Source organism: Bufo gargarizans, chromosome 10 (genome assembly GCF_014858855.1).
Source record: "Bufo gargarizans isolate SCDJY-AF-19 chromosome 10, ASM1485885v1, whole genome shotgun sequence".
Classification (NCBI taxonomy): domain Eukaryota; kingdom Metazoa; phylum Chordata; class Amphibia; order Anura; family Bufonidae; genus Bufo; species Bufo gargarizans.
The window spans coordinates 128074805-128135752 of record NC_058089.1 but is presented as its reverse complement, the minus strand read 5'-3'; the positions used below and the strand labels follow the sequence as shown (position 1 = coordinate 128135752).

General features: G+C 52.2%; 1 protein-coding gene across 3 annotated transcripts; it reads left to right on the top strand.

The window, feature by feature from the left end:
• The first annotated feature begins 2749 nt into the window (after positions 1-2749).
• Positions 2750-44913, top strand: NDRG4 (NDRG family member 4). 3 transcript variants are annotated; one of them, XM_044270212.1, is made up of 17 exons: positions 2750-2864; positions 8298-8389; positions 9410-9454; positions 19678-19783; positions 20463-20583; positions 20662-20724; positions 21577-21637; positions 21716-21802; positions 21929-21985; positions 33018-33121; positions 36851-36907; positions 36993-37044; positions 38013-38060; positions 41334-41369; positions 41924-41975; positions 42561-42599; positions 43403-44913. In XM_044270212.1, exons 1-17 carry the CDS (start codon positions 2828-2830, stop codon positions 43555-43557), a joined length of 1212 nt encoding a protein of 403 aa, XP_044126147.1. In that variant the 5' UTR covers positions 2750-2827; the 3' UTR covers positions 43558-44913. The 3 variants fall into 3 exon arrangements, with proteins under 3 accessions (XP_044126147.1, XP_044126148.1, XP_044126146.1); XM_044270211.1 differs by lacking the exon at positions 2750-2864 and adding an exon at positions 3874-3916; XM_044270213.1 differs by lacking the exon at positions 42561-42599.
• The last annotated feature ends 16035 nt before the right edge of the window (positions 44914-60948 follow it).

Genomic DNA, 60948 nt, shown 5'->3' with positions numbered 1-60948 from the left:
CCTGCGGTCTAGCGACACGGGGCCGGGTACGCCTGGTTCTATCAGGGACCTCAGCCTCCTCGTCCGAACTTTGGGTCAGAGAGCCGCTGCTTTCTACAGGTTCGTATTCTGACCCACTGGATTCATCAGATGAGGGTTCCCACTCCTCATCCGACTGGGTCAGAAGCCTGTAGGCCTCTTCAGAGGAATACCCCCTGTTAGACATGTGGGCAACTAAATTTAGGGGTATTCCCTGAGACTACCCAAGAAAAAAGCAAGCCTGTCTTACAAAGGGGAGGCTAGCGAAGTACCGGAGGCCGCTGCGAATGATAAAAAATATCAAAACAGATTTTATCGCCGCAGCGCTTGGAAAGTGAATGTGCAGCGATAAAAAAAAAAAAAATTGTCACTGCGGTGGGGCGAACGCACGTGTGGGCGACCGATCAGGCCTGATCCGGCAAACACTGCGTTTTGGGTGGAGGGAGAACTAAAGTGACACTAGTACTATTATAGATCTGACTGTGATCAGTTCTCATCACTTCCAGATACTATAAAAGTACAAATGCTGATTAGCGATACGCGAATCAGTGACTGCGGTGCGGTGGGCTGGGCGCTAACTGATCCCTAACTACCTAACCAAGGGGCCTAAACTATCCCTAAAACCTAACGGTCAATACCAGTGAAAAAAAAAGTGACAGTTTACACTGATCACTTTTTTCCCTTTCACTAGGTGATTGACAGGGGTGATCAAGGGGTGATCAAAGGGTTAATTGGGGTGATCTGGGGGCTAAGTGTTGTGTTTGGTGTATTCACTGTGATTTCTGCTCCTCTGCTGAGACCAACCAACGAAAAGGACCAGCAGAGGAGCAGGGCAGCCATTTAACACCTTATATAAAAAAATTGTCCTTTAACTTTTGCCGGCCCGCGATGCGCATGCGCGGGCCGGCTCAGACTGAAATCTCGCGAGAGGACGCACCGGCGCATCCAGGAGGAATTACAGGGCCGCCGCAAAGACGCATCGCTGCGTGCGGTGGTCCTGAGGAGGTTAAGAGATGAAGGGGCCTGAAGAGGGGGATCTGGAGGACAGGGACAGATGGGTCTATCCACATGGAGAGAGGCGGCGCCTTCACACCGCTGATCACTGACCATCCGCCTCCACCATAGGTGTCATAATACATTTTCTCATCTGAGTCTGTGCATTGACAGCAGGTGTAAAAGAGACTGCCCCAAATATTAGGGGCTGAGCCCTGTCCCCAGCAGCACAGAGGATTTCAGGAGAGGAGTGCGCTGATCCTGTGGGGGTTACGTAGTGGAAGGAGCAGGGCCCCCAGCAGCACAGAGGATGTCAGGAGAGGAGTGCGCTGATCCTGTGGGGGTCACGTAGTGGAAGAAGCAGGCCCCCCAGCAGCACAGAGGATGTCAGGAGAGGTGTGCTGATCATGTGGGGGTTACGTAGTGGAAGGAGCAGGGCCCCCAGCAGCACAGAGGATGTCAGGAGAGGAGTGCGCTGATCCTGGGGGAGTTACGTAGTGGAAGGAGCAGGGCCCCCAGCAGCACAGAGGATGTCAGGAGAGGACTGGCTCATCCTGTGGGGGTCACATAGTGGAAGGAGCAGGGCCCCCAGCAGCACAGAGGATTTCAGGAGAGGAGTGCGCTGATCCTGTGGGGGTTACATAGTGGAAGGAGCAGGGCCCCCAGCAGCACAGAGGATGTCAGGAGAGGACTGGCTGATCCTGTGGGGGTCACATAGTGGAAGGAGCAGGGGCCCCAGCAGCACAGAGGATGTCAGGAGAGGAGTGTGCTGATCCTGTGGGGGTTAGGTGGTGGAAGGAGCAGGGCCCCCAGCAGCACAGTGGATGTCAGGAGAGGAGTGCGCTGATCCTGTGGGGGGTTAGGTGGTGGAAGGAGCAGGGCCCCCAGCAGCACAGAGGATGTCAGGAGAGAAGTGCGCTGATCCTGTGGGGGTTAGGTGGTGGAAGGAGCGGGGCCCCCAGCAGCACAGAGGATGTCAGGAGAGGAGTGCGCTGATCCTGGGGGAGTTACGTAGTGGAAGGAGCAGGGCCCCCAGCAGCACAGAGGATGTCAGGAGAGGACTGGCTCATCCTGTGGGGGTCACATAGTGGAAGGAGCAGGGCCCCCAGCAGCACAGAGGATTTCAGGAGAGGAGTGCGCTGATCCTGTGGGGGTTACATAGTGGAAGGAGGAGGGCCCCCAGCAGCACAGAGGATGTCAGGAGAGGACTGGCTGATCCTGTGGGGGTCACATAGTGGAAGGAGCAGGGGCCCCAGCAGCACAGAGGATGTCAGGAGAGGAGTGTGCTGATCCTGTGGGGGTTAGGTGGTGGAAGGAGCAGGGCCCCCAGCAGCACAGTGGATGTCAGGAGAGGAGTGTGCTGATCCTGTGGGGGTTAGGTGGTGGAAGGAGCAGGGCCCCCAGCAGCACAGAGGATGTCAGGAGAGGAGTGTGCTGATCCTGTGGGGGTTAGGTGGTGGAAGGAGCAGGGCCCCCAGCAGCACAGAGGATGTCAGGAGAGAAGTGCGCTGATCCTGTGGGGGTTAGGTGGTGGAAGGAGCAGGGCCCCCAGCAGCACAGAGGATGTCAGGAGAGAAGTGCGCTGATCATGTGGGGGTCACGTAGTGGAAGGAGCAGGGCCCCCAGCAGCACAGAGGATGTCAGGAGGCGGTGTCTGCCGCGGACCCTCCCCGCTGACGCAGCCGCCGCTCTCCTCCATCCTGCCCGGTTCGGCTCCGTGCTCTGCGGCTCCTCCTGGTGCAGACGCCGGCGGTGACGGTGAGTACCAGGCTGCAGTGGTCGCACCGCCCGATCACGCCCTCCTGTCGCGGCCACAATGAAGCTTCTGCGACACAAGATCCACGTCTGGGCAGGTAACGGGCGACATCACCCGGGGACAGACACAAAGACTGATGACGTCACAGCACCGACACACACAGGGAGAGACGTGTGACGTCACAAGTACAAGAGCCTCAGTACTGTACGTGGTGGAGAGGTAGGTGACGGTATGTTCGCGCGTGGGATGTGGCGGCTAGGAGGAGTAGTCCATGGTCTGGCTGTGGGATGTGTCAGATGGGAGTAATAGTCCATGGGATATGCCAATTGCTCGTGGTAGTCTATGGTGTTGGCGTGGGATGTGTAAGATGGGAGTAGTAGTCCATGGTGTGGGATGGATGTGCCAGATAGGAGTAGTAGTCCATAGCCTGGGTGTGCTGGTTAGGAGTAGTAGTAGTCTACGGTCTGGGTGTGCCGGTTAGGAGTGGTAGTCAATGGCCTGGGTGTTCTAGTTCGGTGGAGTAGTCCACTGCCTGGGTTTCGGTTAGGAAGAGTAGTCCATGGTCTAGGTGTTTGATTAGGAGTAGTAGTCCATGGCCTGAGTTTGCTGATTAGGAGAAGTAGTCCATGGCTTGAGTGTGCTTTTTAGGAGTAGTAGTCCATGGCCTGAGTGCTGGTTAAGAGGAGTATTCTTTGGTCTTGGTTTGCTGGAGTAGTCCATGGCCTGGGTGTTGCGGTTAGGAGTAGTAGTCCATGGCCTGGGTGTTGCGGTTAGGAGTAGTAGTCCATGGCCTGGGTGTTGCGGTTAGGAGTAGTAGTCCATGGCCTGGGTGTTGCGGTTAGGAGTAGTAGTCCATGGCCTGGGTGTTGCGGTTAGGAGTAGTAGTCCATGGCCTGGGTGTTGCGGTTAGGAGTAGTAGTCCATGGCCTGGGTGTTGCGGTTAGGAGTAGTAGTCCATGGCCTAGGTGTTGCGGTTAGGAGTAGTAGTCCATGGCCTGGGTGTTGCGGTTAGGAGTAGTAGTCCATGGTGGGGGTGTGCTGGTTAGGAGGAGCCCTGGCAGGACGTGTGGGGAGGGGCAGTGAGTCTTGTGGCAGCGGACGCAGAGATGTTTTCCTCCCTGATTTCTCTGTGGCTCGGGGAGGAGAGAGGTAAGTGGCCGCTCGTCTGCAGCTGGGGAGGGGGCCAGAGGCTCTGACCCGGGGACCGGCCGGGCGCTGTGTGGGGGCTCTTCATGGGGTAGGTGATCCTGGGGGGGGGGCTGCAGCATCCCCTCAGCGGCTTCTCGCATCCTGGTCCAGGATCTGTGCATCTCACATGGAGAATGAGTCAGCAGCAAAAGCAACTGCTGCCCCCGCGCCTGCTGCTGCACTGCAAAAGTATGTGCACCCCGGACCAGGGGCTGCAGGCAGTGGATGTGGCACTGTCCACCCTGCGTCTGCTGCTGCACTGCAAAAGTATGTGCACCCCGGACCAGGGGCTGCAGGCAGTGGATGTGGCACTGTCCACCCTGCGTCTGCTGCTGCACTGCAAAAGTATGTGCACCCGGACCAGGGGCTGCAGCAGTGGATGTGGCACTGTCCACCCTGCGTCTGCTGCTGCACTGCAAAAGTATGTGAACCCCGGACCAGGGGCTGCAGGCAGTGGATGTGGCACTGTCCACCCTGCGTCTGCTGCTGCACTGCAAAAGTATGTGCACCCTGGACCAGGGGCTGCAGGCAGTGGATGTGGCACTGTCCACCCTGCTGCTGCACTGCAAAAGTATGTGCACCCCGGACCAGGGGCTGCAGGCAGTGGATGTGGCACTGTCCACCCCGTATCTGCTGCTGCACTGCAAAAGTATGTGCACCCCGGACCAGGGGCTGCAGCAGTGGATGTGGCACTGTCCACCCTGCGTCTGCTGCTGCACTGCAAAAGTATGTGCACCCCGGACCAGGGGCTGCAGGCAGTGGATGTGGCACTGTCCACCCCGTATCTGCTGCTGCACTGCAAAAGTATGTGAACCCCAGACCAGGGGCTGCAGGCAGTGGATGTGGCACTGTCCACCCCGCGTCTGCTGCTGCACTGCAAAAGTATGTGAACCCCGGACCAGGGGCTGCAGCAGTGGATGTGGCCGCTGTACCACCCTTCCCCTCTGTCAGTGGAGTCGGGGCTCGCTCGCTTCTGTAGATCTTTCATGAGGCGATAATTTTTATTAATTTTTTTACTATGAGAAATGGTAAAAGGGTGTGAAGGAGGGATGCCCTTCCCCCAATAGCTCCGATGTTGCATCTGAAGGGTTAAATGTGTGGAATCGAAGTTATTGCTGCAGGTGGGTGTCCGAGGGGTCACCCATACGCACCCTCACTACCAATGACCTGTATGTAAATCATTGGTGGCTATGACAAGTCGTCCCCTATACAGGATAGCCATCAGATCGTGGGGGCCCTGTAGCCTGTGGAGCGCCCCTGATAATGGACGGAGCGGCTGGTCTCGGCTATCTCCACAGCTCCCATAGAAATTCATAGACTTTTCCCCTCCATCCATTCCAGGGGGGCTGCAGGGGGCACGGGGCCCCTGTTCTCCAGATCGGTGGGGTTCCAACTGCTAGGGCCCCCACTGCTCTGAACGTTATCTCCTATCCGGCGTCTTAAAGTGGTATGCCCATTTTACACATGTATGGCGTAGTGACAGGACGGTGGGGTGATCGGTGCGGGTCCCACCCTGGAGCCCCCCATCTGGTGGGACAGCGTCGGTTCAGTGGAGCTGCTCCATATCAATGCCGCGGCGGTGCTACTTTCTTGGCTCTTTCCATAACTCGCACAGACTCGAGTGGGGAGCAGACTCTCACCGTGTCACCACCGGTCAGTCCGCATACGTCAGGTCTTCCTCCGTTTATTTCATGTAAAGCCTCATTCACACGTCAGTGTTCGGTCAGTGATTTCCATCAGTGATTTTGAGCCAAACCAGGTGCAGATTTTTCCCTTATATCTTATGTCTGTGGAGGCTCCATTCCTGGTTTTGGCTCATATTCACTGATGGAAATCACTGACTGTGTGAATGAGGCATAAGGAAGGAGAAGCCATATAACTTCAGAAAGCGGACAGGTTTAGCAGGTCACATGACCTGCAATCCGGCTCTGTGATGTCATGTTGTCCTTACACTGGGGAGGTCAGCAGGGATGGCAGTGGACGGGCACCTTGGAGGGTTATTTATCTTCATAGGTGGTGTGTGTGGCTCCCTCCATGTTGCTGGGGTTTCCACAGTTGCACTGAGGTTATTGTTTCCTAATCTGTGGAGCTGCCCCGATACCTGAGATGATGGTAATCTGTAGAGCTGCCCCGACACCTGAGATGATGGTAATCTGTGGAGCTGCCCCGACACCTGAGATGATGGTAATCTGCGGAGCTGCCCCGACACCTGAGATGATGGTAATCTGCGGAGCTGCCCCGACACCTGAGATGATGGTAATCTGCGGAGCTGCCCCGACACCTGAGATGATGATAATCTGCGGAGCTGCCCCGACACCTGAGATGATGATAATCTGTGGAGCTGCCCCGACACCTGAGATGATGATAATCTGTGGAGCTGCCCCGACACCTGAGATGATGATAATCTGTGGAGCTGCCCCGACACCTGAGATGATGGTAATCTGCGGAGCTGCCCCGACACCTGAGATGATGGTAATCTGCGGAGCTGCCCCGACACCTGAGATGATGGTAATCTGCGGAGCTGCCCCGACACCTGAGGATGATGGTAATCTGCGGAGCTGCCCCGACACCTGAGATGATGGTAATCTGCTGAGCTGCCCCGACACCTGAGATGATGACGACTGGGTCCGTCTAGTTTTAGTTACCTTTTTTGAAGATGATGGAAGCTCTGATGGAAACCAGGTCCTGGCGCTCCTCCCCAGGGTAGGGGAGCTCTTGTAGGACAGGGGTGCTCCTCCCTAGGGTAGGGGGATTGGCACCAAGCTCTTGTAGGGTAGGGGCACACCTTATGTTGGAGAGGTCTTGTGTTCGGTGGATGTGACGGTCAGGTATGTAGGCTGGCTATAAATACATGTGACTGAACACGCCGCACTTCACGGTTGCAGAAATATTCAAAATAGAATCTGCCAAGACGATGACAGCGAGCGCTGGGGGAATGTGAGGATGCAAACAGATGGGAGAAGCAGATATCCAAGGATAATGTGCAAGCGCTCCACAGAGCTGTAATGTAATGTGGATGACGAGGACTGGCCACTGTTCTGCCCCCCACATGTGTCTAGAATACAGCATCTGCCCTACATATCATACACAACCACCTCCTATCTCTGTATATCAGACTATAGCCAGACGCTGACATGTCTATATGGGCAGCCCCACAATCCGTCCGTGTGCCCCACTCTGTATTCCCCTAGGAAATAAGAGGGGGCAGAGCAGTCTGGAGGAGGAGGACAGAGGGGATCTGGAGGTGGAGGAGGACAGAGGGGATCTGGAGGTGGAGGAGGACAGAGGGGATCTGGGAGAGGACGGAGGACAGAGGGGATCTGAGGAGACGAGGACAGGGGATCTGGAGGTGGAGGAGGACAGAGGGGATCTGGAGGAGGACGAGGACAGAGGGGATCTGGAGGAGGACGAGGACAGAGGGGATCTGGAGGAGGAGGAGGACAGAGGGGATCTGGAGGAGGAGGAGGACAGAGGGGATCTGGAGGAGGAGGAGGACAGAGGGGATCTGGAGGAGGAGGAGGACAGAGGGGATCTGGAGGAGGAGGAGGACAGAGGGGATCTGGAGGAGGAGGAGGACAGAGGGGATCTGGAGGAGGAGGAGGACAGAGGGGATCTGGAGGAGGAGGAGGACAGAGGGGATCTGGAGGAGGAGGAGGACAGAGGGGATCTGGAGGAGGAGGAGGACAGAGGGGATCTGGAGGAGGAGGAGGACAGAGGGGATCTGGAGGAGGAGGAGGACAGAGGGGATCTGGAGGAGGAGGAGGACAGAGGGGATCTGGAGGAGGAGGAGGACAGAGGGGATCTGGAGGAGGAGGAGGACAGAGGGGATCTGGAGGAGGAGGAGGACAGAGGGGATCTGGGAGGAGGACAGAGGGGATCTGGAGGAGGAGGAGGACAGAGGGGATCTGGAGGAGGAGGACAGAGGGGTCTGGAGGAGGAGGACAGAGGGGTCTGGAGGAAAACAGGGGTCTGGAGGGGGACATCTGGTGGAAGACAGAGGGATCAGGAGGAGGATAGAGGGTCTGGAGGATACAGGTGTGTCTGGAGGAGGAGGTTTGGGGTGGGACAGAGGGGGTCTGGCAATAGCTTTCCCTCTGGAATACACATGCACACTTGGCGGATCAGATGGTCTGCTTAAGGATGCAGTCTGCTCTCGGTCGATGCTGTTTTTTGCATTTGCAGCTGATGTTTTGCATGTATTATTACACACTTCGCCATTGCTGTGACATGCAGCGTGTTGTGCCCTCTTGCCACTTTGTGATAATTGAGACATGATTATTTCTGATTGAGAGATCATTAGGATCCGGTGAACTCTCTGTCTTATTATCCGGATGATTTCTAGGTTTACTGCTGCCTGAGTTGAGCCTTTCTGGGATGAGTGAACTCCGGTTTCCTGAGGAGAAACCCCTTCTGAGAGGGCAGGACACCGAGATGGTGAGTTTCCCTCAACCAGATCGCAGATCCCTCCGCTCTCCTCACCTCCACCGGATCACAGATTTGTCCGCTGTCCACACCTCCACCAGATCCCTTTGCTGTCCTCACCTCTACCAAATCACAGATCCCTCCGCTGTCCTCACCTCCACCAAATCACAGATCCCACAACTGTCCTCACCTCCACTGGATCACAGATCTGTCCGCTGTCCACACCTCCACCAGGTCCCTCTGCTGTCCACACCTCCACCAGATCCCTCTGCTGTCCACACCTCCACCAGATCCCTCTGCTGTCCACACCTCCACCAGATCCCTCTGCTGTCCACACCTCCACCAGGTCCCTCTGCTGTCCACACCTCCACCAGATCCCTCTGCTGTCCACACCTCCACCAGATCCCTCTGCTGTCCACACCTCCACCAGATCCCTCTGCTGTCCACACCTCCACCAGATCCCTCTGCTGTCCACACCTCCACCCGATCCCTCTGCTGTCCACACCTCCACCAGGTCCCTCTGCTGTCCACACCTCCACCAGGTCCCTCTGCTGTCCACACCTCCACCAGGTCCCTCTGCTGTCCACACCTCCACCCGATCCCTCTGCTGTCCACACCTCCACCCGATCCCTCTGCTGTCCACACCTCCACCCGATCCCTCTGCTGTCCACACCTCCACCCGATCCCTCTGCTGTCCACACCTCCACCCGATCCCTCTGCTGTCCACACCTCCACCCGATCCCTCTGCTGTCCACACCTCCACCAGGTCCCTCTGCTGTCCACTCAAGGCCTGGTCACACCTCCACCAGGTCCCTCTGCTGTCCACACCTCCACCAGGTCCCTCTGCTGTCCACACCTCCACCAGGTCCCTCTGCTGTCCACACCTCCACCAGGTCCCTCTGCTGTCCACACCTCCACCCGATCCCTCTGCTGTCCACACCTCCACCCGATCCCTCTGCTGTCCACACCTCACCTTACCATTTCCATGTATTCCTGGTTGTGCACAGTAATGTTCTTTTCTTCTGACTTCAGGAATCTGTGGACACCTTCCTCTCTGCAGCAGACACTGACTGGAAGGTGAGTCGTGTGTTACCTGTGTCCTCGCCCATTCCTTCTTGGTGTCTATCTAATCTGGGCACCAGGGTCCATCAGGTTGATGGTCCCTTCAGCTGGATATGTACCACAGCTGAATCGGTATAATGGTGGTACTGGTTTCTGGTGGAAGTTTTGGGATGTGTGTGTATATATATATATATATATATATATTAGTGCTGGCAGTTTTGGGGTGTGTATATAACGTGGGGGTCAGACATCTGAAGAACATTGCTGATCAGGACGCCAGTCGTGCACATCTGATGGGTGGGGGGTGCTCAGTATCTCGCCCAATCACCCAGCGGCTGTCTCTGCAGTATGAGGAGGGAGGGGGTGATGAGGAGGGGGAAGGGTGGGTGTATAAAGCTGGAGACACTGCACAGCTCAGCCGCCTGTGTCTGTCCTTCCATCATCGTACTTGCTGGGTCTGCTTCACCTGCGCCTCAGAGATGCCAGAGTGCTGGGATGGGGTGAGTGCAGGGCGGGGGCGGCTCCGGCCTTCTTGCTGGCTGCTTCATGTTAGGGATGCTCCATCAGCTCTTCAAGGTCACCCACAGATGTCAATGTCACAGCTGCAGAGGAGCGTTGGGCAGTGCCCTCACTATACCATGCAGCCATGGCACAGGGATGACCACCTGCAAAGCCATGTATTTGAGAATGGGGTCTGTATGTTGTGCTGCTCTGGATGGGTGTTGCTGTGCAGAATGACTCCAGTGGCTGCTCATCATGAGAGTTGTTCTGCACAGCACCACCCATCCTCCAGAGCAGCACAACGTACAGACCCCCTGCTCATATAGACAGCTTGCAGGTACCAATGTCAGGATGCTGCTGAAGTGTGCAGACAACGAAGGCGTGATGACTGCACCAGGCATTATACAGGGAGGACTGCGCTGTGCATTATATAGAGGGAGGACTGTGTGCTGTGCGTTATATAGAGGGAGGACTGTGCTGTGCATTATATAGAGGGAGGACTGCGCTGTGCATTATATAGAGAGGGGGCTGTGCTGTGCATTATATAGAGAGGGGGCTGTGCTGTGCATTATATAGAGGGAGGACTGTGCTGTGCATTATATAGAGGGAGGACTGCACTGTGCATTATATAGAGAGGGGGCTGTGCTGTGCATTATATAGAGGGAGGACTGTGCTGTGCATTATATAGAGAGGGGGCTGTGCTGTGCATTATATAGAGGGAGGACTGTGCTGTGCATTATATAGAGGGAGGACTGTGCTGTGCATTATATAGAGGGAGGGCTGTCCTGTACATTATATAGAGGGAGGACTGCGCTGTGCATTATATAGAGGGAGGGCTGTGCTGTGCATTATATAGAGGGAGGACTGTCCTGTACATTATATAGAGGGAGGACTGTGCTGTGCATTATATAGAGGGAGGACTGCGCTGTGCATTATATAGAGGGAGGACTGCGCTGTGCATTATATAGAGGGAGGACTGTGCTGTGCATTATATAGAGGGAGGACTGTGCTGTGCATTATATAGAGGGAGGACTGCGCTGTGCATTATATAGAGGGAGGACTGTGCTGTGCATTATATAGAGGGAGGACTGTGCTGTGCATTATATAGAGGGAGGACTGTGCTGTGCATTATATAGAGGGAGGACTGCGCTGTGCATTATATAGAGGGAGGGCTGTGCTGTGCATTATATAGAGGACTGCGCTGTGCATTATATAGAGGGAGGACTGTGCTGTGCATTATATAGAGGGAGGACTGTGCTGTGCATTATATAGAGGGAGGACTGTGCTGTGCATTATATAGAGGGAGCTGTGTGCTGTGCATTATATAGAGGGAGGACTGTGCTGTGCATTATATAGAGGGAGGACTGCGCTGTGCATTATATAGAGGGAGGACTGCGCTGTGCATTATATAGAGGGAGGACTGTGCTGTGCATTATATAGAGGGAGGACTGTGCTGTGCATTATATAGAGGGAGGACTGTGCTGTGCATTATATAGAGGGAGGACTGTGTGCTGTGCATTATATAGAGGGAGGACTGTGTGCTGTGCATTATATAGAGGGAGGACTGTGCTGTGCATTATATAGAGGGAGGGCTGTGCTGTGCATTATATAGAGGGAGGGCTGTGCTGTGCATTATATAGAGGGAGGGCTGTGCTGTGGCATTATATAGAGGGAGGGCTGTGCTGTGCATTATATAGAGGGAGGGCTGTGCTGTGCATTATATAGAGGGAGGGCTGTGCTGTGCATTATATAGAGGGAGGGCTGCGCTGTGCATTATATAGAGGGAGGGCTGCGCTGTGCATTATATAGAGGGAGGACTGCGCTGTGCATTATATAGAGGGAGGCTGCGCTGTACATTATATAGAGGGAGGGCTGCGCTGTGCATTATATAGAGGGAGGGCTGCGCTGTGCATTATATAGAGGGAGGGACTGCGCTGTGCATTATATAGAGGGAGGGCTGCTGCTGTGCATTATATAGAGGGAGGGCTGCTGCTGTGCATTATATAGAGGGAGGGCTGTGCTGTGCATTATATAGAGGGAGGGCTGCGCTGTGCATTATATAGAGGGAGGGCTGCGCTGTGCATTATATAGAGGGAGGACTGCGCTGTGCATTATATAGAGGGAGGACTGCGCTGTGCATTATATAGAGGGAGGACTGTGTGCTGTGCATTATATAGAGGGAGGACTGTGTGCTGTGCATTATATAGAGGGAGGACTGTGCTGTGCATTATATAGAGGGAGGGCTGTGCTGTGCATTATATAGAGGGAGGGCTGTGCTGTGCATTATATAGAGGGAGGGCTGTGCTGTGCATTATATAGAGGGAGGGCTGTGCTGTGCATTATATAGAGGGAGGGCTGTGCTGTGCATTATATAGAGGGAGGGCTGTGCTGTGCATTATATAGAGGAGGGCTGCGCTGTGCATTATATAGAGGGAGGGCTGTGCTGTGCATTATATAGAGGGAGGACTGCGCTGTGCATTATATAGAGGGAGGACTGTGCTGTGCATTATATAGAGGGAGGACTGTGTGCTGTGCATTATATAGAGGGAGGACTGTGCTGTGCATTATATAGAGGGAGGACTGTGCTGTGCATTATATAGAGGGAGGACTGTGTGCTGTGCATTATATAGAGTGAGGGCTGTCCTGTACATTATATAGAGGGAGGGCTGTGTGCTGTGCATTATATAGAGGGAGGACTGTGCTGTACATTATATAGAGGGAGGGCTGTGCTGTACATTATATAGAGAGAGGACTGTGCTGTGCATTATATAGAGGGAGGGCTGTCCTGTACATTATATAGAGGGAGGGCTGTGCTGTACATTATATAGAGGGAGGACTGTGCTGTGCATTATATAGAGGGAGGGCTGTCCTGTGCATTATATAGAGGGAGGGCTGTCCTGTGCATTATATAGAGGGAGGGCTGTCCTGTACATTATAGAGGGAGGACTGTGTGCTGTGCATTATATAGAGGGAGGGCTGTGCTGTGCATTATATAGAGGGAGGGCTGTGCTGTGCATTATATAGAGGGAGGGCTGTCCTGTGCATTATATAGAGGGAGGGCTGTCCTGTGCATTATATAGAGGGAGGGCTGTCCTGTGCATTATATAGAGGGAGGGCTGTCCTGTACATTATATAGAGGGAGGACTGTGTGCTGTGCATTATATAGAGGGAGGGCTGTGCTGTGCATTATATAGAGGGAGGACTGCGCTGTACATTATATAGAGGGAGGACTGCGCTGTGCATTATATAGAGGGAGGACTGCGCTGTACATTATATAGAGGGAGGGCTGCGCTGTGCATTATATAGAGGGAGGGCTGCGCTGTGCATTATATAGAGGGAGGGCTGTGTGCTGTGCATTATATAGAGGGAGGACTGCGCTGTGCATTATATAGAGGGAGGACTGCGCTGTGCATTATATAGAGGGAGGGCTGTGCTGTACATTATATAGAGGGAGGGCTGTGTGCTGTGCATTATATAGAGGGAGGGCTGTGCTGTGCATTATATAGAGGGAGGGCTGTGCTGTGCATTATATAGAGGGAGGACTGTGCTGTGCATTATATAGAGGGAGGACTGCGCTGTGCATTATATAGAGGGAGGGCTGCGCTGTACATTATATAGAGGGAGGGCTGTGTGCTGTGCATTATATAGAGGGAGGGCTGTGCTGTGCATTATATAGAGGGAGGGCTGTCCTGTACATTATATAGAGGGAGGGCTGTGTGCTGTGCATTATATAGAGGGAGGGCTGTGCGCTGAATATCATATACACTGTGTTCCAAATTATTATGCACATTTTCTTCCTCAGATTTCCTAGATGGCCGATGCAGATGACAGTCAGTATAATTTCTAGTCTTCCACCGTTAGAGTATAAATTACATTTTATTGAACAAACCTCCCAATGATAACAGTATTTTTTTTCCACAAATTCAAAACTCCAAATGCAGTGTCCCAAACTATTCTACTCAACAGAGTTTCCAAACATTTTCTAGGTTGTAAAGAACTGAAAATGGCGATTTGTTGGATTTGCAGCTGTAACATGGGACCCCTTCTCTGATGTCACCTTCACAATTCTTGCATCTGTTGAGTTTTTGGAGAGTATCCTCTTCAATTTCTTTGCAGGATGTCAGGATAGCCTCCCAGAGCTGCCGTTTTGATGTGAACTGCCTCCCACCCTTGTAGATCTTTTGGCTGAGGATACTCCAGAGGTTCTCACTAGGGTTGGGGTCAGCGGAGGATGGTGGCCACACCTTGTGTTTCTTTCCTTTTATACCCATAGCAGTCAATGACTCGGAGGTCTTCTGTTCAGCATGAGATGGCGCATTGTCATATATGAAGCCGAATTTACTACGGAACGCCCGTTTCTTCTTTTTGTACCATGGCAAAAAATGGTCAGTTAGAAACTCTATATACGGTACTTTGCCGAGGTCATTTTCACACCTTCAGGAACCCTAAAGGGGTCTACCAGCTCTCTCCCCATGATTCTGGCCCAAAACATTACTCCTCCGCCATCACCTTGCTGAGGTCACAGCCTTGTTGGGACATAGTGGCCATCCACTACTCCAGCCGTCTGGACCATGGTTGCACGGCCCTCATCAGTAAAATCAGACTTCATACATGTCTGGGTCCACTGCAACCGTTTCTTCTTTTAGGCACTTGTTAGGGGTGGCCGAATAGTAGGTTTATGCACAACTGCAGCCTCTGGTGGATCGTACACCATGAGGTTCATGGACTCTGGAGGCACCACCATCTTCAGACACCCGTTTTCTGCTTTGTGATGGCTTTATCTGCTGCAGATGCAACAGCGAGCAGGTAAACAATGATGAGCAGGCAGCGCTGGGACGGCGCTCTCTTCAAACAGCTGATCGGCACGGGTGCCGGGTGTCGGACCCCCGCCGATCTGATATTGATGACCTATCCTGAGGATAGGTCATCAATAAATATAACTTGGACAACCCCTTTAATGTCCCCTGTCCCTCTCCACTGCTCCCTTAAAAGACCATTGCTAGGGCTCATCTGTCTCCGCTAGGAAGACAGAGGGGCGGTCCTCCACACTGCATGCCTGCCTTAGGCTTCAGAGTAAGGAGGCGTGTCTCTCAGTAATCCAATCTGATTGGCTGGCAGGAAGCTGCTGGCTACAGCAAGTTTGTATGTGACCTGAGGGAAAGCAGTTTTGGCCTCAGAGAACTGGTAGAGGAGCCATCTTGAGAAGATCCTCATATTGTAGGATTCAAGACAGCTGTAACTAAAGGGAAAACTCAAGGAAAACAGTGGTAAGTGAAGAAACTAAAGATTGCTTTATGCATAATGCTGCTGCTGCAGTAACATATGCTAAAATTGATTTTTTTGATGAAAATATGACAGTTATCCTTTAATAATGTGGAACGTCCTTCTTAACCCCTTCATGTATTTGGACGTACAGTCACGTCCAAACTTCTCATCGGGGCTGTGACACTATAAAGTGTCACAGCCCCGGATCCTCCGCTCTCCTTGAGAGCAGAGAAGCCGGCAAGGGACCAATCAGAGTGGCCCTATGCCGGCAAGCGCTACGATTGGTTAGTCTCTGCAGAGACTAACCAATCGGAGCGTTTCATTGTGTTTAATGCCATTTCAGGCTCTGATCTCCACTCAGCAATCGGCCCCACTGGATCTTCTAGATCCAAATGGGTCTTGATTTAAAAAAAAAAAGTGTAAGAAAAAAAAAAAGTACATTTAAATAACAATAAGCTAAAAATTCTCATATCTATTCATTTTGTCATTAAAAAATGAAATAATAAACAAAAAATTACACATAATTGGTATCGCTGTGTCCGTAACAACCTGATCTATAGAAGTATCATGTTACTAATCCCACACGGTGAACAGCGTAAAAAAATGATGTTCAAAACAATGAAGGAATTGTTGTTTTTGTCACCTCAAAAAATGTGGATCAAAATGTCATATGTACCCCAAAATGATACCAATAAAATATACAGCTTGTTCCACAAAAACAAGCCCCCACACAGCTACATTGGTGAAAAAATAAAAAAATTCAGTATATGGCGATGCAAAATATCATTTATTTTTAACACAAAAGTGATTTTATGCCGAACAAGTAGTAAAAAATATCAACCCACAGAATAAAATTATTATATATTTATTGCAAGAGGAACCCCATAAAAAATAAAAATACAAAACACTGATAGAATTGCCATTTTTGCCCACTTCACCTCCACAAAAAATGGTGTAAAAAGTGAAAATATATATGTATCCTAATATATCAATAAAAACTACAGCTCATCCCGCAAAAAAACAGCCCCTTACACAGCTACATTGGCGGAAAAATAAAAATGTTATGGGCTCAGCAAATTACATCTTAGAAAATCCGGATGCAGCTCCTTCCCTTCTGAACGCTGCCGTGTCCCTACACAGCGGTTTATAACTACATATGGGGTGTTGCCGAATTCAGGAAAAAAACCATAACAAATTGTGGGGTGAATTTTCTCTTGTTACCGCTTGTGAAAATGAAAACTTTGGGGCTAAAGCAACATTATATTGGAAATAAAAGTTAATTTTTCATTTTCACAGCCATGTGTTTCTAAATTCTATGAAACGCTTCTTGGGTCATTCACTTCGCCTCTAGATTTCATCCTTGAGGGGGGTAGTTTCCAAAATGGGGTAACTTTTTGGGGTTTTCTTTTTAGGGATACCGCAGCGTCTCTTCAAATGTGACGTGGCACCTGAAAACCATTCCAGCAAAATCTGCCCTCCGTTAACAATATGGCGCTCCTTTCCCCCCGAGCCCCGCCGTGTGCCCACGACCACATATGAGGTGTTTCTGTAAACTGCAGAATCAGGGTAATAAATAATGAGGTTTGTTTGGCTGTTAACCCTTGCTGTCTTACAGGAAAAAAATGATCAAAATGGAAAATCTGCACACAAAAAAATGAAATTTTATAATTTACCTTCCATTTTGCTTTATTCTTGTGGGACACCTAAAGGGTTAACAAAGTTTGTAAAATCAGTTTTGAAGAACTTGAGGGGTGTCGTTTCTAAAATGGGGTCATTTATGGGAGGTTTCCATTATGTAAGCCCCACAGAGTGACTTCATAAACTGGTCCTTAAAGTGGCTTTTGGAAATGTTCTTAAAGTATTTAAAATTTACTCATAAACTTCTAAGTATTTTAACTTTCTAAAAAAAATAAAAAATTACATTTTCAAAATGATGCAAACATAAAGTAGACATATGGGGAATTTTACGTAATCACTACTTGATGAAGTTTCACTAGCAGTCTTAAAAGCAGAGAAATTAAAATATAGAAAATAGTGAATTTTTTTAAAATTTTCTGCAAATTTGGCCTTTTTCTTTTGCATAAAGGTAAAACGGTCAACTCAAATTCACCACTATCATAAAGTACAATGTGTCACGAGAAAACAATCTCAGAATGGCTTGGATAAGTAAAAGCGTTCCAAAGTTATGATCAGATAAACTGAAAAATGAGGCTTCGGTCCAAACTGGCTGTTGCTTGAAGGGGTTAAAGGTGTTGTCCGGTTTCACAGCTGAACCCGGACATAACCCCTTCTTCACCCATTCAGCCCCTATGAGTGGAGCATTTCTAGCTCCAATGCTCCCCCTTAGGGTACTTTCACACACGCAGCATGTTACGGTATTTGTCCGGCCGCCTCTCGGCATGTTTGCCATGCTGCGGCCGCATCGCCGGACTTCTGGCAGCACACGTGTGCACACTGTAGTACGGGTCCGGCAGACTGTTCCCCTGCACACTGTAGTAGGGGTCTGGCAGACTGTTACCCTGCACACTGTAGTACGGGTCCGGCAGACTGTTCCCCTGCACACTGTAGTACGGGTCCGGCAGACTGTTCCCCTGCACACTGTAGTACGGGTCCGGCAGACTGGTCCCCTGCGCACTGTAGTACGGGTCCGGCAGACTGTTCCCCTGCACACTGTAGTACGGGTCCGGCAGACTGTTCCCCTGCACACTGTAGTACGGGTCCGGCAGACTGGTCCCCTGCGCACTGTAGTACGGGTCCGGCAGACTGTTCCCCTGCACACTGTAGTACGGGTCCGGCAGACTGTTCCCCTGCGCACTGTAGTACGGGTCCGGCAGACTGTTCCCCTGCACACTGTAGTACGGGTCCGGCAGACTGTTCCCCTGCACACTGTGTAGTAGGGGTCCGGCAGACTGTTCCCCTGCACACTGTAGTACGGGTCCGGCAGACTGTTCCTCTGCGCACTGTAGTACGGGTCCGGCAGACTGTTCCCCTGCACACTGTAGTACGGGTCCGGCAGACTGGTCCCCTGCGCACTGTAGTACGGGTCCGGCAGACTGTTCCCCTGCACACTGTAGTAGGGGTCCGGCAGACTGTTCCCCTGCACACTGTAGTAGGGGTCCGGCAGACTGTTCCCCTGCACACTGTAGTACGGGTCCGGCAGACTGTTCCTCTGCGCACTGTAGTACGGGTCCGGCAGACTGTTCCCCTGCACACTGTGTAGTAGGGGTCCGGCAGACTGTTCCTCTGCGCACTGTAGTACGGGTCCGGCAGACTGTTCCCCTGCACACTGTGTAGTAGGGGTCCGGCAGACTGTTCCCCTGCACACTGTAGTACGGGTCCGGCAGACTGGTCCCCTGCGCACTGTAGTACGGGTCCGGCAGACTGTTCCCCTGCACACTGTAGTACGGGTCCGGCAGACTGTTCCCCTGCACACTGTAGTACGGGTCCGGCAGACTGTTACCCTGTATTTTATATAGAGGGAGGACTGCGCGCTGTATATTAAATAGAGGGAGGACTGCGCGCTGTATATTATATAGAGGGAAGACTGAGCGCTGTATATTATATAGAGGGAGGACTGCGCGCTGTATATTATATAGAGGGAACACTGTGCGCTGTATATTATATAGAGGGAGGACTGCGCGCTGTATATTATATAGAGGGAGGACTGCGCGCTGTATATTATATAGAGGGAGGACTGCGCGCTGTATATTAAATAGAGGGAGGACTGCGCGCTGTATATTATATAGAGGGAGGACTGCGCGCTGTATATTATATAGAGGGAGGACTGCGCGCTGTATATTATATAGAGGGAGGACTGCGCGCTGTATATTAGAGGGAGGACTGCGCGCTGTATATTAAATAGAGGGAGGACTGCGGGCTGTATATTAAATAGAGGGAGGACTGCGCGCTGTATATTATATAGAGGGAGGACTGCGCGCTGTATATTATATAGAGGGAGGACTGCGCGCTGTATATTATATAGAGGGAGGACTGCGCGCTGTATATTATATAGAGGGAGGACTGCGCGCTGTATATTAGAGGGAAGACTGCGCGCTGTATATTAAATAGAGGGAGGACTGCGCGCTGTATATTAAATAGAGGGAGGACTGCGCGCTGTATATTATATAGAGGGAGGACTGTGCGCTGTATATTATATAGAGGGAGGACTGCGCGCTGTATATTATATAGAGCGAGGACTGCGCGCTGTATATTATATAGAGCGAGGACTGCGCGCTGTATATTATATAGAGCGAGGACTGCGCGCTGTATATTATATAGAGGGAGGACTGCGCGCTGTATATTATATAGAGGGAGGACTGCGCGCTGTATATTATATAGAGGGAGGACTGCGCGCTGTATACTGTATGTCTGGTGCAGATTTCAGGGTACGGAGACCCTTGCTCTGTGTGGTCCTCTGGTGTCCGTCCTGACTCTTCTCTATATGTTGATGTTTGGTTGTTCTCGCCCCACAGGAACATGACATTGAGACGCCTTATGGCATGCTGCACGTTGTTATACGAGGGACTCCGAAAAGCAATCGTCCGGCAATACTTACCTATCATGACGTGGGCTTAAACCGTAAGTGTACACCTGATGTGGATGATATGGCGCAGGCCTTGTGTACTGTACAAGCAGTCACACTGTAAGAGCGCTCACACTGCGGAGGTCTGCGCTGTAAGAGCGCTCACACTGCGGAGGTCTGCGCTGTAAGAGCGCTCACACTGCGGAGGTCTGCGCTGTAAGAGCGCTCACACTGCGGAGGTCTGCGCTGTAAGAGCGCTCACACTGCGGAGGTCTGCGCTGTAAGAGCGCTCACACTGCGGAGGTCTGCGCTGTAAGAGCGCTCACACTGCGGAGGTCTGCGCTGTAAGAGCGCTCACACTGCGGAGGTCTGCGCTGTAAGAGCGCTCACACTGCGGAGGTCTGCGCTGTAAGAGCGCTCACACTGCGGAGGTCTGCGCTGTAAGAGCGCTCACACTGCGGAGGTCTGCGCTGTAAGAGCGCTCACACTGCGGAGGTCTGCGCTGTAAGAGCGCTCACACTGCGGAGGTCTGCGCTGTAAGAGCGCTCACACTGCGGAGGTCTGCGCTGTAAGAGCGGCCAAACTGCGGAGGTCTGCACTGTAAGAGCGGTCACACTGCGGAGGTCTGCGCTGTAAGAGCGCTCACACTGCGGAGGTCTCATCTGTGAGTTTGGGGGTGCAGGGCGGCACCACTCTCGGGGACACTCACTTAGTGCAGGCTCTCGTGTCTTTCAGATAAGCTCTGCTTCAGCACCCTCTTCAGCTATGAAGACATGCAGGAGATCACCAAGCACTTTGTCGTGTGTCATGTTGATGCACCGGGCCAGCAGGTGGGGGCATCCCAGTTCCCCCAGGGGTAAGTCACCCCCCCCCCCCCCCATACCTCCAGTCACCTCATCACAGTAATCTCCCACTAAGGACCCTCTCTCTGCAGGTACCAGTATCCCACCATGGAGAACCTGGCCGACATGTTACCCAGTGTCCTTCAGCATTTTGGGTGAGTTCATCCGTCTCCCTTTATACACGTAAACCAAAGGCATGTGATGTTACCCGTACACACATGACTGATTGGACCATACAGACACAAGCAACCCGTGGGCACATGATCAGGCGACATACATATGACCATGGACACGTGATCAAACCACACACACACACACACGACTGTGGACACATGATCAGACCACACACATGACCGTGGACACGTGATCACACACACACACATGACCATGGACACGTGATCAGACAATACACACATGACCGTGGACACGTGATCAGACCACACACATATGACCGTGGACACGTGATCAGACCACACACACATGACTGTGGACACATGATCAGACCACACACACATGACCGTGGACACGTGATCAGACCACACACACACATGACCATGGACACGTGATCAGACAAAACACACATGACCGTGGACACGTGATCAGACCACACACATATGACCGTGGACACGTGATCAGACCACACACACATGACTGTGGACACATGATCAGACCACACACACATGACCGTGGACACGTGATCAGACCACACACACACATGACCGTGGACACGTGATCAGACAACACACATGACCGTGGACACGTGATCAGACAACACACATATGACCGTGGACACGTGATCAGACCACACACACATGACTGTGGACACATGATCAGACCACACACACATGACCGTGGACACGTGATCAGACCACACACACATGACCGTGGACACGTGATCAGACCACACACACACACATGACCGTGGACACATGATCAGACTGCACACACATGACTTAGGGGTATATGATCAGCCTTTACATACGTGATGATGTCTCTGTGTCTTGCAGCTTCCAGACGATCATTGGGATTGGAGTTGGAGCTGGATCCTATGTTCTTGCTAAGTTTGCTGTAAGTGGGTGATGTGAGCGGAGTGCCCCCCGCAGGTGGCTCTGACGTCCAGCTGATCGCTTGCTTTATTCCTTGCAGCTGATTTTCCCAGAGATGGTGGAAGGACTGGTCCTGGTGAACATTGATCCCAATGGAAAAGGCTGGATTGACTGGGCGGCCTCTAAGGTAGGGCATGGGTGAGAAACCGGTCAGCGCTGTGCCCCTGTAAACAGGCCTACAGGAAGCATGGATTTGACCTCTGGACACCACGTGGTACCCCCAAAAATTCACGTTACCACTTTCTTTACACAGCTGTCCGGACTGACGAGTTCTCTCCCTGATACCGTGTTGTCTCATCTCTTCAGTCAGGTACCGTTACTCTGCATCACACAGCGGGCGGTTAGCAGTATGGCTGCCACTAGTGACCCAACCCCCTATACCAGTATGGCTGCCACTAGTGACCCAACCCCCTATACCAGTATGGCTGCCACCAGTGATCCGGCCTCCTATACCAGTGTGGCTGCCACTAGTGACCCTGCCCACTGTACCAATATGGCTGCCACTAGTGACCCCGCCCCCTATACCAGTATGGCTGCCACTAGTGACCCAACCCCCTATACCAGTATGGCTGCCACCAGTGACCTGGCCTCCTATACCAGTGTGGCTGCCACTAGTGACCCTGCCCACTATACCAATATTGCTGCCACTAGTGACCCCGCCCCCTATACCAGTATGGCTGCCACTAGTGACCCCACCCCCTATACCAGTATGGCTGCCACTATTGACCTCCGCCCCCTATACTAGTATAGCTGCCACTAGTGACCCCACCCCCTATACCAGTATGGCTGCCACAAGTAACCCTGCCCACTATACCAATATGGCTGCCACTAGTGACCTCATCCCCTATACCAGTATGGCTGCCACCAGTGACCTGGCCTCCTATACCAGTGTGGCTGCCACTAGTGACCCTGCCCACTATACCAATATGGCTGCCACTAGTGACCCCACCCCCTATACTAGTATAGCTGCCACTAGTGACCCCACCCCCTATACTAGTAAAGCTGCCACTAGTGACCCCACCCCCTATACCAGTATGGCTGCCACCAGTAACCCTGCCCACTATACCAGTATGGCTGCCACTAGTGACCCCGCCCCTCATACTAGTAAGGCTGCTATTAGTGACATTGCTCCCCTGGTGGTCACTCTTCATAGGTATGTGTTGCCCCAGGTCTTAATTCCTGATTTTCACAATTGTTATATTTAAAGGCTGTGTACACCTCTGGGGGCATTTTTTTTTATTATTATTATTGCATTGCACTCATTTTGACCTAAAAGTTATTTTTTTTCAATTGGTCTTTATTAAAAATCTGGAGCCTTTTTCTCTGTGCAACCTTGAAATACTCTAGTAGCATTCTGTCTGTTCTCATTCTGTTCCATCAGGCAGCTCAGCTGATGGCCCCTTATCTCTGAGTTCATTAACACTTATTATCTTACTGATAAGGGGTTTTCCAAGATTACAGGTAATCAGTATCTGATTAGGACCCCCGCAGATGAGCTGTTTTAGGAAGGCAGTGGCGTACTTGTGAGCACCGTGGCCTCCTTGCAGCTTGCATTGTATAGTGGTTGTGCTTGGTATCGCACTTGGCCTCATTCACTCAAATGGAGCTGAGTTGTTTCTAGGCCAATCAATGAATGTGACGTCTCTTGCCTAGGAAAAGCAGAGAGAAGGCCGCGGCACTCAGAGCACCGCAGCTGATTGGCGGGGGTCCCGGGTGTTGTATCCCCACCAATTAGATATTGATATACAGTGTATAGGTCATCAGTAAAAAAAAAAAGAAAAGAGGGGTTTTACACCAGGTCTCAGCTCCTAGGACGTACGGTCCTTGAGATATTCACAAAAAATGCAAATATGGCACCATCACATGACCCTTACTGGCCAATAGAAGCCCGCAGTCTTCGCCTCACTGAGACGCACACAAGTTTACACCAGGTTTTCATAACAACTCCGCCACTTTTTTTCACTGCATCATAGCCGGCGGGTCTCCGCTGTTTCAAGTGACCGCTACTGGCAATAATCAGTCGAGATCGTGGCATTTAGCGTGAAAACCCTATGTGCTTGCTCTTGCTTCTTACCAGCATCCTCTGCGGCCAGTGAGGATGCCGGTAATTGGCATTCTCAGACCCAGGGTATTGAAGCTGCAATTCTTATTTTGGCCAGCAGGTGGCAGGCCAACATAAGACATGAGCAATTCTCTTCAAATCGTGGTTCAGAATAAAAATTTAAAAAAAGGGTGGTTTTGCAGGCTCAAATACGAGCTTCAAAATCATAAAATAAAAGTAAAAATTATATAAAATTTATAAGTTTGTCGCACTCATTCCGTAGAATAAAAAAATAAAAACATAAATACCAAAAAATATAAACATCATGGGCATCACCGCGTCCGAAAACGCCCCTATTATTAAAATATAAAAAAATTTTTCCAATAAGGCGAATGAGGTAACAGAAAAAAGGGTCAAAATGGCCCAAAAAAAGGTAATAAAACATGATCAAAAAGTCACACACACTCCAACAGATTGTCCTGCAAAAAATGAGCCCCCACACAGCTCAGTAGATATACCTATAAAAAAGTTATGGGCTAGGGCTGCAGCTAACGATTATTTGAATAATCGATTAGTTGCCGATTAATTTCTACGATTAATCGATTAATCGGGAAAAACGACAAAATTACAAAACAGAGAGGTTTATATGATCTTACTTGAAAAATTATGTTCAAAGGCCATATTAAAACAAATTGTGGACGACACTATTATGGGGGATCTGTGGACGACACTATTATGGGGGATCTGTGGACGACACTATTATGGGGGATCTGTGGACGACACTATTATGGGGGATCTGTGGACGACACTATTATGGGGGATCTGTGGACGGCGCAGTTATGGAGAGGGGGATCTGTGGACGGCGCAGTTATGGAGAGGGGGATCTGTGGGTGGCGCAGTTATGGAGAGGGGGATCAGTGGGTGGCGCAGTTATGGAGAGGGGGATCTGTGGACGGCGTAGATATGGAGAGGGGGATCTGTGGACGGCGCAGTTATAGAGAGGGGGACCTGTGGGTGGCGCAGTTATGGAGAGGGGGATCTGTGGACGGCGAAGTTATGGAGAGGGGGATCTGTGGACGGCGCAGTTATGGAGAGGGGGATCTGTGGGTGGCGCAGTTATGGAGAGAGGGATCTGTGGACGGCGCAGTTATGGAGAGGGGGATCTGTGGACGGCGCAGTTATGGAGAGGGGGATCTGTGGGTGGCGCAGTTATGGAGAGGGTCTGTGGGTGGCGCAGTTATGGAGAGGGGATCTGTGGACGGCGCAGTTATGGAGAGGGGGATCTGTGGACGGCGCAGTTATGGAGAGGGGGATCTGTGGGGCGCAGTTATGGAGAGGGGGATCTGTGGGGCGCAGTTATGGAGAGGGGGATCTGTGGACGGCGTAGTATGGAGAGGGGGATCTGTGGACGGCGCAGTTATGGAGAGGGGATCTGTGGGGCGCAGTTATGGAGAGGGGGATCTGTGGACGGCGAGTTATGGAGAGGGGGATCTGTGGACGGCGCAGTTATGGAGAGGGGGATCTGTGGACGGCGCAGTTATGGAGAGGGGGATCTGTGGGTGGCGCAGTTATGGAGAGGGGGATCTGTGGGGCGCAGTTATGGAGAGGGGGATCTGTGGGTGGCGCAGTTATGGAGAGGGGGATCTGTGGGTGGCGCAGTTATGGAGAGGGGGATCTGGGGTGGCGCTTATGGAGAGGGGATCTTGGGTGGCGCAGTTATGGAGAGAGGGATCTGTGGGTGGCGCAGTTATGGAGAGGGGGACCTGTGGGTGGCGCAGTTATGGAGAGGGGGATCTGTGGGTGGCGCAGTTATGGAGAGGGGGATCTGTGGGTGGCACAGTATGGAGAGGGGATCTGTGGGTGGCGCAGTATGGAGAGGGGATCTGTGGACGGCGCAGTTATAGAGAGGGGGATCTGTGGACGGCGCAGTTATGGAGAGGGGGATCTGTGGACGGCGCAGTTATGGAGAGGGGGATCTGTGGGTGGCGCAGTTATGGAGAGAGGGATCTGTGGGTGGCGCAGTTATGGAGAGGGGGAACCTGTGGGTGGCGCAGTTATGGAGAGGGGGATCTGTGGGTGGCGCAGTTATGGAGAGGGGGATCTGTGGTGGCGCAGTTATGGAGAGGGGGATCTGTGGGTGGCGCAGTTATGGAGAGGGGGGATCTGTGGACGGCGCAGTTATAGAGAGGGGGATCTGCAGTAGGACGGCGCAGTTATGGAGAGGGGGATCTGTGGGTGGCGCAGTTATGGAGAGAGGGATCTGTGGGTGGCGCAGTTATGGAGAGGGGGATCTGTGGACGGCGCAGTTATGGAGAGGGGGATCTGTGGGTGGCGCAGTTATGGAGAGGGGGATCTGTGGGTGGCGCAGTTATGGAGAGGGGGATCTGTGGGCGGCGCTGTTATGGAGAGGGGGATCTGTGGGCGGCGCTGTTATGGAGAGGGGGATCTGTGGGCGGCGCTGTTATGGAGAGGGGGATCTGTGCACAGATCCCCCTCCCCATAGCAGTGCCATACACAGACCCCCTCCTCCCCATCAGTGGCGTCTCTAGCTTTCAAATCTTGGGGGGGCACACTGGGGGCCAGGACAAAAGTAGGGGGGCAGCTATAACAACGATACATTTACACAAGTACGCTTAGAAATGCTGCGATACTTTACCCAATACCTAAAACCAGGGAAGAAAAGTCCAGCTGTCTGTGGATGACACTGTTATGGGGGGGGATCTGTGGATGCCACATACCGTGTATAGCATCTTATGTGTCATCCACAGATCCACCCCATGACAGTGTCATCCCCATTTCCCCCTCCATAACAGTGTCATCCACAGATCTCCCTCCCCGCCTCTCACAGGAGTGTACATTTGACATTTCTAAACTGTAATCCATATCCTGCAGTAACTTTGACTTTAAATCAGGATGAAGCGGCTGTTCATCTCTACTAGTACCTTAACCTTACACCACTCGGCTAGCTTCGGTAACAGGGCCAGGCTACAGCCTACAGGCACTGCCTGTTAGTTGTTATCGAGCAAGCGCTGATTTCTGCAGGTCAGAGGATACGGATTACAGTTTAGAAGAAACGTACACTCCTGTGAGCGATCCAGACCAGTGGCGGATCCAGAGCCTGGTCTCGGGAGAGGCACTTCCAGATTATTTTCTGTCCGCTGCCACAGAACAAGGGTGCTTATAGAACAGACTCCACAGTGTAGAGGTATACTGTATATCGTGGGGCACAGTGTAGAGGTATACTGTATATTGTGGCACAGTGTAGCGGTATACTGTATATTGTGGGGCACAGTGTAGAGGTATACTGTATATTGTGGGGCACAGTGTAGAGGTATACTGTATATTGTGGGGCACAGCGTAGCGGTATACTGTATATTGTGTGGCACAGTGTAGAGGTATACTGTATATTGTGTGGCACAGTGTAGAGGTATACTGTATATTGTGTGGCACAGTGTAGAGGTATACTGTATATTGTGTGGCACAGTGTAGCGGTATACTGTATATTGTGGGGCACAGTGTAGAGGTATACTGTATATTGTGGGGCACAGTGTAGAGTATACTGTATATTGTGGGGCACAGTGTAGAGTATACTGTATATTGTGGGGCACAGTGTAGAGTATACTGTATATTGTGTGGCACAGTGTAGAGGTATACTGTATATTGTGTGGCACAGTGTAGAGGTATACTGTATATTGTGGGGCACAGTGTAGAGGTATACTGTATATTGTGTGGCACAGTGTAGAGGTATACTGTATATGTGGGCACAGGTGTAGAGGTATACTGTATATTGTGTGGCAACAGTGTAGAGGTATACTGTATATTGTGGGGCACAGTGTAGAGGTATACTGTATATTGTGGGGCACAGTGTAGAGGTATACTGTATATTGTGTGGCACAGTGTAGAGGTTAACTGTATATTGTGGGGCACAGTGTAGAGGTATACTGTATATTGTGGGGCACAGTGTAGAGGTATACTGTATATTGTGTGGGCACAGTGTAGAGGTATACTGTATATTGTGTGGCACAGTGTAGAGGTATACTGTATATTGTGGTGCACAGTGTAGCGGTATACTGTATATTGTGGGGCACAGTGTAGAGGTATACTGTATATTGTGGGGCACAGTGTAGAGGTATACTGTATATTGTGGGGCACAGTGTAGCGGTATACTGTATATTGTGGTGCACAGTGTAGAGTATACTGTATATTGTGTGGCACAGTGTAGAGGTATACTGTATATTGTGTGGCACAGTGTAGAGGTATACTGTATATTGTGTGGCACAGTGTAGAGGTATACTGTATATTGTGGGGCACAGTGTAGAGGTATACTGTATATTGTGTGGCACAGTGTAGAGGTATACTGTATATTGTGTGGCACAGTGTAGCGGTATACTGTATATTGTGGGGCACAGTGTAGAGGTATACTGTATATTGTGGGGGCAACAGTGTAGAGTATACTGTATATTGTGGGGCACAGTGTAGAGGTATACTGTATATTGTGTGGCACAGTGTAGCGGTATAACTGTATATTGTGGGCACAGGTGTAGAGGTATACTGTATATTGTGTGGCACAGTGTAGAGGTATACTGTATATTGTGGGGCACAGGTGTAGAGGTATACTGTATATTGTGTGGCACAGTGTAGAGGTATACTGTATATTGTGGGGCACAGTGTAGAGGTATACTGTATATTGTGTGGCACAGTGTAGCGGTATACTGTATATTGTGGGGCACAGTGTAGAGGTTATACTGTATATTGTGTGGCACAGTGTAGAGGTATATACGTATATTGTGGGCACAGTGTAGCGGTGTACTGTATATTGTGTGCACAGTGTAGCGGTATACCTGTATATTGTGGGTCACAGTGTAGCGGTATACTGTATATTGTGTGCACAGTGTAGCGGCCTCATACGTATATTGTGGGGCACAGTGTAGAGGTATACTGTATATTGTGGGGCCACAGTGTAGAGTATACTGTATATTGTGGGCACAGTGTAGAGTATACTGTATATTGTGTGGCACAGTGTAGAGTATACTGCTATATTGTGTGCACAGTGTAGAGGTATAACTGTATATTGTGTGGCACAGTGTAGCGGTAGTACGTATCTGTGTGGCACAGTGTAAGAGGTATACTGTGTGGGCACCGTGTAGAGGTATACTGTGTGCACGGTAGCGGTATACTGTGTGGCACGGTGTAGAGGTATACTGTGTGGCACGGTGTAGAGGTATACTGTGTGGCACGGTGTAGAGGTATACTGTGTGGCACGGTGTAGAGGTATACTGTGTGGCACGGTGTAGAGGTATACTGTGTGGCACGGTGTAGAGGTATACTGTGTGGCACGGTGTAGAGGTATACTGTGTGGCACGGTGTAGAGGTATACTGTGTGGCACGGTGTAGAGGTATACTGTGTGGCACGGTGTAGAGGTATACTGTGTGGCACGGTGTAGAGGTATACTGTGTGGCACGGTGTAGAGGTATACTGTGTGGCACGGTGTAGAGGTATACTGTGTGGCACGGTGTAGAGGTATACTGTGTGGCACGGTGTAGAGGTATACTGTGTGGCACGGTGTAGAGGTATACTGTGTGGCACGGTGTAGAGGTATACTGTGTGGCACGGTGTAGAGGTATACTGTGTGGCACGGTGTAGAGGTATACTGTGTGGCACGGTTGTAGAGGTATACTGTGTGGCACGGTGTAGAGGTATACTGTGTGGCACGGTGTAGAGGTATACTGTGTGGCACGGTGTAGAGGTATACTGTGTGGCACGGTGTAGAGGTATACTGTGTGGCACGGTGTAGAGGTATACTGTGTGGCACGGTGTAGAGGTATACTGTGTGGCACGGTGTAGAGGTATACTGTGTGGCACGGTGTAGCGGTATACTGTATATTGTGGGGCACAGTGTAGCGGTATACTGTATATTGTGGGGCACAGTGTAGCGGTATACTGTATATTGTGGGGCACAGTGTAGGCTATATGTCTATAACATAAACATATTTCACATGAACACTCACAATTACTTGGCTCGGCCCTTGGGGATCTCGGTCGCCACTTCCGCACTTTGTCCGGGGGCTCGGCGGAGCTGATGTGTTTTATCCTAATAAGAAAGATTTCATAATAAGGATTTGGAGAAGAGGCAGAGGGACAGCGGAGCAGGGAGAGGCCGGTGCTGCTACTAGGGGGTCATACCATGGGGGAGTAATAAAGCCACTATAATGTCCCCCCAAGTAGAAATAATTCTCCTTTTAATGTGACAGTGCAAAAATACCCCCTTGTAATGCCCCCAGTTGAGCTAATGTCCCCATAATGTGCCAGTATAAAATACCCCTATATAGTGCCCCCAGTAAATGCCCCCATAGTGCTCCTCTCCCCCTTCCTCCTGATGCCCCCCATAATGTACCAGTATAAAATACCCCTATATAGTGCCCCCAGTAAATGCCCCCATAGTGCTCCTCTCCCCCTTCCTCCTAGTGCCCCCCATAATGTACCAGTATAAAATGCCCCAGTAGATGCCCTCAGTGTCCCCCATAATTTTGCAAGTATAAATTACCCCTTCTTAGTGCCCCCGTAGATGACTCCATAGTACTCCTCTCCCCCCTTCCCCATAGTACCCACCATAATGTGTCCCAGTATAAAATGCTACTGTACAGAGCCCCCCATATAAAACACCCCTTCTTTGTGTTGCCTCAGTAGATGCCCCTATAGTGCCCACCAATAATGTGCCAGTAATAAGCCCCCATTACGTGCCAGTAATAAGCCCCCATTACGTGCCAGTAATAAGCCCCCATTATGTGCCAGTAATAAGCCCCGATTACGTGCCAGTAATAAGCCCCCCATTACGTGCCAGTAATAAGCCCCCCATTACGTGCCAGTAATAAGCCCCCCATTACGTGCCAGTAATAAGCCCCCCATTACGTGCCAGTAATAAGCCCCCCATTACGTGCCAGTAATAAGCCCCCCATTACGTGCCAGTAATAAGCCCCCCCCATCACGTGCCAGTAATAAGCCCCCCCCATCATGTGCCAGTATTAAGACCCCCCATCATGTGCCATTATTAAGACCCCCCATCATGTGCCATTATTAAGACCCCCCATCATGTGCCATTATTAAGACCCCCCATCATGTGCCATTATTAAGACCCCCCATCATGTGCCATTATTAAGACCCCCCATCATGTGCCATTATTAAGACCCCCCATCATGTGCCATTATTAAGACCCCCCATCATGTGCCATTATTAAGACCCCCCCATCATGTGCCATTATTAAGACCCCCCATCATGTGCCATTATTAAGACCCCCCATCATGTGCCATTATTAAGACCCCCCATCATGTGCCATTATTAAGTCCCCCCCATCATGTGCCATTATTAAGTCCCCCCCATCATGTGCCATTATTAAGTCCCCCCCCATCATGTGCCATTATTAAGTCCCCCCCATCATGTGCCATTATTAAGTCCCCCCCATCATGTGCCATTATTAAGTCCCCCCCATCATGTGCCATTATTAAGTCCCCCCCATCATGTGCCATTATTAAGTCCCCCCCATCATGTGCCATTATTAAGTCCCCCCCATCATGTGCCATTATTAAGTCCCCCCCCATCATGTGCCATTATTAAGCCCCCCCCCATCATGTGCCATTATTAAGCCCCCCCCCATCATGTGCCATTATTAAGCCCCCCCCCATCATGTGCCATTATTAAGCCCCCCCCCATCATGTGCCATTATTAAGCCCCCCCCCATCATGTGCCATTATTAAGCCCCCCCCCATCATGTGCCATTATTAAGCCCCCCCCCATCATGTGCCATTATTAAGCCCCCCCCCATCATGTGCCATTATTAAGCCCCCCCCATCATGTGCCATTATTAAGCCCCCCCCCATCATGTGCCATTATTAAGTCCCCCCATCATGTGCCATTATTAAGTCCCCCCATCATGTGCCATTATTAAGTCCCCCCCCATCATGTGCCATTATTAAGTAAGTCCCCCCCCCCCCCTTAGTCAGACTAATCACTGCATCTTTATTTTACCTTTTACAATGACGCTCCAGTAGCAGGCAGAGTGGACGGCGGCGTAGCGTCACTCACTCACGTGACGCACCTGCTCCGCCCACTTCATGAATGAAGGAGGCGGAGCAGGCGTGTCACATGAGTAAGTGACGTTACGCCGCCGTCCGCTCTGCCTGGCTGTTACATGAGCGTCATTGTAAAAGGTAAAATAAAGATGCAGCGCCCGCCCGCATAGCAACGAATCGGCGATTATTCGATAACTGGATTCGTTGACAACGAATCCAGTTATCGATTATAATCGATTACATCAATTAATCGTTGCAGCCCTATTATGGGGGTCAGAATATGGTGATGCAAAAAATATATTTTTAAAGTTTAAATCTATTTTTACACTATTTGGACACAAAAAAAAAAAACTATACATATCGTTGTAATTGTACTGACCCAGAGAATGAAGGGCACAGGGAACAAAACCCGTAAAACGGTGGAGGAATTGCGTTTGTTTTTTTCTTCCAATTCCACCCCATTTGAAATTGTTTTCCCGCTGCCCACTACATGGTATGCCATATTAAATGGGGGCATTAGAAAGTACAACTTGTCCCGCAAAAAAATAAGCCCTCGTATGGACATGTGAACGGAAAAATAAAAAAGTTATGTCTCAAGGAAGATAAGGAAGAAAAAGGAAAACGCAAAAAGGAAAAAACCTCCGGTATCCTGAGGATTAAATGAAATAGTCGGTGTACCCGTGCAAAGCCGCGTCATTCTGCTAGTTTTTAATAAAGACCAATAAAATAAAATAAATCACCCCAAAATGGGTAAAATGCAATCATAAATAAATTGCCCCCAAAGTTGTTCAAAGTCTTTAAAGGGGTCATTTCATTACAAGCAGTTATCCACAGAATAGGAGATTAGTGTCTGATTGGTGGGGGTCCGACCGCTGGGGCCCCTGTCGATCATGAGAACAAGGGCCCCATGTTCCCCATGAAGTGGTGGTCATAGCTTCACTCAGTGCTATAGGACTGCTGGAGACCAGCGAGCGCTGTACTTGGCTACCTCCAGCAGTCCCATAGAGTTGGAGTGCGTCACCACTGGCCCTTTCAAATGGGGAACATGGGGTCTTCATTCCTGTGATTGGACCTCCGCCGATCAGACACAAATCTCTGTCCTGTAGATAAGTGCTTCTAGTAGGATGACCCCTTTAAATGTTAGTGATGGGCAGCAGTGCCGTCTAGTGGTGGCTGTGCTGCAACCTCTGGAACAAGGCTGCCCCCTTGTGGTGACTCTTGTTTCTTGCTTCAGGAAGAGCTGATGAATAACACAGAGCTTGTACAGAATTATCGCCAGCAGATCAGTAGCTGCGTGAACCAGAGCAACCTGCAACTCTTCTGGAGCATGTACAACAGGTGGGCGGCCCCTCTACGCACACCCCGACCATCATACAGGGGGGAGGCCCCCTCCATGCACACCCTGACCATCATACAGGGGTTAGGTCCCCTCTACGTACACCCCGACCATCATACAGGGGTTAGGTCCCCTCTACGTACACCCCGACCATCATACAGGTGGGCAACCCCTCTACTCACACCGTGACCATCATACAGGGGGGAGGCCCCCTCCATGCACACCCCGACCATCATACAGGGTGGAGGCCCCCTCCATGCACACCCTGACCTACATACAGGGGTTAGGTCCCCTCTACGTACACCCCGACCATCATACAGGGGGGGAGGCCCCTCCATGCACACCCTGACCTACATACAGGGGTTAGGTCCCCTATACGTACACCCCGACCATCATACAGGGGTTAGGTCCCCTCTACGTACACCCCGACCATCATACAGGTGGGCAACCCCTCTACTCACACCGTGACCATCATACAGGGGGGAGGCCCCCTCCATGCACACCCCGACCATCATACAGGGTGGAGGCCCCCTCCATGCACACCCTGACCTACATACAGGGGTTAGGTCCCCTCTACGTACACCCCGACCATCATACAGGGGGGAGGCCCCTCCATGCACACCCTGACCTACATACAGGGGTTAGGTCCCCTCTACGTACACCCCGACCATCATACAGGGGGGAGGCCCCCTCCATGCACACCCCGACCATCATACAGGGGGGAGGCCCCCTCCATGCACACTCCCACCATCATACAGGGGGGAGGCCCCCTCCATGCACACCCCGACCATCATACAGGGGGGAGGCCCCTCCATGCACACCCCGACCATCATACAGGGGGGAGGCCCCCTCCATGCACACCCCGACCATCATACAGGGGGGAGGCCCCCTCCATGCACACCCCGACCATCATACAGGGGGGAGGCCCCCTCCATGCACACCCCGACCATCATACAGGGCGGAAGTTCCCTCCATGCACACCCCGACCATCATACAGGGGGGAGGCCCCTCCATGCACACCCCGACCATCATACAGGGCGGAAGTTCCCTCCATGCACACCACGACCATCATACAGGTGTGGGGCTTCCGGTTATACATAATGGGATGTGTAGTATGCATCACAAACAGCGCATTGAGAAAGTCCTCACACCCTCTCACATTTTGTTCTCTCGCTCCTTGTGCTATCAGTTCCCCCATCATTCTGCCCTCAATCCCCAGAATGATAAAGTGAGAACAGAAATTTTTAAATGTTTGCAAATTTATAAAAAAAAAAGAACTAAAATATCACCTGGACATAAGTCTTCAGCCCCTTTGCTGTGACTTTTGACTTTTCGCTCTGGGTCCTCCCATTTCTCTGGATCATCTCTGAGACGTTCTACACCTTGATTGGAGTCACCTGTGGTACATTCATGGGATTGACATAGTTTAGAAAGACACTGCTCTGTCTATATAAGATCTCACAGCTGACAATGCATCAGAGCAAAAACCATGTCATGAGGAGGCGAGAACTGCCTGTAGAGCTCAGAGACAGGATTGTGTGGAGGCTCAGATCTAGAGAAGGGGACAAACATTTCTGCTGCACTGAAAGTTTCCAGGCGCACAGTGGTCTCCATAATCCTTTCATGGAAGAAGAACCAGGATTCTTCCTAGAGCTGTGGCCCCCTCCCCAAACAAAATAATTGGGGGAGAAAGGGCCTTGGTAAGAGAGGTGACCAAGACCCCAATGGTCACTGTGGCTGAGCTCCAGAGATCCTGAGTGCAGATGGGAGAAACTTCCAGAAGGTCACTATCACTGCAGCCTCCTCCAAGCATGGTGGGGGAAAACATCATGTCTGGAGGAAACCAGGCGCCGCTCATCATCTTCCCAATACCATCCCTACAGTGAAGCGTGGTGGGAGCAGCATCATGCTGGGGGGAACATGGAGCCTGGTCAGGGTGGAGGGAAAGAGATATTCTTAATGAAAACCTGATCCAGAGCGCTGTGGACCATAGAGTGGGCCAGTGGTTCTGATCCTGAGGGCTCTGGACCTCAGACTGAGCTGAAGGTTCACAGTCCAACAAGACAATGACCCTAATCGCACAGCCAGGACAACACAAGAGCGGCTGAGGGACAACTCTGGGAATGTCCTTGAGGGGCCCAGCTCATGTTCCCTCAGCAGCACAGGGGAGAAGTAAGCAGTCTCTCCCTCCCCTCTGTGCTGCTGCTGCTGCCACCAGTGGGGAGAGGGGCGGAGGAGGGGAGGGCGCACTGCGCCACCAATGATGGGAGTTTTCATGGGTCCGGACTTTAAGCAGCAGGCTACATAGAGTGGCGCCTACATAGATGTCCCAGCACTTGCCATTATTCCTGGGCGCCGCTCCGTTCACCCGCTGTGTGCCTGTGCCAGATTACTGTCTCCTGCTCCATATGCTAATTACTATCGGAGGAATGGGGAGGAGACAGCAGCTTCTCTCCTGGGCGTTCCTTCTCCCTGCACTGCGATTGGACAGCGCTACAGCCAGGGAGAAGGAACGCCCACTAGAGAAGCTGCTGTCTCCTCCCCATTGCTCCAATAGTAATTAGCATATGGAGCAGGAGAGGAGACAGTAATGGGGCACAGACGCAAAGCGGGCAAACGGAGCGGCACCCAGGAATAATAGCAAGTGCTGGGACATCTCTGGGCGCCGCTCTGTGTAGCCTAATACTGAAAGTCTGGACCCATATAAGGTCGTCTTTAACTTTTAATACAGGAGGCAGGTGCCGGCAGCAGAATCACATAGCCGACATCCTGCCTCTGACAGGGAGCTGTGATCAGCGGCAGTTAACCCCTCAGGTGCCGCACCTGAGGGGTTAACTGCCGCTGATCTGCTGCCAGTACCCGCCTCCTGTATTAAAGGTTAATTATCATTGGGGGCACAGTGTGCCCCCCCAGTATTATAATAATTGGTGGCAGTGGCAGCTTCTGATCGGAGCCCCAGCAGTGTAATCCTGGGGCTCCGATTGGTTACCATGGCAGCCAGGACGCTACTGAAGCCCTGGCTGCCATGGTAATCTCTGCTGCTGTGTGCACAGAGCAGCAGGGAGAGTGTGAGGTCCTATTCACCCTAATAGATCTCTATTAGAGTGAATAGGACAAGGGATGAAAAGATCCCAGGATAGTTATTAAATAAACTGTAAAAAAATAAATAAAAAATATTAAGTATAAATCGCCCCCTTTCCCAATTTTACATGTAAAATATATAAACAATAAATAAATAAACATCGCCACGTCCGAAAAGTCCAAACTATTAAAAAATAAAAAAAGAATCTATGCGGTGAACGCCGGAACAGAAAAAAAAAAGTGCGTGATTCGCCATTTTTTTAAATGCGGAATGCACGTGGCTTTTTTGGTTTATTATTTTTTTGGCGTGGTATCGAATGGTATCGAGTATCGCAATACTTTTTTATGGTATCGAAATCAAATCAAAAATTTAGTATCGCAACAACTCTAGTAAGATTTTAATTTCTCCTTTTCAGTAAATTTAGTAAAAATGTCTAACCTTCTGTTCTCACGTTCTCATTATGGGGGATTGAGGGCAGAATGATGGGGGGACTGACCGCATAAGGAGCGAGAGAACAATGTGAGGACAGTGAGAGGCGGTGAGGACTTTCCAAGTGCACTGCAGGACATTCTGCTGGGGTAAGGGGGTCTATCGCCCATCACCCGTGTTGCCGTACATCTTGTATCTCACTGTTGATTCTCTTCCTCAGCCGAAGAGATCTAGAAATGAATCGTCCCGGGACAGTCCCAAACGCGAAGACTCTGAGGTAAGTGACTGTAAGTAATGCATGGTGCACAGACACCCCACAACTGCCATGGGTCTTCTGATGTGCTCTCCTTGTCTCCTGGCAGGGCTCCAGTGATGCTGGTGGTTGGAGACAATTCCCCGGCTGAAGACGGCGTGGTCAGTCCCAGGGTTCTCCTGTAGCTTTACCTTCTGTTGGGGGTCATGTAGTAAAATGGAAGCTGTGTAATATGGATTACCAGAGCAAATGCTGGCCACTAGTCTAGATCAGCAGTGATCTGGTAGATTTCCTCTTTGGTATTATCAAAAGTATTATATGGTGGATTAGGCTTGGTTCACATCTCTGTTGTGTCCTCTGGTAGTCTGTTCCAGCAGAGGAGTACACACATCCGGCATAGTCGGGCACCGTCGGATCCCCACTGTCTACAATGGGATCAGGTGGGTTTCCAGCATAAATGCATGCAGCTGTATTTCCCTGGCAGAAAGCCTGTATTTATGCCCGAAACTCACTGGATCCCATTATAATGAATAGGGATCAGGAGGTGCCAGGTACCGTGTACTCCAGTAGTCGGTTTCTCTGCTAGGACAGACTAATGGAGTACACAATGGAGATGTGAACATAGCCTCACCATGATCCTCAGTGATATGTGTCTGCCTGAAGGCCAGATCCCGTTGCAGTTGATCTCTGGTAATCTTTGTACTGACTAGGTCTACATCAGTCAGTATTGTGATGTTTGGACTCTCTCGGGCCTCTTTCAGACAGCAGTAATGTAGGAGTATTTTAGCATCTGTATAAGGCCTCGTTCACACTTCAGTGTTTGGCAATGGTCAGTGATTTCCATCAGTGATTTGTGAGCCAAAACCAGAAGTGGAGCCTCCACAGACATGAGGTAGAAGGGAAAGATCTGCTCCTGTTCTGTGTTTAGAGTTGCACCTAGTTTTGGCTCACAAATCACTGATGGAAATCACTGACCAAACACTGAAGTGTGAACAAGGCCTAAGGGTTGCAATTCCCGGCCTGACAATGGACACTTAGACACACTCACACTACTGCCGTCTGAATTGGCCCTTGTGATGTACACAGTTTACACCTTGCTGTTCCTGACCGGACTCTGTTTCACCGACAGGTTGAATGTAACTCTAAGCTTGATCCAACAACCACAACATTCCTGAAGGTACTGTGACCATGATCGTTCCTTCTATGTAGCCTCCTCCTCTCCTTGTGTCTGGCCTCCTTCTATGTAGCCTCCTCCTCTCCTTGTGTCTGGCCTCCTTCTATGTAGCCTTCTGTTCTCCTTGTGTCTGGTCTCCTTCTATGTAGCCTTCTGGTCTCCTTCTACGTAGCCTCCTCCTCTCCCTGTGTCTGGTCTCCTTCTATGTAGCCTTCTGGTCTCCTTCTACGTAGCCTCCTCCTCTCCTTGTGTCTGATCTCCTTCTATGTAGCCTTCTCCTCTCCTTGTGTCTGATCTCCTTCTATGTAGCCTCCTCCTCTCCTTGTGTCTGATTTCCTTCTATGTAGCCTCCTCCTCTCCTTGTGTCTGATTTCCTTCTATGTAGCCTCCTCCTCTCCTTGTGTCTGGTCTCCTTCTATGTAGCCTTCTGGTCTCCTTCTACGTAGCCTCCTCCTCTCCCTGTGTCTGGTCTCCTTCTATGTTGCCTTCTGGTCTCCTTCTACGTAGCCTCCTCCTCTGCCTGTGTCTGGTCTCCTTCTATGTAGCCTTCTCCTCTCCTTGTGTCTGATCTCCTTCTATGTAGCCTCCTCCTCTCCTTGTGCCTGGTCTCCTTCTATGTAGCCTCCTCCTCTCCTTGTGTCTGGTCTCCTTCTATGTAGCCTCCTCCTCTCCTTGTGCCTGGTCTCCTTCTATGTAGCCTCCTCCTCTCCTTGTGTCTGGTCTCCTTCTATGTAGCCTTCTCCTCTCCTTGTGTCTGGTCTCCTTCTATGTAGCCTTCTCCTCTCCTTGTGTCTGATCTCCTTCTACGTAGCCTCCTCCTCTCCTTGTGTCTGGTCTCCTTCTATGTAGCCTCCTCCTCTCCTTGTGTCTGATCTCCTTCTATGTAGCCTCCTCCTCTCCTTGTGTCTGATCTCCTTCTACGTAGCCTCCTCCTCTCCTTGTGTCTGGTCTCCTTCTATGTAGCCTCCTCCTCTCCTTGTGTCTGGTCTCCTTCTATGTAGCCTTCTCTCCTGCTCTTAGGTGATCTCTCTTGTACATAGCCTTCTCTGCTTCCTTAGTCTCCTGTCCTTGTACATGGTCTCCTTTCCTCTTGTACATGGTCTCCTTTCCTCTTGTACATGGCCTCCTCTCCTCTAGTTTGGCCTTCTCTCCTTATCTAGTTAGGTCTCCTCTCCTTGCCAAATAGAAAACAGGACCGTGTAACTCCACAAAACTATATTTGAACCACACTGGAAATAGATAGAAACGTCTCATTTGGAGGTTGAGGTAATGTCAATTCATATACTCCCAGTGTGAACAAGACTCTCCACTGTTGATCTCATCTGCTTCTCCTTCCTTCTGGTACAGCCTCTCCACGATCCGTATATTAAGAAACATGGTGAAGCGCTGTGGTGGTAATAGGCTTCTCACAGAATATCATAAAACCACCATGAGGCAAACAGCCCGACTCAAGTTTCACAATGCAGCTTCTTCCAGAGCACAATCCATACCTTTCCAGTACTTTATAAAATATATAACATCACTCATTAAGACACAATATATTCATATAGCAAAACAATATAAACAAAATACATAAGAATGTTAGAAAACATAACAAATATAAAAATACAAATAAAACGTATAAACTCACCCACTTACACTCAATTTAAATCCTCCCCCATATTCAACCATGGTCCAGAGAATCTGTGATGACATCATAAGTCGCCATCAAATCAGCTGTTCCAGCAAAAAAATAATTTACAATTTTTATTTTTTCATTTAAATCCTCATCCAATCACTTCAGGGATTCTCTCTCGCTTCACTGCACAGATATGGAGAGATGTTCCCACCGATTCATTCCACTACAGCACTTGCCGTCCATCCAGTACCTAAACTCCCCAAAAAAAAAAAAAAATCGTAACACTTAACCCTTAGGATATCAGAGTGTTTTTTTTGGGGGTTTTCATTTTTTCTTCCCTGTCTTTTTGGAGCCATAACTTTTTTATTTTTCTGTTCACATAGCCATATGAGGGCTTGTTTTTAGCAGGACACGTTGTACTTTCTAATGCCACCATTAAACATGGCATAAAATCTAGTGTGAAGCGGAAAAAATATTCCAAATCGGGTGGACTTAGATGCAAGCCCTCTACAGTTTTACGGGTTTTGTCCCTACAGCTTTCCCTTTACGGCAAAAGTGACCTGTGCCCTTCGCTCTCTGGGTCAGTACGATTACACCAATACTACATATGTATAGGTTTAATATGTTCAAATACTTTAAAAATAAATTAAAAAGATTTTTTTTACATCACCATATTCTTACCCCCACAGTTTTTTTTTTTTCATAGTTATGTCTACGGAGCTGTGGGGGGCTCATATTTTGCGGGACAATCTGTAGTTTTTATTGATAGCATTTTGGAGTGTGTATGACTTTTTGACTCGTCAGAGAGACCGAGCCTATTAGAATTTATTACCGGCATCACCAATCGCCACACGGAATACCTCGAGCAAACAAAATAAAAAAATCCACTCGCCTCTCCTGCTCCGGACGCCGCCGCGCCTCACCTCCAGCGCTCGCTCTTCTTCCTGCCATCGGCTGTGCTGTCACCTGACGCGCACAGTGTGAGGTCACAGAGCTCCCTCACGCTGTGCGCACCCACAGCGCAGGGGACCAGGAAGCGGTGAGTACAGGACCCAGGGAGCGCTGCATTCACCGCTTCCCGGTCCTCCGGTACTAATGAGCGCTTCCATAATAAAAACGCTCATTAGTATTCACCCCATAAGATGCTTGGGGGAAAAAAGTGCGTCTTATGGGGCGAAACATATTTATAGATCACATGAATAATGGGATTTTTTATATTCAAATACTCAAACTCTTTATTTAACATGCCTAATTCTTTTCACTTTTTAATATTCCCAACTAATTTTTAAACTTCCCGAAATACCATGTTGTCCCATCACTCAATAATTCCTTCACTTTTCCTTGTATATGGCCTCTACTTCTGTAGTTTGATTTTCTCTCCTTGTACAAGGACTCGTCTCCTTCTCTTGTGTGGTCTCCCCTTGTACATGGCCCTCTCATTTAGTCTCCTCTCCTTGTATGTGACCCGGAGTTATAAGCCCCTTAGTTTGGCTCTCGTCTGCCCTTCAGACCATCCTCCTCCTCCTCCTGCACTTATTGCTAGCAGGGCAGTATAGCAGCTGTCTGAGCAGTGTCCCAGAAATACCATGTTCCTTCCTTCAGCCTCAGTCCTGTCCTTTTCTATTAATTCTGCTTCTCTTACGTCTTGTACCCCTCAGATGGCAGACTCTGGAGGACTTCCACAGGTCACTCAGGTATGTATCATTTCATCCAGCCCTGGTGCCTCCATCATTTCTCTCTGCTTGTGTGCCATGTCATTCTGTACCAGTTACTGACCTAGGAGCCCTTGCTATTGAACAGTGAGAGACTTGGATACACCGCCATTAATAACAAGGATCCTGATGTGGATCAGTAATTATATTATGGGTCATAGGACCGGTCATACTGCCGGAGCACGCGGGGACACAGGCTTTGGTGCTATAACATCACACAGTCATGTAGAACATTCTGTAGATTTCCCGTATAACACTGGTCAGTTGGCCCACAGACACTGGCTTTTGGTACTTCCATGTTGGCCTCGTCCCTGGGTGCTACAGACGTTCTGAGTAATAGAAAACATGGAGACTGCAGGATAATGTGACCCAGATCCATGACTCTTCACACAACCCCCCGGGAGAATCATGGACCACACTGCCCCTGAGATGTTTTATACCACACCGAGCCTTCCTCATCTGTGGATGTCACACTCATGATGTCATGTCTGTCAAATGATGAGATCAGTGATATCACGCCTCATTTCTGTTCACAGCCCGGGAAGCTGACAGAAGCTTTCAAATATTTCCTTCAAGGGATGGGATACAGTAAGTGAAGCTCCGCCAGATTGCGGCCCATAGCATGTAAATCTGGGGGGTGGTGGCTCCTGGCATGTCTCTCTGGAGGGTAGTATGTGGAGGGTGGTGACCACTGGCGTGGGTAGGGTCTTTGGAGAGCAGTGGACTAGCATATCCGTCCCTGGACATCGATTTGTGGGGCCTTTGAAGAGCGTTGACTGGCATGTCTGTCTCTGGAGGGTGGTGGCCCTTGGTGTGTCATTCTGTGTAGGGTGGCATGTGGGGGTCTTTGAAGAGCGGTGACTGGCATGTCTGTCTCTGGAGGGTGGCGGCACCTGGTGTATCCCTTGGCATGCGTGTGTCTGGACGATTTGATCTGTCTTTTGAGGACCATCCTCTGTACTTTCATCGTGCACTTCATGTGTCTGATTTCTCCTCTGTGTCCTCCGCCTCTGCTGTGCCTTCACTCTGTGAGATCTCTGACCCTCTGTATTCTCTTTGTGGTGATGACATATTGGTACCTGTTGTCTCAATGTCACATTTCTATGTCTTCTCCTCTTCTCATCACCTTCCACTGGGCCCTACCCCCCTCTTCCTCGTCTTTTTTTCCCCCAGTTGCCTCCCTGAAGGATCGGAGACAGAGTGCCAGTGCAGGTATCCCGCCACTTCTATGCTGAATGCATTGACTTCTTTATAGATTGCATGCTCCCCAGCCCGCTGTGTACCACCTCTGAATGTCTGCCTGGGCATCTCTTCCCTCCCAGTGACTGGATTTTCCCAGCATCAGATGATTTCTGCCCCATGTGCTTACATCTCACACTCTCCATCATGTATGTGCTGAAGCTCCCACACATGCCGCTGTATACCACACATATGTTATACCTCTGGATGTTTATGTGGTGGCCGACTGAAACCGCACCCGAGCTTATTATACCTGCCTGTCAGGTCCCAGAGTCAAACTCTGGCATCTGAGGGGTATAGGGGGCACCCCTGTACACAACACTGAAAGTGTGTCATGGCGGTGTCACCCCGGTTTGCAGGTACACCACATCTAATTATAAGAACGTACAGACGTGTTAGTCAGTGGTCCAGCCTTCTGCCATGAAGTCTTCATGCTGCCTGGAGCTTTCAGAGGTCATTGACAGCCCCATGCAGCAGAGAACATGGCACCGAGTTGTGAAGCAAGCCTGGCATGCAGAGTCCTACAATCCCAGTGGCAGCCAGCTGCTTGGAGGTGGTCCAGCCTCTTGCACCTCCAGTCCCAGTGCAGCCATTGCTTTCCTATAGCCCTGCAGGCTAAAGGTGTGCGCCTGTTCCCTTGCACCACATCTACCCTGTAAGCAGTACGAGTAGTTTGCCTTCCTGCTGCCAGACCCCGTTTTCCCATAGATCTGCACTTGTCAGTGTCCAGTCCCTGGCTTTGAATGTGACTTGTTTTCTCCTCTTTGTTTCCCCAGTGCCCTCAGCCAGTATGACTCGACTCGCACGATCTCGCACAGCATCCCTCACCAGTGCCAGTTCTGTGGATGGAAGTCGCCCCAGGCCTTGTACTCAGTCAGAAAGTAGTGAGGGCATTGGTCAGATCAACCACACCATGGAAGTGTCCTGTTGAAGACCCCTTCCCGAAGCAACACCTTACGCCCTACTTCCCCTATTCTCGCCCGCTCATTACCCATCTCTTCTTTACTGGTTTCTCTTCCTGCACCCCACCCCTTTAAACAGCGTCTGGCAGTTTTTGGGGATCCAAATCATCATCTGGTGTGTGCTCTTCCCGCTCCCTGTGACTGGATGTGAGACAGGGATAACAGAAGATTGTGATCAGATCCATGGGGACTAAAGCATGAGGAGGGGTACCTGGTCCTGTGGTAGCAGCACTGGGAAGCCTTTGTTGTAAGCAGACTAAATGTGACTGCCAGTGTAAAGCGAGGTGTGGAAGGCTACGATTCCTTCTCCACCCCAGCCGAGGCCAGTACTGAGATATAAGATCAGCTTTACAAGGGGAGGAAAGAACACTGTGAAGGCAAAATTGTATCGGGTTCATGGAGCTCATAGAGGTGACATGAACGACCATAGAGGAGCCTATAGAGGTGACCGGAATGACCATAGAGGAGCCTATAGAGGTGACCGGAATGACCATAGAGGAGCTTATAGAGGTGACATGAACGACCATAGAGGAGCCTATAGAGGTGACATTAACGACCATAGAGGAGCCTATAGAGGTGACCGGAATGACCATAGAGGAGCCTATAGAGGTGACCTGAATGACCATAGAGGAGCCTATAGAGGTGACCTGAACAACTGTAGAGGACCCTATAGAGGTGACCTGAACGACTGTGGAAGAGCCTATAGAGGTGACCTAAACGACTGTAGAAGAGCCTATAGAGGTGACCTGAACGACTGTAGAAGAGCCTATAGAGGTGACCTGAACGACTGTAGAAGAGCCTATAGAGGTGACCTAACCCACCGTAGAGGATCCTTTAAGCTGACCTGCATGACCGTAGAGGAGCCTATAGAGGTGACCTGAACTACAGTAGGGGATCCTATATAAAGTTGATCTGTAAATCTCTAGGGGATCCTATAGAGGTGATCTATACATGCACCACTGGATCAGCACAGGGTTGTGGATGCCATTCTCCAGGTTCTGACTTATCTACTGACGGTGGAGTGCAGCTCAGCTAGATGTGTCCCGTGAAAGTGTGAGGGCCTGTCCCTGTGTCCATCAGACCAGTCTCCTGTTTTATGGTTCTGTCCTGTCTCCTGCGTTCCGCCATCTTGATGTTTCCCTTCCCCCATCTGCGTCTTCTCTCCATCTTGGATACCTGTCTGTGCGCAGTGACTGTGCTCATATATGTTCTATTTACCGATCTGTCTTGTGGCGGTGGATGCTTGTAGCTGCATTTAATCACTACAAATACTTCATGATAGTAATGGATGAATTTAGCAAACCTCAATAAAACGGTAAATCTGCGCAGTGTCTGGAGTCGCTCTGTCTGGGGACGTCCATCATGGGGTTGCTTTGCCCAGCACATGGCGTGGTCCACAGTGGTGCTTGATGCAGAGTCCATCTGAAAAAGTCTGCAGCTAATCCGTCCTGTGCAGATGGGGCTGCTCCATTCAGGTCACATCACAGCCCCCGCAACCTGATGATCTGCATGAAGGGTGTCAGATGCTTCAATCACACTTATATCTGACAACAGGCATGGCGGGACTCCGATGCATGCTGGGCGCTCAGGTTAACACCCAGTAAGCATGCCGCGTGGTCCTGTTCTAATTGGGAGCTATGCTCGGCTTCACTGGGTGCTGAACTGTTGCCTCAGGCAAACTAGATTGGACGGAAGAGGATGCCTGGACAATAGGCAGTGATGATAACCATAGATACTTCTATAATACTTGTATTCTCCACTACATAACCATTCTGGAGCACCTGGGTTGTGCTATTCCTCTGTTATTCCTCCTGGAAACAGGCATAAATTGACATCTAGGCATTACCATGGTCAACAGGGTGTCCTATGCAGTCTGACACTATCCAATGAGTGCTGACTGTGAGGGACACCAACTATGGATGATGAAGAATTAAAGAACACCTAGCTGTCAGTGTTTTTCCAGGAGGAATAACAAAGGAACCACAAAATACAGAGCTCTAAGAGGAGATGGTTAGTATACAGTCTCTGCAGACGTGTGTCTCTATGGTAGCCTGCAGCATGTGTTCCTGAGCTCTGAACCTGCAGCTACACAAGCCTCAGACGCACCTCCAAGAACCACGGAGCCGGTCACCCTGATATAATCTGCTTAGGTGAGGTGGTAATTCCAAGGTATGGTAATTTCAGGGTACACATGGTGTATCCGAAGTTCTGCTCTATAAACTGTGGCTGAGGGAATATTATAATATATAGACTCCAGTTCACACACGCTGACTGCAGTCCCGGGGCCCTGGAGACACCATCAAGTCATTTACACAAATTAGATAACGGGTTTATATTGTATTCCCAGGAGCCAATTGTCACACTGGAAATATTGTACAGGAATTATCACTGACCGGACAATGGCGGGGTGTCTGACAGGACTCATCACTGACCGGACAGGACAATAGCGGGGTGTCTGACAGGACTCATCACTGACCGGACAGGACAATAGCGGGGTGTCTGACAGGACTCATCACTGACCGGACAATGGCGGGGTGTCTGACAGGACTCATCACTGACCGGACAGGACAATGGCGGGGTGTCTGACAGGACTCATCACTGACTGGACAATGGCGGGGTGTCTGACAGGACTCATCACTGACTGGACAATGGCGGGGTGTCTGACAGGACTCATCACTGACTGGACAATGGCGGGTGTCTGACAGGACTCATCACTGACTGGACAATGGCGGGGTGTCTGACAGGACTTATTACTGACCGGACAGGACAATGGCGGGGTGTCTGACAGGACTCATCACTGACCGGACAATGGCGAGTGTCTGACTGGACTCATCACTGACCGGACAATGGCGGGTGTCTGACAGGACTCATCACTGACTGGACAATGGCGGGTGTCTGACAGGACTCATCACTGACCGGACAATGGCAGGGTGTCTGACCGGACAGGACAATGGCGGGGTGTCTGACAGGACTCATCACTGACCGGACAATGGCGGGGTGTCTGACAGGACTCATCACTGACCGGACAGGACAATAGCGGGGTGTCTGACAGGACTCATCACTGACCGGACAGGACAATAGCGGGGTGTCTGACAGGACTCATCACTGACCGGACAATGGCGGGGTGTCTGACAGGACTCATCACTGACCGGACAGGACAATGGCGGGGTGTCTGACAGGACTCATCACTGACTGGACAATGGCGGGGTGTCTGACAGGACTCATCACTGACTGGACAATGGCGGGGTGTCTGACAGGACTCATCACTGACTGGACAATGGCGGGTGTCTGACAGGACTCATCACTGACTGGACAATGGCGGGGTGTCTGACAGGACTTATTACTGACCGGACAGGACAATGGCGGGGTGTCTGACAGGACTCATCACTGACCGGACAATGGCGAGTGTCTGACTGGACTCATCACTGACCGGACAATGGCGGGTGTCTGACAGGACTCATCACTGACTGGACAATGGCGGGTGTCTGACAGGACTCATCACTGACCGGACAATGGCAGGGTGTCTGACCGGACAGGACAATGGCGGGGTGTCTGACAGGACTCATCACTGACCGGACAATGGCGGGGTGTCTGACAGGACTCATCACTGACCGGACAATGGCAGGGTGTCTGACAGGACTCATCACTGACCGGACAATGGCGGGGTGTCTGACTGGACTCATCACTGACTGGACAATGGAGGGGTGTCTGACAGGACTCATCACTGACAGGACAATGGCGGGTGTCTGACTGGACTCATCACTGACCGGACAATGGCGGGGTGTCTGACAGGACTCATCACTGACAGGACAATGGCGGGGTGTCTGACAGGACAGGACAATGGCGGGTGTCTGACAGGACTCATCACTGACAGGACAATGGCGGGGTGTCTGACAGGACAGGACAATGGCGGGTGTCTGACAGGACTCATCACTGACCGGACAATGGCGGGTGTCTGAGAGGACTCATCACTGACCGGACAATGGCGGGTGTCTGAGAGGACTCATCACTGACCGGACAATGGTGGGTGTCTGAGAGGACTCATCACTGACTGGACAATGGCGGGTGTCTGACAGGACTCATCACTGACCGGACAATGGCGGGGTGTCTGACAGGACTCATCACTGACCGGACAATGGCGGGTGTCTGACTGGACTCATCACTGACCGGACAATGGCGGGTGTCTGACAGGACTCATCACTGACCGGACAATGGCGGGTGTCTGACTGGACTCATCACTGACCGGACAATGGCGGGTGTCTGACAGGACTCATCACTGACCGGACAATGGCGGGTGTCTGACAGGACTCATCACTGACCGGACAATGGCGGGGTGTCTGACAGGACTCATCACTGACCGGACAGTGGCAGGGTGTCTGACCGGACAGGACAATGGCGGGGTGTCTGACAGGACTCATCACTGACCGGACAATGGCGGGTGTCTGACAGGACTCATCACTGACAGGACAATGGCGGGTGTCTGACAGGACTCATCACTGACCGGACAATGGCGGGGTGTCTGACAGGACTCATCACTGACCGGACAATGGCGGGGTGTCTGACAGGACTCATCACTGACTGGACAATGGCGGGGTGTCTGACAGGACTTATTACTGACCGGACAATGGCGGGTGTCTGACTGGACTCATCACTGACCGGACAATGGCGGGTGTCTGACAGGACTCATCACTGACCGGACAATGGCGGGGTGTCTGACAGGACTCATCACTGACCGGACAATGGCGGGGTGTCTGACAGGACTCATCACTGACTGGACAATGGCGGGGTGTCTGACAGGACTTATTACTGACCGGACAATGGCGGGTGTCTGACAGGACTCATCACTGACAGGACAATGGCGGGTGTCTGACAGGACTCATCACTGACCGGACAATGGCGGGGTGTCTGACAGGACTCATCACTGACCGGACAATGGCGGGGTGTCTGACAGGACTCATCACTGGACTGGACAATGGCGGGGTGTCTGACAGGACTTATTACTGACCGGACAATGGCGGGTGTCTGACAGGACTCATCACTGACAGGACAATGGCGGGGTGTCTGACAGGACTCATCACTGACTGGACAATGGCGGGGTGTCTGACAGGACTTATTACTGACCGGACAATGGCGGGTGTCTGACAGGACTCATCACTGACAGGACAATGGCGGGGTGTCTGACAGGACTCATCACTGACCGGACAATGGCGGGGTGTCTGACAGGACTCATCACTGACTGGACAATGGCGGGGTGTCTGACAGGACTCATCACTGACTGGACAATGGCGGGGTGTCTGACAGGACTTATTACTGACCGGACAATGGCGGGTGTCTGACAGGACTCATCACTGACAGGACAATGGCGGGTGTCTGACAGGACTCATCACTGACCGGACAATGGCGGGTGTCTGACTGGACTCATCACTGACCGGACAATGGCGGGTGTCTGACAGGACTCATCACTGACCGGACAATGGCGGGTGTCTGACTGGACTCATCACTGACCGGACAATGGCGGGTGTCTGACAGGACTCATCACTGACCGGACAATGGCGGGTGTCTGACAGGACTCATCACTGACTGGACAATGGCGGGGTGTCTGACAGGACTCATCACTGACCGGACAGTGGCAGGGTGTCTGACCGGACAGGACAATGGCGGGGTGTCTGACAGGACTCATCACTGACCGGACAATGGCGGGGTGTCTGACAGGACTCATCACTGACCGGACAATGGCAGGTGTCTGACAGGACTCATCACTGACCGGACAATGGCAGGGTGTCTGACAGGACTCATCACTGACCGGACAATGGCGGGGTGTCTGACTGGACTCATCACTGACTGGACAATGGAGGGGTGTCTGACAGGACTCATCACTGACAGGACAATGGCGGGGTGTCTGACAGGACAGGACAATGGCGGGTGTCTGAGAGGACTCATCACTGACCGGACAATGGCGGGTGTCTGAGAGGACTCATCACTGACCGGACAATGGCGGGTGTCTGAGAGGACTCATCACTGACCGGACAATGGTGGGTGTCTGAGAGGACTCATCACTGACTGGACAATGGCGGGTGTCTGACAGGACTCATCACTGACCGGACAATGGCGGGGTGTCTGACAGGACTCATCACTGACCGGACAATGGCGGGTGTCTGACTGGACTCATCACTGACCGGACAATGGCGGGTGTCTGACAGGACTCATCACTGACAGGACAATGGCGGGTGTCTGACAGGACTCATCACTGACCGGACAATGGCGGGTGTCTGACAGGACTCATCACTGACCGGACAATGGCGGGGTGTCTGACAGGACTCATCACTGACCGGACAATGGCGGGTGTCTGACAGGACTCATCACTGACAGGACAATGGCGGGTGTCTGACTGGACTCATCACTGACCGGACAATGGCGGTGTCTGACTGGACTCATCACTGACCGGACAATGGCGGGTGTCTGACAGGACTCATCACTGACCGGACAATGGCGGGTGTCTGACTGGACTCATCACTGACCGGACAATGGCGGGTGTCTGACAGGACTCATCACTGACCGGACAATGGCGGGTGTCTGACAGGACTCATCACTGACTGGACAATGGCGGGGTGTCTGACAGGACTCATCACTGACCGGACAGTGGCAGGGTGTCTGACCGGACAGGACAATGGCGGGGTGTCTGACAGGACTCATCACTGACCGGACAATGGCGGGGTGTCTGACAGGACTCATCACTGACTGGACAATGGCGGGGTGTCTGACAGGACTCATCACTGACTGGACAATGGCGGGTGTCTGACAGGACTCATCACTGACTGGACAATGGCGGGTGTCTGACAGGACTCATCACTGACCGGACAATGGCGGGGTGTCTGACAGGACTCATCACTGACCGGACAATGGCAGGTGTCTGACAGGACTCATCACTGACCGGACAATGGCGGGGTGTCTGACAGGACTCATCACTGACCGGACAATGGCGGGGTGTCTGACAGGACTCATCACTGACCGGACAATGGCGGGGTGTCTGACAGGACTCATCACTGACCGGACAATGGCGGGTGTCTGACTGGACTCATCACTGACCGGACAATGGCGGGTGTCTGACAGGACTCATCACTGACCGGACAATGGCGGGTGTCTGACTGGACTCATCACTGACCGGACAATGGCGGGTGTCTGACAGGACTCATCACTGACCGGACAATGGCGGGGTGTCTGACAGGACTCATCACTGACCGGACAATGGCGGGTGTCTGACAGGACTCATCACTGACAGGACAATGGCGGGTGTCTGACAGGACTCATCACTGACAGGACAATGGCGGGTGTCTAACAGGACTCATCACTGACCGGACAATGGCGGGTGTCTGACAGGACTCATCACTGACCGGACAATGGCGGGTGTCTGACAGGACTCATCACTGACCGGACAGTGGCAGGGTGTCTGACCGGACAGGACAATGGCGGGGTGTCTGACAGGACTCATCACTGACTGGACAATGGCGGGTGTCTGACAGGACTCATCACTGACTGGACAATGGCGGGGTGTCTGACAGGACTCATCACTGACTGGACAATGGCGGGGTGTCTGACAGGACTCATCACTGACCGGACAATGGCGGGGTGTCTGACAGGACTCATCACTGACCGGACAATGGCGGGGTGTCTGACAGGACTCATCACTGACTGGACAATGGCGGGTGTCTGACAGGACTCATCACTGACTGGACAATGGCGGGTGTCTGACAGGACTTATTACTGACCGGACAATGGCGGGGTGTCTGACAGGACTTATTACTGACAGGACAATGGCGGGTGTCTGACAGGACTCATCACTGACTGGACAATGGCGGGTGTCTGACAGGACTCATCACTGACTGGACAATGGCGGGGTGTCTGACAGGACTTATTACTGACCGGACAATGGCGGGTGTCTGACAGGACTCATCACTGACAGGACAATGGCGGGTGTCTGACAGGACTCATCACTGACCGGACAATGGCAGGGTGTCTGACCGGACAGGACAATGGCGGGGTGTCTGACAGGACTCATCACTGACTGGACAATGGCGGGTGTCTGACAGTACTCATCACTGACCGGACAATGGCGGGGTGTCTGACAGGACTCATCACTGACAGGACAATGGCGGGTGTCTGACAGGACTCATCACTGACAGGACAACGGCAGGGTGTCTGACCGGACAGGACAATGGCGGGTGTCTGACAGGACTCATCACTGACCGGACAATGGCAGGGTGTCTGACCGGACAGGACAATGGCGGGTGTCTGACAGGACTCATCACTGACAGGACAATGGCGGGTGTCTGACTGGACTCATCACTGACCGGACAATGGCGGGTGTCTGACAGGACTCATCACTGACCGGACAATGGCGGGGTGTCTGACTGGACTCATCACTGACCGGACAATGGCGGGTGTCTGACAGGACTCATCACTGACCGGACAATGGCGGGTGTCTGACAGGACTCATCACTGACCGGACAATGGCGGGGTGTCTGACAGGACTCATCACTGACAGGACAATGGCGGGTGTCTGACAGGACTCATCACTGACAGGACAACGGCAGGGTGTCTGACCGGACAGGACAATGGCGGGTGTCTGACAGGACTCATCACTGACCGGACAATGGCAGGGTGTCTGACCGGACAGGACAATGGCGGGTGTCTGACAGGACTCATCACTGACCGGACAATGGCGGGTGTCTGACTGGACTCATCACTGACCGGACAATGGCGGGGTGTCTGACAGGACTCATCACTGACCGGACAATGGCAGGTGTCTGACTGGACTCATCACTGACCGGACAATGGCGGGTGTCTGACAGGACTCATCACTGACCGGACAATGGCGGGTGTCTGACTGGACTCATCACTGACCGGACAATGGCGGGTGTCTGACAGGACTCATCACTGACCGGACAATGGCGGGTGTCTGACTGGACTCATCACTGACTGGACAATGGCGGGGTGTCTGACAGGACTCATCACTGACCGGACAGTGGCAGGGTGTCTGACCGGACAGGACAATGGCGGGGTGTCTGACAGGACTCATCACTGACCGGACAATGGCGGGGTGTCTGACAGGACTCATCACTGACCGGACAATGGCAGGTGTCTGACAGGACTCATCACTGACCGGACAATGGCAGGGTGTCTGACAGGACTCATCACTGACCGGACAATGGCGGGGTGTCTGACTGGACTCATCACTGACTGGACAATGGAGGGGTGTCTGACAGGACTCATCACTGACAGGACAATGGCGGGTGTCTGACTGGACTCATCACTGACCGGACAATGGCGGGGTGTCTGACAGGACTCATCACTGACAGGACAATGGCGGGGTGTCTGACAGGACAGGACAATGGCGGGTGTCTGACAGGACTCATCACTGACCGGACAATGGCGGGTGTCTGAGAGGACTCATCACTGACCGGACAATGGCGGGTGTCTGAGAGGACTCATCACTGACCGGACAATGGCGGGTGTCTGAGAGGACTCATCACTGACCGGACAATGGTGGGTGTCTGAGAGGACTCATCACTGACTGGACAATGGCGGGTGTCTGACAGGACTCATCACTGACCGGACAATGGCGGGGTGTCTGACAGGACTCATCACTGACCGGACAATGGCGGGTGTCTGACAGGACTCATCACTGACCGGACAATGGCGGGGTGTCTGACAGGACTCATCACTGACCGGACAATGGCGGGTGTCTGACAGGACTCATCACTGACCGGACAATGGCGGGTGTCTGACTGGACTCATCACTGACCGGACAATGGCGGGTGTCTGACTGGACTCATCACTGACCGGACAATGGCGGGTGTCTGACAGGACTCATCACTGACCGGACAATGGCGGGTGTCTGACTGGACTCATCACTGACCGGACAATGGCGGGTGTCTGACAGGACTCATCACTGACCGGACAATGGCGGGTGTCTGACAGGACTCATCACTGACTGGACAATGGCGGGGTGTCTGACAGGACTCATCACTGACCGGACAGTGGCAGGGTGTCTGACCGGACAGGACAATGGCGGGGTGTCTGACAGGACTCATCACTGACCGGACAATGGCGGGGTGTCTGACAGGACTCATCACTGACCGGACAATGGCAGGTGTCTGACAGGACTCATCACTGACCGTACAATGGCGGGGTGTCTGACAGGACTCATCACTGACTGGACAATGGCGGGGTGTCTGACAGGACTTATTACTGACAGGACAATGGCGGGTGTCTAACAGGACTCATCACTGACTGGACAATGGCGGGTGTCTGACAGGACTCATCACTGACTGGACAATGGCGGGTGTCTGACAGGACTCATCACTGACTGGACAATGGCGGGTGTCTGACAGGACTCATCACTGACTGGACAATGGCGGGGTGTCTGACAGGACTCATCACTGACCGGACAGTGGCAGGGTGTCTGACCGGACAGGACAATGGCGGGGTGTCTGACAGGACTCATCACTGACTGGACAATGGCGGGTGTCTGACAGGACTCATCACTGACTGGACAATGGCGGGGTGTCTGACAGGACTCATCACTGACTGGACAATGGCGGGGTGTCTGACAGGACTCATCACTGACCGGACAATGGCGGGGTGTCTGACAGGACTCATCACTGACCGGACAATGGCGGGGTGTCTGACAGGACTCATCACTGACCGGACAATGGCGGGGTGTCTGACAGGACTCATCACTGACTGGACAATGGCGGGTGTCTGACAGGACTCATCACTGACTGGACAATGGCGGGTGTCTGACAGGACTCATCACTGACTGGACAATGGCGGGGTGTCTGACAGGACTCATCACTGACCGGACAGTGGCAGGGTGTCTGACCGGACAGGACAATGGCGGGGTGTCTGACAGGACTCATCACTGACTGGACAATGGCGGGTGTCTGACAGGACTCATCACTGACTGGACAATGGCGGGTGTCTGACAGGACTTATTACTGACCGGACAATGGCGGGTGTCTGACAGGACTCATCACTGACCGGACAATGGCGGGGTGTCTGACAGGACTCATCACTGACAGGACAATGGCGGGTGTCTGACAGGACTCATCACTGACAGGACAACGGCAGGGTGTCTGACCGGACAGGACAATGGCGGGTGTCTGACAGGACTCATCACTGACAGGACAATGGCGGGTGTCTGACAGGACTCATCACTGACCGGACAATGGCGGGTGTCTGACAGGACTCATCACTGACCGGACAATGGCGGGGTGTCTGACAGGACTCATCACTGACAGGACAATGGCGGGTGTCTGACAGGACTCATCACTGACAGGACAACGGCAGGGTGTCTGACCGGACAGGACAATGGCGGGTGTCTGACAGGACTCATCACTGACCGGACAATGGCAGGGTGTCTGACCGGACAGGACAATGGCGGGTGTCTGACAGGACTCATCACTGACCGGACAATGGCGGGTGTCTGACAGGACTCATCACTGACCGGACAATGGCGGGTGTCTGACTGGACTCATCACTGACCGGACAATGGAGGGTGTCTGACAGGACTCATCACTGACTGGACAATGGCGGGGTGTCTGACTGGACTCATCACTGACCGGACAATGGCGGGTGTCTGACAGGACTCATCACTGACCGGACAATGGCGGGTGTCTGACAGGACTCATCACTGACTGGACAATGGCGGGGTGTCTGACAGGACTCATCACTGACCGGACAGTGGCAGGGTGTCTGACCGGACAGGACAATGGCGGGTGTCTGACAGGACTCATCACTGACCGGACAATGGCAGGGTGTCTGACCGGACAGGACAATGGCGGGTGTCTGACAGGACTCATCACTGACCGGACAATGGCGGGTGTCTGACAGGACTCATCACTGACCGGACAATGGCGGGTGTCTGACTGACTCATCACTGACCGGACAATGGCGGGTGTCTGACTGGACTCATCACTGACCGGACAATGGCGGGTGTCTGACAGGACTCATCACTGACTGGACAATGGCGGGGTGTCTGACTGGACTCATCACTGACCGGACAATGGCGGGTGTCTGACAGGACTCATCACTGACCGGACAATGGCGGGTGTCTGACAGGACTCATCACTGACTGGACAATGGCGGGGTGTCTGACAGGACTCATCACTGACCGGACAGTGGCAGGGTGTCTGACCGGACAGGACAATGGCGGGGTGTCTGACAGGACTCATCACTGACTGGACAATGGCGGGGGTGTCTGACAGGACTCATCACTGACCGGACAATGGCGGGGTGTCTGACAGGACTCATCACTGACCGGACAATGGCGGGGTGTCTGACAGGACTCATCACTGACTGGACAATGGCGGGTGTCTGACAGGACTCATCACTGACTGGACAATGGCGGGTGTCTGACAGGACTCATCACTGACTGGACAATGGCGGGTGTCTGACAGGACTCATCACTGACTGGACAATGGCGGGTGTCTGACAGGACTCATCACTGACTGGACAATGGCGGGGTGTCTGACAGGACTCATCACTGACCGGACAATGGCGGGGTGTCTGACAGGACTCATCACTGACCGGACAATGGCGGGGTGTCTGACAGGACTCATCACTGACCGGACAATGGCGGGGTGTCTGACAGGACTCATCACTGACTGGACAATGGCGGGTGTCTGACAGGACTCATCACTGACTGGACAATGGCGGGTGTCTGACAGGACTCATCACTGACTGGACAATGGCGGGGTGTCTGACAGGACTCATCACTGACCGGACAGTGGCAGGGTGTCTGACCGGACAGGACAATGGCGGGGTGTCTGACAGGACTCATCACTGACTGGACAATGGCGGGTGTCTGACAGGACTCATCACTGACTGGACAATGGCGGGTGTCTGACAGGACTTATTACTGACCGGACAATGGCGGGTGTCTGACAGGACTCATCACTGACCGGACAATGGCGGGGTGTCTGACAGGACTCATCACTGACAGGACAATGGCGGGTGTCTGACAGGACTCATCACTGACAGGACAACGGCAGGGTGTCTGACCGGACAGGACAATGGCGGGTGTCTGACAGGACTCATCACTGACCGGACAATGGCAGGGTGTCTGACCGGACAGGACAATGGCGGGTGTCTGACAGGACTCATCACTGACAGGACAATGGCGGGTGTCTGACTGGACTCATCACTGACCGGACAATGGCGGGTGTCTGACAGGACTCATCACTGACCGGACAATGGCGGGGTGTCTGACTGGACTCATCACTGACCGGACAATGGCGGGTGTCTGACAGGACTCATCACTGACCGGACAATGGCGGGTGTCTGACAGGACTCATCACTGACCGGACAATGGCGGGTGTCTGACTGGACTCATCACTGACCGGACAATGGCGGGTGTCTGACAGGACTCATCACTGACAGGACAATGGCGGGTGTCTGACAGGACTCATCACTGACCGGACAATGGCAGGGTGTCTGACCGGACAGGACAATGGCGGGTGTCTGACAGGACTCATCACTGACCGGACAATGGCGGGTGTCTGACAGGACTCATCACTGACCGGACAATGGCGGGTGTCTGACTGGACTCATCACTGACCGGACAATGGCGGGTGTCTGACAGGACTCATCACTGACTGGACAATGGCGGGGTGTCTGACTGGACTCATCACTGACCGGACAATGGCGGGTGTCTGACAGGACTCATCACTGACCGGACAATGGCGGGTGTCTGACAGGACTCATCACTGACTGGACAATGGCGGGGTGTCTGACAGGACTCATCACTGACCGGACAGTGGCAGGGTGTCTGACCGGACAGGACAATGGCGGGTGTCTGACAGGACTCATCACTGACCGGACAATGGCAGGGTGTCTGACCGGACAGGACAATGGCGGGTGTCTGACAGGACTCATCACTGACCGGACAATGGCGGGTGTCTGACTGGACTCATCACTGACCGGACAATGGCGGGTGTCTGACTGGACTCATCACTGACCGGACAATGGCGGGTGTCTGACAGGACTCATCACTGACTGGACAATGGCGGGGTGTCTGACTGGACTCATCACTGACCGGACAATGGCGGGTGTCTGACAGGACTCATCACTGACCGGACAATGGCGGGTGTCTGACAGGACTCATCACTGACTGGACAATGGCGGGGTGTCTGACAGGACTCATCACTGACCGGACAGTGGCCGGGTGTCTGACCGGACAGGACAATGGCGGGGTGTCTGACAGGACTCATCACTGACTGGACAATGGCGGGTGTCTGACAGGACTCATCACTGACTGGACAATGGCGGGTGTCTGACAGGACTCATCACTGACTGGACAATGGCGGAGTGTCTGACAGGACTTATTACTGACCGGACAATGGCGGGTGTCTGACAGGACTCATCACTGACCGGACAATGGCGGCGTGTCTGACAGGACTCATCACTGACAGGACAATGGCGGGTGTCTGACAGGACTCATCACTGACAGGACAACGGCAGGGTGTCTGACCGGACAGGACAATGGCGGGTGTCTGACAGGACTCATCACTGACCGGACAATGGCGGGGTGTCTGACAGGACTCATCACTGACCGGACAGTGGCAGGGTGTCTGACAGGACTCATCACTGACAGGACAATGGCGGGTGTCTGACAGGACTCATCACTGACCGGACAATGGCGGGTGTCTGACAGGACTCATCACTGACTGGACAATGGCGGGGTGTCTGACAGGACTCATCACTGACCGGACAGTGGCAGGGTGTCTGACCGGACAGGACAATGGCGGGGTGTCTGACAGGACTCATCACTGACTGGACAATGGCGGGTGTCTGACAGGACTCATCACTGACTGGACAATGGCGGGTGTCTGACAGGACTCATCACTGACTGGACAATGGCGGAGTGTCTGACAGGACTTATTACTGACCGGACAATGGCGGGTGTCTGACAGGACTCATCACTGTCCGGACAATGGCGGCGTGTCTGACAGGACTCATCACTGACAGGACAATGGCGGGTGTCTGACAGGACTCATCACTGACCGGACAATGGCGGGGTGTCTGACAGGACTCATCACTGACCGGACAGTGGCAGGATGTCTGACCGGACAGGACAATGGCGGGGTGTCTGACAGGACTCATCACTGACTGGACAATGGCGGGGTGTCTGACAGGACTTATTACTGACCGGACAATGGCGGGTGTCTGACAGGACTCATCACTGACCGGACAATGGCGGCGTGTCTGACAGGACAATGGCGGGTGTCTGACAGGACTCATCACTGACAGGACAACGGCAGGGTGTCTGACCGGACAGGACAATGGCGGGTGTCTGACAGGACTCATCACTGACCGGACAATGGCAGGGTGTCTGACCGGACAGGACAATGGCGGGTGTCTGACAGGACTCATCACTGACAGGACAATGGCGGGTGTCTGACAGGACTCATCACTGACCGGACAATGGCGGGGTGTCTGACAGGACTCATCACTGACCGGACAATGGCGGGGTGTCTGACAGGACTCATCACTGACTGGACAATGGAGGGGTGTCTGACAGGACTCATCACTGACCGGACAATGGCGGGGTGTCTGACTGGACTCATCACTGACTGGACAATGGAGGGGTGTCTGACAGGACTCATCACTGACAGGACAATGGCGGGTGTCTGACTGGACTCATCACTGACCGGACAATGGCGGGGTGTCTGACAGGACTCATCACTGACAGGACAATGGCGGGGTGTCTGACAGGACAGGACAATGGCGGGTGTCTGACAGGACTCATCACTGACCGGACAATGGCGGGTGTCTGAGAGGACTCATCACTGACCGGACAATGGCGGGTGTCTGAGAGGACTCATCACTGACCGGACAATGGCGGGTGTCTGAGAGGACTCATCACTGACTGGACAATGGCGGGTGTCTGACAGGACTCATCACTGACCGGACAATGGCGGGGTGTCTGACAGGACTCATCACTGACCGGACAATGGCGGGTGTCTGACTGGACTCATCACTGACTGGACAATGGCGGGTGTCTGACAGGACTCATCACTGACCGGACAATGGCGGGGTGTCTGACAGGACTCATCACTGACTGGACAATGGCGGGTGTCTGACTGGACTCATCACTGACCGGACAATGGCGGGTGTCTGACTGGACAATGGCTGGTGTCTGACAGGACTCATCACTGACTGGACAATGGCTGGTGTCTGACAGGACTCATCACTGACTGGACAATGGCGGGTGTGTGACTGTACTCATCACTGACTGGACAATGGCGGGGTGTCTGACAGGACTCATCACTGACCGGACAATGGCGGGTGTCTGACTGGACTCATCACTGACCGGACAATGGCGGGTGTCTGACTGTACTCATCACTGACCGGACAATGGCGGGGTGTCTGACAGGACTCATCACTGACTGGACAATGGAGGGTGTCTGACAGGACTCATCACTGACCGGACAATGGCGGGTGTCTGACAGGACTCATCACTGACCGGACAATGGCGGGTGTCTGACAGGACTCATCACTGACTGGACAATGGCGGGGTGTCTGACAGGACTCATCACTGACCGGACAGTGGCAGGGTGTCTGACCGGACAGGACAATGGCGGGGTGTCTGACAGGACTCATCACTGACCGGACAATGGCGGGGTGTCTGACAGGACAATGGCAGGTGTCTGACAGGACTCATCACTGACCGGACAATGGCAGGGTGTCTGACAGGACTCATCACTGACCGGACAATGGCGGGGTGTCTGACTGGACTCATCACTGACTGGACAATGGAGGGGTGTCTGACAGGACTCATCACTGACAGGACAATGGCGGGTGTCTGACTGGACTCATCACTGACCGGACAATGGCGGGGTGTCTGACAGGACTCATCACTGACAGGACAATGGCGGGGTGTCTGACAGGACAGGACAATGGCGGGTGTCTGACAGGACTCATCACTGACCGGACAATGGCGGGTGTCTGAGAGGACTCATCACTGACCGGACAATGGCGGGTGTCTGAGAGGACTCATCACTGACCGGACAATGGTGGGTGTCTGAGAGGACTCATCACTGACTGGACAATGGCGGGTGTCTGACAGGACTCATCAGTTGACCGGACAATGGCGGGGGTGTCTGACAGGACTCATCACTGACCGGACAATGGCGGGTGTCTGACAGGACTCATCACTGACCGACATGGCGGGGTGTCTGACAGGACTCATCACTGACCGGACAATGGCGGGTGTCTGACAGGACTCATCACTGACCGGACAATGGCGGGTGTCTGACTGGACTCATCACTGACCGGACAATGGCGGGTGTCTGACTGGA

Bases quoted from the DNA above. Each gene is read 5' to 3' on its own strand.
- NDRG4 (XM_044270211.1), top strand. From the start codon at position 3,874: ATGTTTTCCTCCCTGATTTCTCTGTGGCTCGGGGAGGAGAGAG. The intron at 20,584-20,661 runs GTAAGTCACCCC...CTCTCTCTGCAG, and splicing joins GCATCCCAGTTCCCCCAGGG to GTACCAGTATCCCACCATGG. The intron at 36,908-36,992 runs GTAAGTGACTGT...GTCTCCTGGCAG, and splicing joins CCAAACGCGAAGACTCTGAG to GGCTCCAGTGATGCTGGTGG.